This window comes from Vigna unguiculata, chromosome 10 (assembly GCF_004118075.2).
Source record: "Vigna unguiculata cultivar IT97K-499-35 chromosome 10, ASM411807v1, whole genome shotgun sequence".
Classification (NCBI taxonomy): Eukaryota; Viridiplantae; Streptophyta; class Magnoliopsida; order Fabales; family Fabaceae; genus Vigna; species Vigna unguiculata.
In genome coordinates, this window is record NC_040288.1 from 5,129,623 (window position 1) to 5,200,635 (window position 71,013).

General features: G+C 34.9%; 7 protein-coding genes and 1 pseudogene across 14 annotated transcripts in view; 5 read left to right on the forward strand and 3 right to left on the reverse strand.

The window, feature by feature from the left end:
- Window positions 1-1,670, forward strand: part of LOC114167389 (TMV resistance protein N-like) — a 10,786-nt gene extending 9,116 nt beyond the window's left edge. Inside the window, exons 4-5 of the mRNA XM_028052481.1 lie at window positions 1-322; window positions 1,019-1,670. The exon at window positions 1-322 is cut by the window's left edge and continues 452 nt beyond it. Coding sequence (XP_027908282.1) covers window positions 1-322; window positions 1,019-1,588 — 892 coding nt within the window. The 3' untranslated portion in view covers window positions 1,589-1,670. The remainder of the gene's footprint in view (window positions 323-1,018) is intronic.
- A 473-nt stretch (window positions 1,671-2,143) lies between these two features.
- Window positions 2,144-4,747, forward strand: LOC114167374 (toll/interleukin-1 receptor-like protein). Of its 2 annotated transcripts, none has more exons than XM_028052450.1 (2): window positions 2,144-3,079; window positions 4,490-4,747. In XM_028052450.1, exons 1-2 carry the CDS (start codon window positions 2,508-2,510, stop codon window positions 4,560-4,562), a joined length of 645 nt encoding a protein of 214 aa, XP_027908251.1. In that variant the 5' UTR covers window positions 2,144-2,507; the 3' UTR covers window positions 4,563-4,747. The 2 variants fall into 2 exon arrangements, with proteins under 2 accessions (XP_027908251.1, XP_027908250.1); XM_028052449.1 differs by lacking the exon at window positions 4,490-4,747 and adding an exon at window positions 3,295-3,681.
- Window positions 4,748-5,635: 888 nt separating this feature from the next.
- LOC114167373 (TMV resistance protein N-like) lies at window positions 5,636-8,587 on the reverse strand. Of its 3 annotated transcripts, none has more exons than XM_028052448.1 (3): window positions 8,028-8,566; window positions 7,682-7,942; window positions 5,636-6,313 (listed from the first exon to the last, which is right to left on the reverse strand). In XM_028052448.1, the coding sequence occupies exons 1-3, from the start codon at window positions 8,346-8,348 to the stop codon at window positions 5,861-5,863; spliced, it is 1,035 nt and encodes a 344-aa protein (XP_027908249.1). In that variant the 5' UTR covers window positions 8,349-8,566; the 3' UTR covers window positions 5,636-5,860. The 3 variants fall into 3 exon arrangements, with proteins under 3 accessions (XP_027908249.1, XP_027908248.1, XP_027908247.1); XM_028052447.1 differs by lacking the exon at window positions 5,636-6,313 and adding an exon at window positions 6,892-7,549 and having other exon boundaries at window positions 8,028-8,587; XM_028052446.1 differs by lacking the exon at window positions 5,636-6,313 and adding an exon at window positions 6,892-7,552 and having other exon boundaries at window positions 8,028-8,587.
- A 4,678-nt stretch (window positions 8,588-13,265) lies between these two features.
- Window positions 13,266-14,579, reverse strand: LOC114167376 (disease resistance protein ADR2-like). Its single transcript, XM_028052451.1, has 2 exons — window positions 13,973-14,579; window positions 13,266-13,881 (listed from the first exon to the last, which is right to left on the reverse strand). The coding sequence occupies exons 1-2, from the start codon at window positions 14,455-14,457 to the stop codon at window positions 13,833-13,835; spliced, it is 534 nt and encodes a 177-aa protein (XP_027908252.1). The 5' UTR covers window positions 14,458-14,579; the 3' UTR covers window positions 13,266-13,832.
- LOC114165128 (putative disease resistance protein At4g11170) lies at window positions 13,272-13,751 on the reverse strand. Its single transcript, XM_028049796.1, has one exon. The coding sequence runs from the start codon at window positions 13,749-13,751 to the stop codon at window positions 13,272-13,274; it is 480 nt and encodes a 159-aa protein (XP_027905597.1).
- Window positions 14,580-20,983: 6,404 nt separating the features above from the next.
- On the forward strand, window positions 20,984-25,364 carry LOC114165129 (annotated as a pseudogene).
- Window positions 25,365-28,113: 2,749 nt separating this feature from the next.
- Window positions 28,114-38,806, forward strand: LOC114165852 (disease resistance protein RPS4B-like). 5 transcript variants are annotated; one of them, XR_003599808.1, is made up of 7 exons: window positions 28,114-28,754; window positions 34,497-34,707; window positions 34,792-35,040; window positions 35,178-35,819; window positions 36,282-36,354; window positions 36,808-36,970; window positions 38,298-38,806. XR_003599808.1 is itself a non-coding variant. In XM_028050464.1 (6 exons), exons 1-6 carry the CDS (start codon window positions 28,249-28,251, stop codon window positions 36,837-36,839), a joined length of 1,713 nt encoding a protein of 570 aa, XP_027906265.1. In that variant the 5' UTR covers window positions 28,114-28,248; the 3' UTR covers window positions 36,840-37,092. The 5 variants fall into 5 exon arrangements, 4 of the variants coding, with proteins under 4 accessions (XP_027906265.1, XP_027906263.1, XP_027906264.1 ...); XM_028050464.1 differs by lacking the exon at window positions 38,298-38,806 and having other exon boundaries at window positions 36,808-37,092; XM_028050462.1 differs by lacking the exons at window positions 36,808-36,970; window positions 38,298-38,806 and having other exon boundaries at window positions 36,282-36,759.
- An 18,691-nt stretch (window positions 38,807-57,497) lies between these two features.
- Window positions 57,498-61,552, forward strand: LOC114167027 (protein SUPPRESSOR OF npr1-1, CONSTITUTIVE 1-like). Its single transcript, XM_028051934.1, has 5 exons — window positions 57,498-58,054; window positions 58,130-59,201; window positions 59,295-59,528; window positions 59,650-60,378; window positions 60,875-61,552. The coding sequence occupies exons 1-5, from the start codon at window positions 57,570-57,572 to the stop codon at window positions 61,325-61,327; spliced, it is 2,973 nt and encodes a 990-aa protein (XP_027907735.1). The 5' UTR covers window positions 57,498-57,569; the 3' UTR covers window positions 61,328-61,552.
- Window positions 61,553-71,013: the final 9,461 nt, after the last annotated feature.

The window sequence follows — 71,013 nt, forward strand, 5'->3', positions numbered from 1 at the left end:
AGGAGCTTTATCCTGTATTCAACCATTTGGGATCACGCCAACATCTATAGTTGCCTTGGATATACAGGATACTAATTTGGTTAACCTATTATCAAAGCTCAGTGAATTTTCAAAACTTCGAAGCATTTCTGTACAATGCGACTCAGATTTTCAACTAACTCAAGAACTAAGATCAATTCTGCATGAGTTATGCAATGTAAACTCTTCTGAATTGGAAAATGCATATCTATCACCAATTTCAGAAAATTCTATGGTATCGTGTTTGATTGGAATGGGAAGCTACCAGCAAGTCTTCGACATGCTTAGCAATAGCATATCAGAGGTTCCTTCTCTCTCTTTTTGTGTCTACCTTACATTTCCTATTCATTTTTACAATGCATGAAATATTTCTTCCTCACAAAATATGTATTTGCTTGCCAAGCATATCATGGGGTTACTTACATGTTCATTTATTTTTTCATTTAGTTTGGGGCTTAGTGAATTTTCTCTGGCTGGGATTGGAACACTACTCTGCCATTTCTCTTCTATATTAAACTAAATTTAATAATACAATCTCCTTTCCTAGATAGGACATAGGACCATATCTTCCCCTTTTGGGAGTCTTTGGTGACAATGTTAAAATTTATTAAGTATTGTCTTAAAAAATTTATAGTTGGAGATTATCAAATCTATTTTTAAGTGGGGTAAAAAAGTGGATGTGGAAGGTGAAAAGAAGTGTAAAAAGGGTGTAATAGTGAGTGAACCAACTTTGGAAAATGGTCATTATTTTAGTAGAGTAAAAGTCTGTCTTGACATAGCAGTTCTACAACTTATTTTGGTGAGAGTTTCACAACTATTATTGAAATAGAAATCGCTCCTAACTTTCTATTGTGTATAGGTGCTTTTTGTTTGTTGACTGAATTCATTTCAATCCATTTCCTTGTTCTATTTTTTTAAGAAGTGCACTGTATATAATATCAGACAATATAAACTTGGATATCATATTTAATGAATAACTAAGTGTTGTTGCATGATACAGGTATTAAGAACCAATAGTTCTAATGATTTTGTGCTTCCTGGGGACAATTATCCTTATTGGTTAGCCTATACAGGGGAAGGTCATTCAGTACCTTTTCAAGTTCCTGAAGATGGTGATTGTCGCATGAACGGAATGCTGTTGTGTATTGTTTATTCATCAACCCCTGAAAACATGGCAACTCAAGCTCTTACTAATGTCTTCATCTTTAATTACACAAAGTGCACCATTGAGATATTTAAGCATGCAACAACAATGTTATTTAGTGATGAAGATTGGCAGGGTGTAATATCAAGCCTAGGACCCGGAGACAACGTGGAGATTTTTGTAGGTGTTGGTGATGGGATCACCGCTAAGAAAACAGCTGTGTATCTGATATATGGTCAGTCAATTACAATGAGATTGGAGTCACTTGGACTGAATGCACAAGAATCACCTGAGCTGAGTGTGATACTGTCACCTAAAATGAGTGCACAACCAACCACAGATGTGGAAATGGAGGCAAAGAAGCCGAAGAAAAATACATTTGCCAAAATTAGAAAAAAAGTGAGAGTATGTTCATGTTTGAAGTAGATTAAGGGTTTTTGGACACTCCATTTGTGTATAATGTGGTATCATAGAGGAACGAATACATATATATACATATATATATATATATATATATATATATATATATATATAATCATACTTTTTTTTTAATTGTTTAATTTGTTATAACATTCATTCACATTCTCAATATCTTAATTAAATATCTTTTATTTCGCAGATGATAAATAATATGCAAAACAATAAAATTTAAAGTACAAATAATAGAGGAAGCAATTAACACAAAAACATTTTTATGTGGGATAACCTATAAAGTAAAATTTCACGGGATCTATTTTAGTAAAAGCTTACAATACTAATAGCTAGTGGGTATAACAGCCATTAGTGTATTTTGAAGATATAACAGAGGAAAAACACGGAGAAGTCCTGTAGAGAATTTAAATTCATCATTTTTGTATTGGAAAGGGAAGACATAAAGTATTGTATGATTTTCTTCCTGAAATTCTTTCTCGGATGATATGTTTCTTCCATGTTCTGTTCTAATTATTTTTATTTGTTTGATCGCTCTTTCAGGGTACTGTGGATGCTGAAATCAAGAAGCTGCTACTGTTCATATACAATGGTTTTGTTACTTCTATAGTATTGATCTCTAATACTAAAATTTGTTACATTTAAAGGTATAAATAAAATCCACACGTCTTATTCAGAATTCCCTTTAAAGTTGTTTTAGCTGTCCAACGTCAACAACTCCTCCGAATAAAGCCGCGTTGTCATCTTTGCTAGGCCCTTAGACATGAGCCGAAACAACCTAGGTATATTTTCTATAACATTACGGCTGTCATTATTGTTTTACTCCTCGTAGAGAGCGAAAGAAAAAAAAACATATCGAAATTGTCTTTGTGTGCTCCGATAACATCGTTGCAGTTTCTTTATTAACATAGTTACGATGTATTCACTTGCTCCTACAACTCGTATCGACACCAAATTCAATCAACTTGCTTTTACCGTCTCGGTCGTGTTTCATCCAATTGAATCAATGTCTTACACTTCATCATCCTCAAAATCTAAGCCCCGATGGATATACGATGTGTTCATCAGTTTCCGGGGGCCAGACACTCGTAAGAATTTCGTTTCTCATCTGTATTCCGCTCTTGCAAATGCCGGGGTCAACACTTTTCAGGACGATGAGAAGCTTTCCAAGGGACAACGGCTAACAGAACTGTTTCATGCAATAGAAGTGTCTCAAATTTCCATTGTTGTTTTCTCCGGAAACTACATTTGCTCTACATGGTGTCTTGACGAACTCGTCAAAATCATGGAATGCCATGCTTTTAGAGGTCAAGTGGTTTTGCCAGTATTTTACGACGTTAACCCTTCGTCTCTACGTAGCCGGAGCGGTGTTTCTTACGAAGTCATTTTTGAATATGGTAGTGACCTCCACCGGGTGAAACAAGGGAAACGGAAGAAAGCACTGAGGGAAGCAGAAGGTTTGGCAGGCTGGAATGTTTCGGATTACAGGTATGCATATGCTTTTTGTTTCTTTTTTTAATTATCAGATTTTTTTTCTATCCATCTATTATTCTTTCTTATATGTTTTCAATTCCTAAGGATGAAATAATATCTTTTTCTTCTAATACTTAATTTAAATGTCTAGTGGCTTTATGGAACTTCGATTTTATCTTATTATAATTTGTATCCATTATCATTTTTCTCTTCTTTTTCTTTTTTTTTAGAAATGAAAATGTTATCGTGAAGGAAATTGTTAGTGAAGTTTTGGAAAGACTAGATAGAACATGCATGTGTACCACAAACTTTCCAGTTGGATTGAAATGTCGTGTGCACAATCTAGTCTTGACATCGCTGCCTCTTGACCACCAGGCCCTTCAGCAACCTCAGTCCAACCTAACATCGTCCCAGCAGTAGCCTGCATAAGTCCAGCCTAGTCCAGCTTACAGTAGTCCAGTCTAGCCTAGTCCAGCCTGCACCAGTCCAGCCTACACCAGTCTAGTCCAATTCAATACCAGAGCCAACATAGACTGTGGGAGAGGACTCTGATTCTAATGACTATATAGACTATTACGACCATACATGACAATTATTGAGGATTAGTTTTTAGTTTGATTGAGTAATAAGAATTTGATACTACTTCACTTTATGTTTACATACATAGATATTATGTTTCATTAATATTGTGATATATGTTTACGTTTAATTTTGGAGTTAAATTAGATATATAATTGTTTGGAATGGATAAGATTTTATTATTGGCAGGTCTGTTTCGGGATATTTGTGGTTTGCAGGTTTGTTATTGTTTGTTGTGTGTGGTAAGCACACATGCAAAACAAACTTTGCAATTTGATTATTATTTATCGACGAATGCATCTGTCGATATTAGTTGTAATTGCTTTACCGACTGATCTTGTGTCTGTCGGTAAATATTTCAATTACCGATGGATATATATATATATATATATATATCAGTTAATAAATATTGCACACAAGTCAATTACAACAAAATTCCGCTAGTCAAAAATCTGTTAGTAATTACTATTTACCAACAGATATCATCAATTACCAGCAAAAATTGCCGTCAGTAGTACACGATTTACTTGTAGTGTGTGCATGTATTGTGTTTCTAAGAAAACAAACAAAAGGTGCTTACAAACCAAAGCCATCTACAATAAAATTCGATATGAATTTAAACATAAAAGTTTCCAAGCAAATATCATATGCCTCGGTTCATGCAAAATCTTAAAAAGATGCATATGGAACCTATGCGTCGAGTTTTGAGATAGGTGAAAGGTACCATTTATCATGGAATACTTTTCAAGAAAAATGTAAGTTGTGAAGTAATAGGATATTGCGATGCAGATTATGTTGGTGATCATGACACTCGTCGTTCGACTACTGATTATATGTTTTCACTAGGATTACGAATTGTGTCTTGGTGTGGCAAGAGACAACCAACAATTTCTTTGTCCAGTACAGAAGTCGAGTATAGAGCAGCGGGTATGGCAGCTCAGGAATGTACGTGGTTAATACAGTTGTTACAAGATTTGCATCAACCGGCTAATTATGCAGTTAAATTATATTGTGATCAGTAGTCTGCAATTCGTTTGGAAGAGAACCCTATTTTTCATGCTAGAACCAAGAATGTTGAGGTGCATTATCATTTCATTTCAGAAAAAGTGCTACGAGGTGAAATATAAATGAAGTATGTTAGTACTGAAACTGAGATTGCAGATGTATTTACCAAAGGTCTAAGTAATTCAAAATTTGAAGAGTTCAGAAGACAACTTGGTATGATCTTGTAGAGAATACTCATTGAGGGGGAGTGTTAAAATAACAATGCTTATTTCTCTATTTACCTTCATTTAACGAAAAAAGTTATTTTATTTATGTATTTACTATATTAGTTTGAGGTGAAATTATAGTTAGGTATAATATTTTTAGAAACTATAGTCATTATAAATGCATGTAACATCTTTGTGTCATCATCACATACGATCACATACAATCAATACAAGTATACAAAGAACAATTGTTATAAGGTGCTGGGCACCAACATTCTCTCCCTTCCAATATTTAATATTCAACAAAGTTAAGGATCCATCTCATGAACAATTGAACATCACAAATCACGTTAATTTGTGGCATGACATCAAGTTTTATATTAAATTTCTTGTATTCACTTGTGTTTATCCTCAATGATATTAATTAAAAGATTGCAATAACTTTTTTTTTAGAAACTAGATAATCCTTCTATGAAACACTATGTAGCAAGTGAAACAATGTGTAGCGTGTTCATGGAATAAGTTGACGTCTAGGATTAGAACAAGTCAATCAGGAAGATCTTAGCACTAAACCAAATAGAGTGCCTTTTAGAAATGCAACAACCATGGAGAGCTCTTTCTTCTCCATAAGGTAATAACTAACCTGGTTTTATAAAATATTCCTAGCAGAGGTAATATGTACCCTTCTTAACCAACAAAAAGTAAACAAGTATTACATAATGAAATGCGATACTTTAAGAGGATTTCTTAGTAAAATATCATATGCTAAAACGGAAAAGAATTGACAAAAGTAAACGAGAAAATAAGTGCTATAAACAGCTCAGGTAAAGCCTCGTGAAGAGTGAAACAGGGTAAAATAAAGATGAATTTCTTAACTATAAGCTTCTCTAGAGAAAAAAAAACAAGGAAAGGATGCAAAAAAGAAAATAGAAATCAAGGACACTACAATTAATTCCATAACTAAAGGGATCATGTTGTTCTTAAATAGGATAAATGACTTACCAAGTCATATTATAATTTTCTTTATAAATCTAATGAGGGAATTTTTCTTTGGCGCAAGCTCTCTTTCTAAGTCTTTTGATTCACCATATATAAGATATACAGCTGTGTTCTTGAGCACCAATCCATGACCAAAACTCACAAAAATCTCCACATTGTCTCCAAACCCTAAATTTGACATTATGCCATGCCAATCTTCAACATTAAAGGAATTTATTGTGCCATGGTTGTGTATATGGCTTGTGCACTTTGTGTAATTAACAATTAAGACACTTGTAAGACATTCGGTTACCATGATTCCAGGTGTTGATAAATAAACAACGCACAAAATCATTCCCTTTAAGTCACGATCTCGAGGCACCGTGAAAGAAACAGACTGTCCCTCTCCCGTATAGGCCAACCAATAAGGATCATTGTCACCTGGGAGTGAAACAACACATGACTCATTGCTTGCCAATACCTATATCAGGAGATAAAAGCTTAGTCATTTATCTAATTTTGTTATTGGAGTTTTCTTTTGCAATCACTATTTTTGTACAAAATCAGCATCTGTAATCAACAACAATGCAATACATAATTAAAACATAGCAAGGGTAATTGGTCTAAGGAAATTTGGTTAATAGTTTTGTTATGTATATACATCACCATCATGTCGTTAGGGATTTAATACGCATTTCTGTTTTCATCTCTTTCAGTTTACGATCACTAGGAATAAAACATTCATGAGGGAAGTAAAGCAAGAAAATGGAAATCAATTTCCTAGTACTTAACATAGTCATAATCACATTATTAGTTGATTATTAAAATAAAATTTTTTCCATGGCGTTGTGCAGAAATAGAAGCGAAGGGAGTTAAAAGTTTTGTATTGAATTTTATTTTCTGTCAGAGAGTTCACTAGGATTACTTTATGTTTAATAGCTAAAATGATGGTGAAGATAACAGTCAAAAGGAAAGAAAGAGAAGAACCTCAGATATGCTATTACTGATAGTATTTAAGAAATTCATTGTAGCTTCCAACACCAATCAAAGAAGACCTGAAGTGATGCTTTGAAGTTCCTGATTCTGTCATATTTACACCATATTCGACCAGAATAGTTTTCACTTGCTTAGATAGTTGGAACTCATTGTCACATTGCACCAAAACACTTCGGAGTTTTGCAAGAGTGCTAAGCAATGGCACAACATCATCCCAACTATTATCCTCCATATCCATTCAAAACGAATGAATATAAGATAGAGGATTCATAGTTGGTGACATCCAAAACCGAATGATAGAAGGAAAAAGATTATGTGATAATCCCTCAAATCTTCGTAGGGATATATATCCCATGCTTTTGGAGCTTACAATTGAAAAAGGCACTTGTTTCACAACTGTATTTTCAGCCATTATAATTATCAAGGATTCCATCTGCACTATATCTTTTTCCAATAGGCTAATCTTCGAACATCCAGAGAGAATGAGAGTTTTTAAAGATTTCAACTTATATATCTCTTCTGGGAGATTGCTTAGGCTTGTGCAATTCTTCAAATTTAGCAGCATAAGATTGTAGAGACATCCAATAGATTGGTGTATTTCGAACAATCTGGGACAATTTTTAAGAATGAGTTGCTCAAGACCTGGTAGTCTCGAAAAGTCAGGGGTGTCTGTCAAGTACTTAGAGTGACTAAGATTCAGGACTTTTACCCACGCCAAAACCTTCTAGAAGATAGTTTTTTGATAAGATATTATAGAAGAAAATAAAAAAAATAAACTAGTTAAAAGTGGAAACAGATAATTTTTAATTTTGTTTAAGCAAAGTTTTAAAAGAAAATGGCACATGATAAAAACCTGGAGTTTTTCCCAGTCGAGTCGTAGAAGACTGTGTTTTAAATCAATCGATATTGCATCATGCAGATAAATGTGGTTAGGTAGGGATTTTGAAGAAAACCCATGCAAACTGATCCAATTCCGTTTCTTAGAAAGGTACCCAGGATTTCGAGCGAGTTTCAGCGGTTTTGATTTGTATCTTATCTCTAAAGGATAAGTTTCGTTGCATCGTCTTCTGGTTAAAAACAGTTTCGCAGGCAATCTCTGGATGACTTTTGTCCCCTGGAATGAAAAGAGCTAAGACAAACAAATGTAATGCAAACACTTTAAAATAAGTTTCAAAACCATATAGAAAGAATGTTCTTACATTAATCTCTGATGCTGCCAATTTGGCATCTTTTCTTGGAATGTCACGAACAATTTCTCTTCCCATTTCTTGTAACCAAGGATGCATCCCATATTTGTTGTTTTTTTTAAGTTTTTTAAGGCTACGCTCTCTGAGAACGACTACTCCAGAGCGATTTAAGATCTTCGTGACATAAGCTCTACTTTTACAAACAAAGATAGAATATACCTTAAGGAATATATCTTTTTCCATTTCATTGCGTAAACTATCGAAGCTTATTCCAATATCTGTCGAACATCGTGCTGAGGAATTTTCCCTAATTTGTACAATATAATTTCCCATTCTGTTTGTGTCCTTCCAAAAAAGTAAGTTCCAATGACTTCAAGAGTTAGAGGTAGTCCTCCACAAAAAGTAACTACCGTTTTTGCAAGGTAATTGTAACTTTCTTTTGGTTTTGCTTCTCATAGTAATTCAAGGTTGTGAAAGGGATAGTTGAAGGGATAGAGAAAATGTGTAGATAGTAGAGTGTGAAAGTAGTAGTTGGAGAAGTGTATTTGTAGTTGGGAGTAGTTGTATTGGATGTTGTGTTAGTTGTTCTTGATATTACAAAATGGTAGGATACATGGATATTTATAGACCCATAGATTATTCTAGAAACTCCTAGCTAGAACTAATGCATATACTTCTAGATTTTTCTACATAGTTGAATGTTCTTGATTTTTCTTTCTATCCTAGGCTTTTCTCCAATACTCTAGAAGTTTCTTTACATTTCAATAACTCTATCTTATAATTTTTTTAGATTCTTCTAGAATTTGCATTATACTTTAATACTCCTCCTTGATGCAAATTCGGTAACTCCAAGCATAGCGCGTAGTAGTTCAAATCTTGGTCTTGGTAAGGCCTTTGTGAAGATATCTGCAATTTGATCTTCTGTCGAGCAGTACTCAAGTCGTATCTTCATATTTGTTTCCGCTTCTCTGATGAAGTGGTATTTAATTGCTATGTGTTTTGTTCTACTGTGATGTATTGGGTTCTTCGTCATTGCAATAGCTGATTTATTATCACAGTTGATTGTAGTAGGTCCACTTTGTTTCTCTCCCATATCTTTGAATATCTTTCGAAGCCATATAGCTTGACTTGTTGCTTCAGCAGCAGCCACATATTCTGCTTCAGCTGTTGATTGTGCAACAGTTGCTTGCTTCTTTGATGCCCAAGAGAATGTTCCCGATCCAAGCGAGAAAGCAAAGCCTGAGGTGCTCTTCATGTCATCTATTGATCTTGCCCAATCACTATCGGTGTAGCCAATGATCCTTGAGTTAGTCATGGTTTTGTACCATATTCCAAACTCCTTTGTGCCTTGTAGATATCTTAAAATTCTTTTCCCTACTCCATAATGAATCTGACTTGGCTTTTGCATGAATCTTGATAGAAGACTTGTGGCATACATAATGTCTGGTCTTGTGGCTGTGAGATATAAGAGACTTCCAATCAAACTTCTGTAGCGTGATGCATCTGTTTCTTGTGCTCCATCATCTTTTTGTAGTTTCTCATTTACCACTAATGGAGTAGCAACAGGTTTACAATCATACATCTTGAACTTCTTCAATAGGGCTTCAATATATTTCTTTTGAGAGATAAATATGTCGTCTTCTTGTTGTTTCACCTCTATACCGAGGAAATAGTTCATCAACCCAAGGTCGGTCATCTCAAATGTCTTCATCATGTCTTCTTTAAATTCTTTCATCATCTCCAAATTGTTTCCTGTATAGATAAGATCATCGACATATAAGGAGACAATGAGGTGATACTGACCTTGTGCTTTAATATATAGTGTTGGCTCACTTTTGCTCCTCTTGAATCCTTGATCGATGAAGTATTGATCAATCTTGCTATACCATGCTCGAGGAGCTTGCTTCAAGCCGTATAAGGCTTTTTTTAGTCTTAGTACTTTGCCTTCATTGCCTTTATTGATGAAGCCTTGAGGTTGTTCAACATAAATCTCTTCTTCGAGCACTCCATTTAGGAAGGCTGATTTGACATCTAGTTGATAGATGTTCCATCCTTTTTGTGCTGCTAGGGCTATTAGAGCTCTTATTGTATCTAGTCGTGCGACTGGAGCAAATGTCTCATTGTAGTCGATTCCTGGTTGTTGTGAGTATCCTTTTGCGACCAATCTGGCCTTGTGCTTTTGTATAGTTCCATCAGGATTGAGCTTTGTTTTATATACCCATTTCACTCCAATGATGTCTTTTCCTTGAGGACAGTTTACGAGCTCCCAAGTGTTATTCTTCTCAATCATTTTAACCTCTTCTTCCATAGCCTTGACCCATATTTCTTGCTTTGATGCTTCCTCATAGCAGTTAGGCTCAATCATGGCCATATTGCAGGTTTCGTATATGTCTACCAAAGATCTTACTCGTCTTGGAGTGGACTCTAGTGAAGAATCTTCTAATGGAGGTGGAGAAGGCGTACCTGAAGCTTCTGCCTCTTCTTGAATTTCTTCTTGATATTGTTGCACTGGAACTAAAGTGGTGCTTTTAACAACTTTTTCTTCTTCCCAATTCCAAGAAGCATTTTCATCAATTTCAACATCTCGACTAATGACGAGCTTTTTTGTTTGTAGGTTGTAAACTCGATAGCCTTTTGATTGTGTGCTATATCCCAAGAATATTCCTCGTATAGTCTTGTCTTCAAGCTTGTGCCTCCTTTGATCAGGAACATGTATGTAGCAGATAGATCCAAATACTCGTAGGTGTTTGGCTGATGGCTTTCTTCCACTCCAAGCTTCAATAGGAGTCTTGTCTTTGACTGCCTTAGTTGGACATCTGTTTAAAATGTAAACTGCAGTGTAGACTGCTTCAGCCCAAAAAGTGTTAGGCATACCTTTCTCTTTTAGCATTGATCTTGCCATCTCCATGACTGTGCGATTTTTTCTTTCTGATACACCGTTTTGTTGTGGAGTATATGCGACTGTGAGTTGTCTCTCTATGCCTTCATCTTCGCAGAATTTGTCAAACTCGCGAGATGTATACTCCTTTCCACGATCACTTCTAAGTACTTTTATTTGTTTTCCACTTTGCTTCTCAACAAGGGCCTTGAATTTCTTGAATATTCCAAAGACTTCTGACTTTGCCTTTAAGAAATAAACCCATGTCATTCTAGAGAAGTCATCAATGAAGAGGATGAAGTACCTGTTGTTGTGATGTGAAGGCGTCCTCATTGGTCCACAAACATCAGTATGGATCAACTCTAGTAAGTCTTTTGCTCTCCATGCTTTGTCGGTCGAGAATGGTAATCGATGTTGTTTACCAAGGAGACATCCTTCGCATGATTCATTATTCTCTTTAAGCATGGAAGATCTCTCATCATGTTTTTCTTATATAGAAGCTTTAAGGCATATGTGTTGAAGTGGCCAAATCTCCTATGCCAAAGCCACGAGTCATCAACTTCTGCCTTCATGGCAATATTAGTTCCAGGTTTGAAGCTTATGGGAAAGCTTCTATTTCTCTTCTCCATTTTTACTTGGCCAATTTCTGTCTTTCTACTGTCATAAATTTTGCATGTATCTTTCTCAAAGTGGAGAGAATATCCATTCTCCATCATTTGACCAATACTTAAAAGATTTCTTTAAGATTGGGAACCAATAAAACATCCTTGATGAATTTCGTACCTTTCTTTGTCTCCACCATGACAGTTCCTTTGCCTTGAGACTCCACTATGGTACCGTTTCCTAGTCGAACTTTGACATTGACAGATTTATCAATGTCTTTGAAGATGCTTTGATCTTTGGCCATGTGATTGCTGCATCCACTATCCAAGTACCAACTTTCTCCTCCGTTAGGAGATTCTTGATTGGCATAAAATAAGCGTTGTTCCTGATTATGTTCTTCAGCAAAGTTTGCTTGATGCTTATTTTTATTACGACAATACTTCTCTACATGGCCAAATTTCTTGCAGTATTGACATTGAGGTTTTCCATGATGCCAACAATCTTTTTCCATGTGACTTGTCTTTTTACATATGCCACATGGGGATATTTTCCTTGACGAGTCATAGGGAAGCTTCTAGAATTTTCTTTATTTCTAGAAATTTCTCCTCTACTTTTATTTCCTTCATATTCTTTATTCTGAGACCGTAATTTTAGTTTTGATTGAAAGGCATTTTCGACTGAGTCTTCTTCATGCCTTTTCAATCTTTGTTCATAAGCTTCAAGAGAGCCCATTAGTTGTGTTACTGACAATGTGGCCAAATCTTTTGTTTGTTCAATCGCAGTTGCGATTGCATCATATTTTTGGGGAATAGAAATTAAAATTTTCTCAACGATTTTTTTGTCAAGAATAGTTTCCCCATAGGCTCTCATCTGACTAACTATTTCCTTTATTCTAGAATAGTAGTCTTTAATGGTCTCAGATTCTTTCATTCTTATTAATTCAAACTCTCGTCTTAGAGAATGAAGTTTAACATTGCGTACCTCATCACTTCCTTGAAACTCTTCTTGTATTGTGTTCCAAGCTTGCTTTGCGTTTGTGGCACCTATTATTCTCGGAAAGATTGTGTCATCAACTGCTTGTTGAAGAGCAAATAAAGCCCTTGAATCCTTCTGTTTGTTTTCCTTCAACTCCTTCTTCTGAGCTGCAGTAAGAGTGGAAGTGTCTTCTGGAATAGTGAATCCCTCTTCTATAATGTCCCATAAATCTTGGGAGCGAAAGAATGTCTTCATTTTGACACTCCAAAAATCATAATTTTCTCCTGTGAAAATAGGTACTGGAATTGATGATGTTTGATTGGTAGTGGCCATAGGTTGAGAAAATATTTTGGAAGTAGTATATAATGGAGTTCTAATTTTTTTTGAAGTAGTTGAAAAGTTTATCTACGCCCAGTAGATGACCGAACGTAGCTCTGGTACCACTGATAGTAATTCAAGGTTGTGAAAGGGATAGTTGAAGGGATAGAGAAAATGTGTAGATAGTAGAGTGTGAAAGTAGTAGTTGGAGAAGTGTATTTGTAGTTGAGAGTAGTTGTATTGGATGTTGTGTTAGTTGTTCTTGATATTACAAAATGGTAGGATACATGGGTATTTATAGACCCATAGATTATTCTAGAAACTCCTAGCTAGAACTAATGCATATACTTCTAGATTTTTCTACATAGTTGAATGTTCTTGATTTTTCTTTCTATCCTAGGCTTTTCTCCAATACTCTAGAAGTTTCTTTACATTTCAATAACTCTATCTTATAATTTTTTTAGATTCTTCTAGAATTTGCATTATACTTTAATAGCTTCTCTAAATGCGTGCCAACTAAGAAGCTCAAGCGACTCCTTTGCGCTCATTAGCTTTAGCTGAAGAACAGAATCAACTTGATGAATCCTAAGTAGGTCTTCATCTCTCGTTGTAATGATTATTACAGTTCCTCTACTGAATCTAGAACGACATCTGTATAGGTCTAAAAATGGACCATACGCATTCATATCGTCGAGTACAATGAGTAGCCTTTTGCCAGAAAGTCTTTCCCGAATCATTCTTCTTCCCATCTCAACGCTACGTATCTCCACCTTTATTTTTAAGATATCTAAAAGAAGTTGTTCTTGTAAACTAACATGACTTCTTGTTCGACTAACTTCTGAAACATCTTCAATGAAAATTTTCTTCGTGAATGTACCATGAATTTGATGGTAGATGGCTTTGGCAAGGGTGGTTTTACCTGATCCTTCAATTCCACATATCCCTATCGTACAAACATCCATGGATTTGTTTTTGATAGCTCGAATCACATCTTCCACATGGGATTGTAATCCAACGGGAAACTTAGTAGCAGATAAGACTGATTAATTAAGAACACACTTAACAATTTTGTTCACTAGTTCAGCATCACTCCTTCAAGTTCAATAGCAATACAGAATAAGTCATACAATATCAAAAATTAAATCACATTCTTAGAAAACGCTTGTTTGAGTGAGTTACTTACCTGTAATTGCTCTCATCCCATCCAAATAAATTTGCTATTTTGGTGAGTGCGTGGCTCCACTTGGACATGCCATGTTCCAGTTGTTGACCTGAAAATGTTTGTTGTGCCGTTGCTTTTAAGGCTTTTCCAAAATCTCCTTTTTGAAGACGTACATCAGATGGCTGAATTTCGTAATATACGGGCAAAACATGTCGACAATAAGTTTCGTGCCATTGAATGATTTGTTGAAGCTGATGAAGACACCAAGCAGATTGAGAATATGTTTTGGTGAAAACAACAATTGCTACCCGACAGAGATTGACAATAGGTCCTTCGATGTGCATTGGCTTGAATGCATTCTGGTGGTGAAGGAAAGTGGTGAATCCAACAGCAGAGAGTGCAGAATCTAGATGGGAAACAAATTTCTTACGGATGTCGTCACCGGTAAAGTTGATGAGCACATCGTACATCCATGGGTGTTTGGATGATGAAGACGCGAACTCCATGGAAGGAATTGATGAGGTAATGAAGTGTTAGAAAGAAAGCATGAATGCGACACAGTGAGATAATTGATGTTTATTGACAGAACAATCAAAGTACGCGGAAGATTAATACTTCTGTATAGTCATGGAAGCGTGTTAAGACCATCACAGAACCCTTTTTATTTTAACCATTTAAAAATTAGACCAACACCCCTTTCAACCATACAAACAAATTGTTACTCTAATAACTATGAAATCTTTTTCTTTCTTTCAAAATAACATATTAACTTTACTTTTTAATCAGAAAGCAATATACTGTCTATTTTTATATTATGCCCATAAAGTTTTAAAAGCATACGAATTGCGTCCTCTTTTCACATTACTCATATATGTTTAAAGGAGGTTCTCGTAACTATTTCTATTGACTTTGAATATCGTTCATGATGAATGATGGGTGCGCATCATGATTAGATGAAATACGAGAAAAGAAGGTGAAGGCTGGTGCGATAAATGGCCCCATGTAGAAGCTGAAATTAAGGAGAAAAGACGGGTGGAAAATAATTTTTAATGCTTTGCTTCATTCTATATAAAAAGATATAAAATGATTTCGATTTTCCTTTTGACGTATAAAAAATTGTCAAAATTTGAGAGTAAATATCTCTAATTTCAAATTGGATTTTGAAGTGTTTCAATATATAACCTCTGATTTAAAATGAATGGTTCAACTAATAGATGAAGAAATATTATTATGAATTACGGTTTTTATAAGTATAATCGATTATTACTTCATTTTTGCCTTTTCTGCACATCATTCCCTTCAACAACATAAAAATGAAATTGCTGCTTTCCACAACTTTTCCTTGTCAAGTGGGGAACAGATTATTTCTCCTACACCTAGAATTAAAACTCCATTCACACACTAGAAAAAGAAACAAAAAAAGATATCCTACTTTTACAACTCAATGCCAAGACTTCCTAAGTTGAAAATGATAAAAGAAGACGAAAAGATAATTCTGTAAACTGAAAGAAAAAGAGAGAAAAAGAATTGTAGAGACAATTTCTCAAACTAAAAAACTAAAACATGATTTCTCCCTCTATTAGAGCTTATTTTGTCTACATATAGCCTTTCTAATAAGTTGAACACATGGGCCTAATTAAGAGTTCTAATTAGATCCACAAGCACAATTACAAAAGTCTAATTTAAATAAGGAAAAATTGAATCTGCATAATTTCATATACAAAAATTCAACAAATTTGCTTTGTAATTTCCAAAAATTCTAAGAAATAGTAAAAGATTCCAAATTCAACAAACCATATATCCATTTTAAAGCTCTAAAATTTTAGAATCTAATGCAACTAGAATTGACAAAAAAATACATGAAGTGTTTTTTTTGGTGATGCATACATTTCCCTACTTGCTTATAAAACTTTGCGTAGCAATTCCCAAGTATAGATTTCCAAATAAAATTTGTAATGATATATTACATAAAAAATTATAAACTTTACAACCCTACACCATTTTACGGCTTACACTACACAAGGATGGCAACACTAGAGATGGCAAATAAACCCGTCCCCGTGGGTATTGTCCGAATCCGTCCCCATTTTGACGGGAAATCCCTGCATTGACTGGGTATGGGTATGGGAAATCTCCGACTTTTTCAGTTAGGTATGGGGATGGGTATGGGGATATACATATCCCACCATAATACCCGTCCCGCCATATCTCCATCCTCATTTAAATTATTAAAATATTCACAATTAATTAAGTAACCCTATATATATATATATATATATATATATATATATATATATATATATACTTTCTATTTTTTATTTCTTCTAATTATTTGGTTTGTCATGAAACTCATTCGCACCTCCAATATATTTTTCATCTTGTCATAACCTTTATGTAATTAAGTCAAAATGATGTATATTAATTAAAATTTTTTTATACCTCACATTTGAATATTTCTATTATTTTTTAATAATGTTATTTATTATATATTTTTCTTTCACATGAGAATGTTTATACTCAATTTAAGGTAATATAAATTTTTTTTTACTTATTATTATTAATTTTTGTTTAATTTGAAGAACTCTTTTGTTTCGTTAAAATAATTTTCGTTATTTTTCAATCATTGAGTATATATGTTGATATTTGAAAAGTTTTCTTAGTTTTCTAAGGTATTTTTCATCTTATCATACCCTTAATTATACGTTTTATTTGCTTTGTGGGATTTCTTTCAATAGTCTCTCAAATTATTTCTAAGACACACATTTGTTAGTTTTTTAATATATTTATTTATTGTTTATTTTCATCATGTAGAATAATATTTCGATATATTCTATCTAATTATTTTTTATTTTCTAACTCATTATTAATCATACTGTAATTTTTTCACTTTAATTGTATAAATAACTTTTATTTACTACAATATAAAAGTTTAATGTAATTGCTATGAATATGTTTTTGTCACTATCCAACATATATTGAAGTTCAAAAGATACAAAATCTATGTCAAAATTTTATTATTATATTTATTATTTGTTCTTTGTGTCATTTTGATCAAGTGATGTATTATAACTTTTATTAGTGTATAAAAAATAGATTCATTAAAATTTAAAAAATTGAAGTAAACAAACATTTAAAATATATTTTAATTTGAATATTTGTTTTCCTTTTATATTTTTTTAAAATATTTTTTAATTTTATCAACTAAGTTTCATTAATGTTTGTAGTTTACAAATTTAATAAATGTTTTGGTTCTCATGAAATTTTATTTGGTATTCTAATCTAAAATGTAAATTATTATAATTTATTTCAAAGTATTTGATATGGAAGAAACAACCATCCTCATAATATTGAATATTTGATAATATTATGTTCTTTTACCGTAATTGTTTTTTCTTTTATAAAAATTAATATTGAAGTAGTTAGAACACGGGTACCCGATGCGGATGGGGATGGGACAAAAGTTTGATACCCGTTGGATTTGGGTATGGGGATGGGGATGAATTTTTTCTGCGGGGATGGGTATGGGATAACGAAACTCGTCTCCGCCCCGTTGCCATCCTTAGGAAACACCATTTTACGGCTTACACTACACAAGGACGACAACAGTTTAAAAACCATTCCTTAAGTTAGGATAAGGCCACAATTTTTTATTGTAGGCTATACTTTGAGTTTTATTTCCCTCCAAGACCAATCATATAGAAAAAAAACATTTCTTATTTCTTTTAAGCAAAATATAATGAAATGTGAAGAACACATGAGGCAACACTTATCTCAAGAGAAATATATAGAAAATTGTTCAACAGATTTAATGTTAGAAATGCTAAAACTAGGAATACATCTTTGGAAATTCACGTAAAGTTTTCAAAAGGGAAATCTTCTCGGACAGATGAAGAAGAAAGTTACTTGTAAGAAATGTCGTATGCATTTGCAATAAAGAGCTTGATGTATGCTATGGTTTACACCAAACCTAACATAGCACATTTAGTGGGAGTTGTGAGCATGTTTCTATTAAATCTCTGAAAGGAGCATTGGGAAGGTGTGAAATGGATATTGAGATATTTGAAGGATACCTCAAAGGTGCATTTGTCTTTTAGAAGAAGTAATCTCACTTTACAAGGGTTTTCTGATGTAAACTTGAAAGGAGATTCAGATGGTAGAAAGAGCACAACAAGTTACTTTTTACATTAAGTGGTAAAATTATTAGTTGGAAGTCTAAACTTCAAGGAAGAGTCTCCCTCTAAACCACTAAAGTTGAGTATGTAGCTATATCAAAAGTAGTGAAGGAAAATATATGGTTGAAGAACCTTCTAAAAGAGTTAGAGAAAGAGCAAGATGACTCTTCGTTGTTCAGTGACAATTATAGTGCTATATGTCTTGCTAAAAATCCAATTATTCATTCTAGATGCAAGCACATTGAATTTGAGTATCATTTTATTAGAAACTTCATAAATGATGAAGACTATTGTTTTTGTTGAAGATTCCAAGTAAAGAGAATCCAACTGATATGTTGATCAAGACTATCACAACAAATAAGTTAAGGCTTTCTATTGCCTCAAACTAGTCTTCAAGAATAATTGATCGTGAAGGCACACTAGGTGATAATGTAAATCAAACTCTAAGTGGGAGAATTGTTAGTATTATGGAGTTTGATTTAGTCCTACATCGTTTAGTACTATGAGATGTTGTTCTCTATTTGGTTATATAAGCAACCATCTTTGAAGCTTGAAATATACATAAAAATAAAATACTTTCTAGTATAGTTGTGGACATATAAGCATACACATTGTACGCTGAACCACATTAAATTCTTATGTCATTTATTTTTTTTCTTCCTTTTATTGTCTTGTTCCTAATAGCTGGTGATGCTTTATTCCAAAGAAGCAAGTTCAATTTGTCGAAAGTTCAACTATGAAAAATCAAGCTGACAAAAGAAGAGATCTACACTTTACAATTGATGTTGCTAAATCTGTAGCCATATCGTCATCACTCTGTGGTTACGAGAAAGGATCAGGAGTTGAGCATTTAGACATTTCTTACATACTTAAGCTTCTTGATATTTTTTAGACATATTTTCTTTCTAAGAAATTCGTAGGGTGCATGCCATTGCTTTTAGTCACCACAAAATTCGGCCACTCAGTTGTACCGTTGCAAGTTTTGTACTCCCGTAACATCATGAGACAATCACAACTAATTTTTCAAGTTTCAATTCAATGGATTTCATTAGAGTCTTCAACTGTTAGCTAGGAGGATGTTAAAGAGATTAAAGAAAATTTTCCTAATTTCAACCTTAAGGACAAGTTGGTTTCAGTGGAAGGAGTATTGTAACATGCGCACAAAATAATACTAATTAAGCTAGATATGGGGAAAAACTGAGTTATTCAAAGAAGTTATGTAGAGGGTGATCTAAAAGATGGGGACAGAAGAAAAGTTGTTAGGCAAAAGAAAAAGAATACTATATATTCAAAGAGTTTTTTAGAATATTTACTTAGTTAATATCTTTTTTTATTTAAATTAGTTTTTAAGAAATATTTCAGTTTTAAAAATTAGTTATTTTTGAGATTAAGAAATATTGTAAGTATTCTATAACATTTTGCTTTATACATATATATATATATATATATATATATATATATATATATATATATATATATATATATATATATAGGTTATATCAATAAAATACAAGAACAAGTACCTCTATGATATATTTATTATATCTCTCATACTTTTCATATTTTCAAAAGTCCTGAAAATTCTCAACAGTGGTATCGAAGCCCTTGTTCTTATAACCTATAGAATGGAAGGAAATATATATCTCACAAAGTCGTTATTCCATTCTTTGATGGTGAATGCTATGATCTATGGTAGTAAGAATGCAAAAATATCTACAAGGGCTAGATCTATGGGAGTCATGGAGGAAGATGGTGTTCTCTGGCCTGAAAATCCCATTGTGACTCAAATCAAAATGCACAAGGAAAAAGAAAGACGAGAAAGGCAAAGACAAGGTCATGCTTGTTTGCAAGTGTTTCACAAATCCTCCTTACCAGGATCATAACCCTAAAGTGTCCCAAAGAAATTTGGGATTATTTGAAAGAAGAATACGAATGAAACGAGAAGATTCGAGATATGAAAGTTTTGAACTTGAGAAGGGAGTTTGAGATGCTAAGGATGAGAGAGTCTGAGATAATTGAAGAATACTTAAACAAATTGTTGGGTATTCCAACAAAATAAATTTGTTGGAAAAAGATTGTTCAGATTCTAGACTCGTTAAGAAGATTCTAGTGACTGTGGTCGAAAGATATGAAACATTTATTGCTTTCTTACAAAACACAAACGATTTGTCTACATTTACTTTGACACACACACACACACATATATATATATATATATATATATATATATATGGAATATTAATAAAATATAATAACAAGTTCCTCCATATAATATATCCCTTATATTTTTCACATCTCTCATATTTTCAAAATTCCTAAATATTCCCAACAGTCTTGTATCGGAGAGTGAGGTCATATAGTGTGGTATGGTATTCTCTATGATAATTATTTTTATTTGTCTGATTACACTTTCACAGGTATTGTCGCTGCTGAAATCAAGAACCTGCTACTGTTCCTATACAATGATTTTGTTACTTCTATTGTATGGCTCTCTAATACTAAAACTTTGTTACATTTAAAAGTGTAATAAAATCCACACGTCTTAATCAGAATTCCCCTTTTAAGTTGTTTTAGCTGTCCAACTTCAACAACTCCTCTGAATAAAGCCTCGTTGTCAACTTTACTAGACCCTTAGACATTAGCCGAAACAACCTAGGTAACATTTTCATTTAAAAAGGAGGTTAATTATAATAGTCATTGTTGCCGCTTACTGCTGTAATTGTTGTTTTACTTCCTCGTAGAGAGCGAAAGGAAGAAAAACATATCCAACTTGTCGTTCTGTGCTCCGATAACATCGTTGCAGTTTCGTTATTAACCATAGTTACGATGCATTCACTTGCTCCTACAACTCTTATCGACACCAAATCGAATCAACTTGCTTTCTTGCTTTTACCGTCTCGGTCGTGTTTCATCCAATTGAATCAATGTCTTACACTTCATCATCCTCAAAATCTAAGCCCCGATGGATATACGATGTGTTCATCAGTTTCCGGGGCCAGACACTCGTAAGAATTTCGTTTCTCATCTGTATTCCGCTCTTGCAAATGCCGGGGTCAACACTTTTCAGGACGACGAGAAGCTTTCCAAGGGACAACGGCTAACAGAACTGTTTCATGCAATAGAAGTGTCTCAAATTTCCATTGTTGTTTTCTCCGGAAACTACATTTGCTCTACATGGTGTCTTGACGAACTCGTCAAAATCATGGAATGCCATGCTTTTAGAGGTCAAGTGGTTTTGCCAGTATTTTACGACGTTAACCCTTCGTCTCTACGTAGCCGGAGCTGTGTTTCTTACGAAGTCATTTTTGAATATGATAGTGACCTCCACCGGGTGAAAAAACGGAAACGGAAGAAAGCACTGAGCGAAGCTGCAGGTTTGTTAGGTTGGAATGTTTCGAATTACAGGTATATATATGCTTTTTGTTCCTTGTTTTAATTATCAGATTTTTTTTGTCCATCCATCTATTATTCTTTAATTAAAGGGAATCTAACTCACTTAGTTGAGCAGGGTGCGTGAGTTATTATGAACTTTCTTTTCTTTCTTATATGTTTCAATTCCTACGAATAAAATATTATCGTTTTCTTCTAATACTTAATTTAAATTTGTATACTTAGTGGCTTTATGGAACTCCGATTTTATCTCATTATAATTTGTATCCATTATCATTTTGGGTTTTGTAGAAATGAAAATGTTGTCGTGAAGGAAATTGTTAGTGAAGTTTTGGAAAGACTAGATAGAACATGCATGTCTACAACAGACTTTCCAGTTGGATTGAAATGTCGTGTGCAACATTGTATTGGCTTTTTAAGAAAACAAACAAGAGGTGCTTATGTATTAGGGATTTGGGGAATGGGAGGGATTGGTAAAACAACCATAGCCAAAGCCATCTACAATAAAATTCGATATGAATTTAAACATAAGAGTTTCCTTGAGAGTATTAGAGAAGTTTGGCAAAGAGATCAAGGGCAGATTGATTTACAAGAACGACTTCTATCAGATATCCTTGAAACAGAAAAGGTGAAGGTTTGTAGCATTTATTGGGGAAAAGCTATGATCAAGAAAACGCTTTGCAAAACAAGAGTACTTATTGTACTCGATGATGTGAATACATTAGAACAATTTAAGGCACTATGTGGAAATGGCAATGGGATGGTTGAAGGAAGTGTAATAATCATTACAACAAGAGATTTAGGCTTACTCAATATGCTTGATGTTGACCATGTATATGAAGTGGAGGAAATGAATGAGATTGAGTCCCTTGAGCTTTTCAGTTGGCATGCTTTTAAGGAAGCAAATCCACCAGAAGGTTTCCTTGAACTCTCAAAACAAGTAGTCACTTACTGTGGAGCACTACCTTTAGCTCTTGAAGTTCTTGGATCTTATCTGTACAAGAGAAGAAAAAAAGAGTGGGAAAGTGTAGTATCAAAACTAAAGGAAATACCAAATGATAAAATACAAGAGAAATTAAAAATAAGTTATGATGGTTTAACCGATCACACGGAGAAGGACATATTCCTTGACATATGCTGCTTCTTTATCGGTAAGGACAGAGGCGATGTAACAGAGATACTGAATGGTTGTGGACTTTATGCTGAAGTCGGAATAGAAATCCTGGTAGAAAGGAGCCTCGTAAAAGTTGAAAAGAATAACAAACTTGGGATTCATGATTTGCTACGAGACATGGGAAGAGAAATTGTTCGTCAAAGTTCACCACAAGAACCACAGAAGCGCAGTCGATTGTGGGTTCATGATGATGTACTTGATATATTGACAGAACATACTGTAAGAACTTTCTCTTACTATTTTTGAACTATAAACATCCTCAATGATGTAATTGGCACAGTAATAAAAGTTTGTACTTTTTTTTTCTGAATCCTAACTTTGCAAGTTTCCGTTTAAAAGCATGGCATTTGTATTTATGTTTTGATTTTGTTGGAGATCCTATGTTGACTAGAGGTAAGACAATTCTATAATATTAGTAGGTGCAAACCTCACCTTAAAAATCGGTTTTGTAGAATTGAGTATTGTATTGGTATTTACCTTTTCAAAGCATTTAGCTTCTAGATGTATACTTAAGTAGCATCTTATGTGTATTAATTACATCTTAACTTTGTCTTGTAAAAACTGCCAATTCTTCTCCTTATTTATAACTCTTTTTTCATTTATTTTTCATAGGGAACAAGAGTCATCGAGGGATTGGCTTTGAAGATGCAAAGAACCAGAGAAGTTTGTTTCAGTACTGAAGCCTTTGAGAAAATGAAGAGACTTAGACTTTTGCAACTTGATCATGTACAAGTAGCTGGAGATTATGGGCGTCTTCCCAAAAACCTGAGATGGGTTCATTGGAAAGCATTTTCATTAACCCACATACCTGAAAACTTTTATCAGAAAAACATAGTTGCTATTGACTTAAAATACAGTTCTCTTAAACTAGTATGGAGGGTGCCCCAGGTATATATATATACGTACATATATATTTGCACATCACATGATGCTCACGTTTTAAATTTTCTTGCAGCTGCTGGAGAGACTAAAATTTCTCAATCTTAGTCATTCCAAGAACTTATCAAAGACTCCAGATTTTTCAAAACTACCAAACCTTGAGAAGCTCATTCTCAAAGATTGTCCAAGCTTGTATGAAGTACACCATTCAATTGGAGATCTAAATAACCTCCTTCTATTAAACCTGAAGGATTGTACTTGCCTTGGTAATCTTCCAATGGTAATCTATAAGTTAAAGTCATTACAAACCCTCATCCTTTCTGGTTGTTCAAATATTGACAAGTTAGAAGAAGCCATAGGGCAGATGGAATCCTTAACAACTCTATTTGCAGACAATACTAGACTAAAACAAGTGCCTTTTGCAATAGTAAGATCTAAAAAGATTGGATACGTATCCCTTTGTGGATATAAAGGATTGGCACGAAATGTATTTCCTTCCCTCGTATGGTCTCTGATGTCACATACAAGAGGAGCTTTATCCTGTTTTCAACCATTTGGGATCATGCCAACATCAATAGTCTCAATGGATATACAGGATACTAATTTGGTTAACCTATCAAACTTCCGTGAATTTTCAAAACTTAGAAGTGTTTGTATACAATGCGACTCAGATTTTCAACTAACTCAAGAACAAAGAATAGTTCTGCATGAGTTATGCAATGTAAACTTTTCTGGATCAGAAAATGCATATCTATCACCAATTTCAGAAAATTCTATGGTATCGTATTTGATTGGAATGGGAGGCTACAAGCAAGTCTTCACTATGCTTAGCAATAGCATATCAGAGGTTCTTCTCTCTCTTTTTCTGTTGTCTACCTTACTTTTCCTATTCATTTTTACAGCGCATGAAATATTTTTTCCTCATAAAATTATGTATTTGTTTACCCAGCATATAATGGGGTTACGTGCATGTTTATTTATTTTGCATTTCGCTTGTGACAATCTCCTTTGTACAATTTCTGTCGCCCATTTTTGGAGTCTTAAAATTCATAGTGTAAGTATTGTATATCAGTTTTTCATGGCATATCAGTTCTACAACTTTTTCTCTCTGTAAGAGTTTCACAACACTATTGAAATTAAAATTTATGCTAACTTTGTGTTGTATATAGTGCTTTTTGTCGTTGACTGAATTTCAATCCATTTTCTTGTCTATGTTTTTTTATGAAGTGAACTTTAATTGTTGACAATATCAACTTGATATCATAATAAATAAATAACTAAGCTTTGCTGCATGATACAGGTCTTGAGAAGCAGTAGTTCCACTGATTTTGTTCTTCCAGGGGACAATTATCCTCACTGGTTAGCCTATAAAGGGGAAGGTCATTCAGTACCTTTTCAAGTTCCTAAAGCCAGTAATTTTCGCATGAAGGGAATGCTGTTGTGTGTTGTTTATTCATCAACCCCTGAAAACATGGCAACTCAAGCTCTCACTAATGTCTTCATCTTTAATTACACCAAGTGTACCGTTCAAATATATAAGAAAGCAACAACAATGTTCTTTAGTGATGAAGATTGGCAGTGTGTAATATCAAAGCTAGGACCCGGAGACAACGTGGAGATTTTTGTCGGTGATGGTCATGGAATCACTGCTAAGAAAACAGCTGTGTATCTGATATGTGGTCAGACAATTAAAATGAGAATGGAGTCTCTTGGAATGCGTGCACAACAAACCACAGATATGGAAATGGAGGCAAAGAGGCCGAAGAAAAATATATTTGGAACAATTAGAAACAAATGATTATGTTCATGTTTATGTCGATGATGAATCAAATGGATATATTTGTAATTACGTCAGTTGAGATAATTATTTATTTTAATTGAATATGTTATTTGTGGGATCAACACTCTTAAAAATTATTATACTATATAGTTGACTATGAATACGTTTGCCAAGATCAACAAGGACATAACAATGTGTTAATGCAATGGATTGGATATAAATACCAATCCGAGAAGGAGAAAGTTGCTTTTTGGCCCCTTGTCCATGTCCATAATCTCATCTAGGCCATGAATAGGATTTCCTCTCAAACAACCTTGGCTTTTCTAAACTAAATGTCATTTCTTTGTATAGGATTGCCCTTTATTCTGTAATAATATTTTTGAAAAATGCAAAAATTATCATATGAAATGTTTTTGAATCTTCACGTGTAATTTCTTTTTCAAGAGTAAGTTTTTCTTTTTTCAGATCTTTATTTCGTTTTCTTTGTTCATCCTCTCACACAATCACACACTTCCTTTTCTGTTTGTTCTTTAACAACGGTCTTTTGCTTTGGTATCTTCACAAGCTTTCAAACGTTATATTTGGAACTTGTTCAAGCTATTTTTGCATAACTTTGACCTAATCTTGGTCGTTTAGCTTTGTAGAAGATCTTTGGCTGTAGTTGGGATTTGAATATTGAGTTCTCTTGTAGGAGGATTTTTTTTAAATCCTTCCACTGCAAATGATGGCATCAGGCATATGGTCTCTCCATAGTTAGGAGTAGAGTTGTCAATTTGGCACAACCCACAAAATTTGACCCTAGCCTACGTGGGTTGGGCCCAAAAACCCAAGGCCGAGAAATCCTTCCGTTGGAAAAGTCCACAGATACTAAAACTTCACAGAAAGCCTGTGGGTCAGGGCAGTTCATTGGGTTTCTTTTCAAAGATTAACAATGTATATTTCTTTAAATATATTATTAAACTTTAGGTTTAGGTCACCCTATCTCAACAATCGGCCCTTGTCCATCTATCTCGACAATCAACTCGACCCGATGAATCTCAACTTTGGCCATGGGCTTGCCCGTCTCAACCTTAAGCTCAAACAACTCCGTCTCAACCTTCGACATGTCGGCCTTTGGCCATGGCCAACCTATCTCGGTCGTTGGCCTGCCTCGATTGTTTGTCCTCCTCGACCGTCGGCCCAAGCTGGCCTGAGCCTGCCCATCTTAATCGTCGACCCGAACCTTCTCATTTGTTGGCTCGACCTGTCTCGGACGTCGACCTGGGCCATCCTATCTCAGATGTCAACTTGGGCCTGTCTTGGTTTTCGAAATGGGTAGTCCAGTCTAAGCTGTTGGAATAAGTTGTCCCATATCGTTTGTCACCCCGGTAAGGCCCGTCTCGACCGTCTGCTCAACTCGTCTCGTCCATCGGCCTAGTCAGGCCCGTCTCGACCATTGGCCCTGGTTGCCCCGTCTTAGATGTCAGCCTAAGCCCACTCGCCTCGACCTTCATCCCGATATGGTCTCATTTGTAGGCTCTAGCTAGCCCTTCTTCGTCACCGTCCTAGCCCTAACCGACTTGCCCCGTTGCTCGCTTAGGCCTTTGGCTCAACTTGGTCTTTCTCGACCGTGTGTTTGAGCCATTTCGACTCGTCTCGGCCGTAGGCCGTAGCAAGCCCTTCTCAACCATCGTCCTAGATCGAACCTTCTTAGTTGTTGTCCAAGGTTAACCTTTCTCGATTGTCATTCTAGGTCGACCCATTGCATAGTGATAGAAATGTGTCGTACTATCTCGACCTTCAACCGAAGCACACTCATCTCGATCGTTTGTTGTCACATCTCGATGTCAAGTAAGCCCTACCCATCTCGGATGTTTGGTCAGCCCAACCTAATTCGGTCATCGACTGTCAACTTGGGCCAACGCTTCTCGTTTGTTTCCCCGGACCGACCTCTTTGATTGGTAGCTCAACTCGTCTCCTGTCAGCATGGGCCGACTCGTCTCCTGTAAAGTTAGGATATATATAAATATATATTGTGTGTTAATGGGATTTAATAATTGTAGTTGCAGGAGTAGCAATATTTTTTTTGATGTAGTGATAGGGAATCATGTGCAGAAAAAGGATAAAATGAGGTGATAACCAATTATACTTAAAAAGAATAATCCATTTATAATATTTCTTCATCTATTAGTTGAACCATTCATTTAAAAGCAAAGGTTATATATCAAAAGGCAAATTGAAATCATATCATATCTGTGTATGTACAATGAACATAAGAGCAAAGCATTAAAAACCATTTTCCACCGGTTTTTCTTCATAATTTCAGCTTGTACATGGGACCATCTATCTCACCACCCATTCGTTTCTTTTCTCGTATTTTAGCGAGCATAAGCATAAACAAACAGTGATAATGCGCACTCATCAATCATCATGACCATTCAAGTAGAAAAAAAATACAACGTTCATGTTTTTTCACGAGTTTAGACATACACAGACACCTAGAGTTCAAAGTCAATAGAAATAATTAGAATGATTTCTTTTAAAGATTTTCATTTAAAGATTTATCTGTAATGCCAAAAGAGAATGCAATTCTTATGCTTTTAACACTTAAAAGCAGAAAAAGAGACGCAGTGTATTGCTTTTAAAATAAAAAGTAAAGTTAATATGTAATGTTTTTAAAAACATGTAATTTGAAAAGGATTTCTTAGTTGTTAGAGTACGTAATATTTTCTTTATATGGTTGTTGAAAGTGGGCGTTGGTCTAATTTTTCAAATGGCTAAAGTAAAAGAGGTTCTGTGATGGTCTTAAAGCGCTTCCATGACTATAAATAAAGTTTTGATCTTCCGCGTACTTCGATTAGCTGTGTCTGTAAAGATCATCTATCTCACTGTGTCGCATTGACGTTTTCTCTTCTAAAACTTCATGGCCTCATCGATTCCTTCCATGGAATTCGCCTCTTCATCATCCAAACTCCCATGGATGTACGACGTGCTCATAAACTTTACTGGAGACGACATCCGTAACAAATTTGTTTCCCATCTAGATTCTGCCCTCTCTAATGTTGGTTTCACCACTTTCCTTCACCACCAGAATGCAGTGAAGCCAATGCACATCCAACAACCTATTCATGATCTCTGTCGGGTAGCAATTGTTGTTTTCACCAAAACCTACTCTCAATCTGCTTGGTGTCTTCATCAGCTTCAACAAATCATTGAATGGCACGAAACTTATTGCCGACATGTTTTGCCCGTATATTACGAAATTTCGCCATCTGATATACGTCTTCAGAAGGGTGATTTTGGAAAAGCCTTCGAAGCTACCGCACACCAAACCTTTTCAAGACAACAACTGGAGCATGGGATGTCTAGGTGGAGCCAAGCACTCACGAAAGCAGCAAATTTCTTTGGATGGGATGAGAGCAATTACAGGTAAATAATTCACTCAATCAAGCGTATTTTAAGATGGTGATTTAATTTTAGTATTAGATGACTCATTCTGCAATTGCTATTGAACTTGAAGGAGCGATGCTGAACTAGTAGATAAAATTGTTAAGACTGTTCTTAATTTATCAGTCTTGTCTGCTACTAAATTTCCAGTTGGATTACAATTCAACGTGGAAGATCTTATTCGAACTATAAAAAATAAATCCACGAAAGTTTCTACAATAAGGATATGGGGAGTGGGAGGATCTGGTAAAACCACCCTTGCCAGAGCCATCTACCATCAAATTCATGGTACATTCACGGAGAAAAGTTTCATTGAAGATATTTCAGAAGTTAAGCAATCAGGAAGTCGTGTTTGTTTACAAGAACAACTTCTTTCAGATATCTTAAAACTAAAGGTGAAGATAACTTGCGATGAGATGGGAAGAAGAATTATTCGGGAAAGACTTAATGGGAAAAGGGTGCTCATTGTACTTGATGATGTGAGTAAGAATGGTCCATTAGACCTATTGGAAAGTAGTTCACTGTTCGGTGAAGGTAGTGTAATAATTATTACAACAAGAGAGGAAAAAGTACTGAGGAAACATCAAGTTGATTATGTTTTCCGGATAAATCTAATGAACCCAAACGAGTCCCTTGAGCTTCTTAGTTGGCACGCATTTAGAGAAGCAAAACCAAAAGAAAGTTACAATTACCTTGCAAAAACGGTAGTTACTTTTTGTGGAGGACTACCTCTGATAGTAATTCAAGGTTGTGAAAGGGATAGTTGAAGGGATAGAGAAAATGTGTAGATAGTAGAGTATGAAAGTAGTAGTTGGAGAAGTGTATTTGTAGTTGAGAGTAGTTGTATTGGATGTTGTGTTAGTTGTTCTTGATGTTACAAAATGGTAGGATACATGGGTATTTATAGACCCATAGATTATTCTAGAAACTCCTAGCTAGAACTAATGCAAATACTTCTAGATTTTTCTACATAGTTGAATGTTCTTGATTTTTCTTTCTATCCTAGGCTTTTCTCCAATACTCTAGAAGTTTCTTTACATTTCAATAACTCTATCTTATATTTTTTTAGATTCTTCTAGAATTTGCATTATACTTTAATACTCCTCCTTGATGCAAATTCGGTAACTCCAAGCATAGCGCGTAGTAGTTCAAATCTTGGTCTTGGTAAGGCCTTTGTGAAGATATCTGCAATTTGATCTTCTGTCGGGCAGTACTCAAGTCGTATCTTCATATTTGTTTCCGCTTCTCTGATGAAGTGGTATTTAATTGCTATGTGTTTTGTTCTACTGTGATGTATTGGGTTCTTCGTCATTGCGATAGCTGATTTATTATCACAGTTGATTGTAGTAGGTCCACTTTGTTTCTCTCCCATATCTTTGAATATCTTTCGAAGCCATATAGCTTGACTTGTTGCTTCAGCAGCAGCCACATATTCTGCTTCAGCTGTTGATTGTGCAACAGTTGCTTGCTTCTTTGATGCCCAAGAGAATATTCCCGATCCAAGCGAGAAAGCATAGCCTGAGGTGCTCTTCATGTCATCTTTGATCCTGCCCAATCACTATCGGTGTAGCCAATGATCCTTGAGTTAGTCATGGTTTTGTACCATATTCCAAACTCCTTTGTGCCTTGTAGATATCTTAAAATTCTTTTCCCTACTCCATAATGAATCTGACTTGGCTTTTGCATGAATCTTGATAGAAGACTTGTGGCATACATAATGTCTGGTCTTGTGGCTGTGAGATATAAGAGACTTCCAATCAAACTTCTGTAGCGTGATGCATCTGTTTCTTGTGCTCCATCATCTTTTTGTAGTTTCTCATTTACCACCAATGGAGTAGCGACAGGTTTACAATCATACATCTTGAACTTCTTCAATAGGGCTTCAATATATTTCTTTTGAGAGATAAATATGCCGTCTTCTTGTTGTTTCACCTCTATACCGAGGAAATAGTTCATCAACCCAAGGTCGGTCATCTCAAATGTCTTCATCATGTCTTCTTTAAATTCTTTCATCATCTCCAAATTGTTTCCTGTATAGATAAGATCATCGACATATAAGGAGACAATGAGGTGATACTGACCTTGTGCTTTAATATATAGTGTTGGCTCACTTTTGCTCCTCCTGAATCCTTGATCGATGAAGTATTGATCAATCTTGCTATACCATGCTCGAGGAGCTTGCTTCAAGCCGTATAAGGCTTTTTTTAGTCTTAGTACTTTGCCTTCATTGCCTTTATTGATGAAGCCTTGAGGTTGTTCAACATAAATCTCTTCTTCGAGCACTCCATTTAGGAAGGCTGATTTGACATCTAGTTGATAGATGTTCCATCCTTTTTGTGCTGCTAGGGCTATTAGAGCTCTTATTGTATCTAGTCGTGCGACTGGAGCAAATGTCTCATTGTAGTCGATTCCTGGTTGTTGTGAGTATCCTTTTGCGACCAATCTGGCCTTGTGCTTTTGTATAGTTCCATCAGGATTGAGCTTTGTTTTATATACCCATTTCACTCCAATGATGTCTTTTCCTTGAGGACAGTTTACGAGCTCCCAAGTGTTATTCTTCTCAATCATTTTAACCTCTTCTTCCATAGCCTTGACCCATATTTCTTGCTTTGATGCTTCCTCATAGCAGTTAGGCTCAATCATGGCCATATTGCAGGTTTCGTATATGTCTACCAAAGATCTTACTCGTCTTGGAGTGGACTCTAGTGAAGAATCTTCTAATGGAGGTGGAGAAGGCGTACCTGAAGCTTCTGCCTCTTCTTGAATTTCTTCTTGATATTGTTGCACTGGAACTAAAGTGGTGCTTTTAACAACTTTTTCTTCTTCCCAATTCCAAGAAGCATTTTCATCAATTTCAACATCTCGACTAATGACGAGCTTTTTTGTTTGTAGGTTGTAAACTCGATAGCCTTTTGATTGTGTGCTATATCCCAAGAATATTCCTCGTATAGTCTTGTCTTCAAGCTTGTGCCTCCTTTGATCAGGAACATGTATGTAGCAGATAGATCCAAATACTCGTAGGTGTTTGGCTGATGGCTTTCTTCCACTCCAAGCTTCAATAGGAGTCTTGTCTTTGACTGCCTTAGTTGGACATCTGTTTAAAATGTAAACTGCAGTGTAGACTGCTTCAGCCCAAAAAGTGTTAGGCATACCTTTCTCTTTTAGCATTGATCTTGCCATCTCCATGACTGTGCGATTTTTTCTTTCTGATACACCGTTTTGTTGTGGAGTATATGCGACTGTGAGTTGTCTCTCTATGCCTTCATCTTCGCAGAATTTGTCAAACTCGCGAGATGTATACTCCTTTCCACGATCACTTCTAAGTACTTTTATTTGTTTTCCACTTTGCTTCTCAACAAGGGCCTTGAATTTCTTGAATATTCCAAAGACTTCTGACTTTGCCTTTAAGAAATAAACCCATGTCATTCTAGAGAAGTCATCAATGAAGAGGATGAAGTACCTGTTGTTGTGATGTGAAGGCGTCCTCATTGGTCCACAAACATCAGTATGGATCAACTCTAGTAAGTCTTTAGCTCTCCATGCTTTGTCGGTCGAGAATGGTAATCGATGTTGTTTACCAAGGAGACATCCTTCGCATGATTCATTATTCTCTTTTAAGCATGGAAGATCTCTCATCATGTTTTTCTTATATAGAAGCTTTAAGGCATATGTGTTGAAGTGGCCAAATCTCCTATGCCAAAGCCACGAGTCATCAACTTCTGCCTTCATGGCAATATTAGTTCCAGGTTTGAAGCTTATGGGAAAGCTTCTATTTCTCTTCTCCATTTTTACTTGGCCAATTTCTGTCTTTCTACTGTCATAAATTTTGCATGTATCTTTCTCAAAGTGGAGAGAATATCCATTCTCCATCATTTGACCAATACTTAAAAGATTCTCTTTAAGATTGGGAACCAATAAAACATCCTTGATGAATTTCGTACCTTTCTTTGTCTCCACCATGACAGTTCCTTTGCCTTGAGACTCCACTATGGTACCGTTTCCTAGTCGAACTTTGACATTGACAGATTTATCAATGTCTTTGAAGATGCTTTGATCTTTGGCCATGTGATTGCTGCATCCACTATCCAAGTACCAACTTTCTCCTCCGTTAGGAGATTCTTGATTGGCATAAAATAAGCGTTGCTCCTGATTATGTTCTTCAGCAAAGTTTGCTTGATGCTTATTTTTATTACGACAATACTTCTCTACGTGGCCAAATTTCTTGCAGTATTGACATTGAGGTTTTCCATGATGCCAACAATCTTTTTCCATGTGACTTGTCTTTTTACATATGCCACATGGGGGATATTTTCCTTGACGAGTCATAGGGAAGCTTCTAGAATTTTCTTTATTTCTAGAAATTTCTCCTCTACTTTTATTTCCTTCATATTCTTTATTCTGAGACCGTAATTTTAGTTTTGATTGAAAGGCATTTTCGACTGAGTCTTCTTCATGCCTTTTCAATCTTTGTTCATAAGCTTCAAGAGAGCCCATTAGTTGTGTTACTGACAATGTGGCCAAATCTTTTGTTTGTTCAATCGCGGTTGCGATTGCATCATATTTTTGGGGAATAGAAATTAAAATTTTCTCAACGATTTTTTTGTCAAGAATAGTTTCCCCATAGGCTCTCATCTGACTAACTATTTCCTTTATTCTAGAATAGTAGTCTTTAATGGTCTCAGATTCTTTCATTCTTATTAATTCAAACTCTCGTCTTAGGAATGAAGTTTAACATTGCGTACCTCATCACTTCCTTGAAACTCTTCTTGTATTGTGTTCCAAGCTTGCTTTGCGTTTGTGGCACCTATTATTCTCGGAAAGATTGTGTCATCAACTGCTTGTTGAAGAGAAAATAAAGCCCTTGAATCCTTTTGTTTGTTTTCCTTCAACTCCTTCTTCTGAGCTGCAGTAAGAGTGGAAGTGTCTTCTGGAATAGTGAATCCCTCTTCTATAATGTCCCATAAATCTTGGGAGCGAAAGAATGTCTTCATTTTGACACTCCAAAAATCATAATTTTCTCCTGTGAAAATAGGTACTGGAATTGATGATGTTTGATTGGTAGTGGCCATAGGTTGAGAAAATATTTTGGAAGTAGTATAGAATGGAGTTCTAATTTTTTTTGAAGCAGTTGAAAAATTTATCTACGCCCAGTAGATGACCGAACGTAGCTCTGATACCACTGATAGTAATTCAAGGTTGTGAAAGGGATAGTTGAAGGGATAGAGAAAATGTGTAGATAGTAGAGTGTGAAAGTAGTAGTTGGAGAAGTGTATTTGTAGTTGAGAGTAGTTGTATTAGATGTTGTGTTAGTTGTTCTTGATGTTACAAAATGGTAGGATACATGGGTATTTATAGACCCATAGATTATTCTAGAAACTCCTAGCTAGAACTAATGCAAATACTTCTAGATTTTTCTACATAGTTGAATGTTCTTGATTTTTCTTTCTATCCTAGGCTTTTCTCCAATACTCTAAAAGTTTTTTACATTTCAATAACTCTATCTTATATTTTTTTAGATTCTTCTAGAATTTGCATTATACTTTAATAACCTCTAACTCTTGAAGTCATTGGAACTTATTTATTTGAAAGGACACAAATAGAATGGGATGTTATATTGAACAAATTAGCGAAAATTCCTCATAACAATGTTCGACGGATATTGAAAATAAGCTTCGATGGTTTACGCAATAAAATGGAAAAATATTTATTCCTTGATGTATGTAGTTTCTTTGTTGGTAAAGACAGAGCTTATGTTAGAGAGATTCTAAATGGCTGTGGAGTAGACGCTGATAGTGGAATAAGAGTTCTCATAGACCGTAACCTCATAAAACTTAAAAGAAACAACACATTCGGAATGCATCCTTTGCTACAAGAAATGGGAAGAGAAATCGATCACCGAAAAGGGGAAGAAAGATATGCATTGGAAGAGACTGATGTAAGAACATTTTTTTATATATGGTTTTGAAACTTTTTTTGGAAATGTTTGCTTTCTCATCTGTAATAAATTTCTTTTTCTTAGGTCTTTGCATCTGAGAGGGTAAGCGTCTTAGCGAGACGCCGTAAGAAACTATTTTTAACCAGAGCACTTTGCTTCAAACCTTATGCTCCAGTGATAAGACACAATTCAAGACTTCTGAAAATCGTCGGAAATCCTGAGTATCTTAGGTTGAATTCTTCAAAATTCCTACCTAATGACTTTTATCTGCATGGTGCAATATCGATTGATTTAAGCCACACTTCTCTTCGACTCGACTGGAAAAAATTGCAGGTTTTTATAATGTGCCTTTATCTTTTAAAACTCGTAGCTTATTTAAAATAAAAATATTATATATTTCTACTTATAATTATTTCATTTTTTTATTTTCTTTAATATTTTACTAAAATACCTATCACTATCTTCTGAAGGTTTGGGCGTCGCTAAAAGTCTTGAATCTTAGTCTCAAATCTTGCTCAAAATTGCGCAAAGTACATCGATCTATTGGATGTCTCTATGATCTTACACTGTTAAATTTGAAGGACTGTACACGTCTAAGCAATCTCCCCAAAGAGACATATAAGTTGAAATCTTTAAGAACTCTGATTCTCTCTGGTTGTTCCAAGATTGAACTAATGGAAAAGGATGTACTGCAAATGGAATCCTTGGTATCTCTAATTGCTGAAAATACAGCTGTGAAACAAGTACCTCTTTCAATTGTAAGATCAAAAAGCATCGGATATATATCCTTACATCGATTTGAGGGACTGCCACGTAATCTTTTTCCTTCCATCATTCGGTCTCGGATCTCACCAACAATGGATTCCCTGTCTTATGTTCATTCGTTCATGGATAAGAAGGATTATATTCAGGATGCTATTGCATCATTTCTTAGAATGCTTGTAAATCTTCGAAGTGTGTCCGTGGAATGTGACCCCGAGTTTGAACTATCTAAGGAAGTGAAAACAGTTCTGGTCGAATATTGTCCAAATATTACAGAATCAAGAATCTCAAAGCATCACTTAAGGTCTTCTTTCATTAGTGTCGGAAGATACAATGACTTCTTAAATACTGTAAGCAAAGGCTTATATGAGGTTCTTTTTTAGCTTTCCTTTCACTTATTACCTTTACCATCATTTTAGCTTTTAAACATAAAGTAATCATAATTAAGTCTCCCACAGAAAATACAATACTAAACTTTTAACACCCTTCATTTATATTGCCACACACACAACTTCATCTAAAACTGTATGATCTTAATAATCAACTAACCAAATGATTATGCTTATACTAAGTACTAGGAAATTGATTTCCACTTTCTTGCTTTATTTGCTTCATAAATGTTTTATTCTCAGTCGCATATATATAAACGGAAAAAGATGTAAACAAAAATGCATATTAAATCCCTAACGACATGGTGATATACACATAACAATACTATTAACCAGTTTTCTTTAGATTAATTACTGTTGTTGTTTAATTATGTATTACATTTTGGTTCATTACAGATGCTCATTTTGTATCTCATGATACAGGTATTGGCAATCAGTGAGTCGTGTGATGTTTCTCTCCCTGGTGACAATGATCCTTATTGGTTGGCCCATACAGGTGAGGGACATTCTGTTTCTTTCACTGTTCCTCAAGATCGTGTCATGAAGGGAATAGTTTTGAATGTTGTTTATTTATCAACCCCTGGAATCTTGACAACTGAATCCTTTACAAGTGTCTTAATTGTTAATTACACAAAGTGCACATTACTGATGCACAACCATGACAGAGTAATTTCCTTTAATGCTGCATCGATATTTTGTTTCACACACATTTCATTATGAACACTCTAGACATTGTTTCACTCGCTACATAGAGTTTCATTGATGGATTTCTAACATTGGCTATCAAATTTCTACAAGAGTGTCTTCTGCAATATTTTAATGAATATTGATTTTAATAACAAATGCTTGGTAGCAAAGAGGATAACACAAGTGAATGCGAGAAATTTAATATAAAACTTGATGTCATGGCACAAATTAATGTGATTTCTGATGTTCAATTGTTCATCAGATGGATCCTTAAGTTCTGCAGCAAATCTTTAAACTGCTAGGAATTATAGAAGACGTGCAGCATCAGCTGTTTCATTTGCCACGTTAGTTGACAATATTTGGAGTTTCTCAGAAAGATATTTCAACCGTGTCAGTATGTTTTTCACACCAGCTTCCACCTCATCGTATGATTTCGTGTCAATCTCATTTTCTTCCAATATTTGCTTATCTGCATATATGGATATATGTATGTAAAATTTATGTTTAGCAACTCATGTAATGACGAAGATACTCATCAACATTTAAATTGGTGAACAAATAGGAAGCGCAAGGAATTTTAGGATTGAGAAAGAGTGATAATAGGCTTGAAACTAATCATAATCAACATAATGAAATGAGTTTATGAGTTTTTTCCTTACAAGATGCTCACCTTTAAGAGTGAGTCTCTTTCACATTATTATGCTCCTCTTAAGATAATGAGTTTATAGATTGTTTTTTTCAACTTTTTTTTATTTTTATCAATATGAGACTTAGACACAGACTTAAATTTTGAAAATATTTACGTGAATGTAAATTTAAGACAAGTTAAAAGCATACTAGCACTCACCTCGCAGTAGCAGTAGCTTCGTTTCTTATTCGGTGACAATTTCAGTTCGTTTTTGCAATGACCTTTCGGTGTTTTTTTTTCTTTGGTCTGGATAGTTCGTATCGAGTAGTGGTCACTGTATGTACTTTGTAGTAGTTTGGTGAATCCGTTCCTTTTATGATTTTTTTCCTATTTATGAACAGTTTTTCCAATTACAGTACAATCACAATATGTTATTTGTGTAAAGAGTCTATCTTGTAGGGTGCAAGATTTGATTTCCTGTGTGATTTGTATTGGTTGTGTATGTAAATACATTATCAAAGTGATAGTTCTGGCTGGTGTGGCTACGCAACTGGATGCATCTATGAGAATGAGCGTATAAAATTCTTTGTGCAATTCTTCTCCCCTTTATCTCTTTATATTTGTTTTAGCATATTTAATCTTACATTTTCCTGGCTCGAACATAAAATTTTAAGAACTAGTAAATCCTAAAAGTTAAACATACTGATAAGTTTGCATTAAGATTCTAAATTTTTCAAAAATATATGATAGTTTCAATTCACCCTACTCTAAAACTTGGTCTCATTCTAAAATTGTCCAATTCAAAACATTTAAATCATTGAATTAAAGTATAATTTTATCAGAAACTTGATAAATGATGGAGACTTGTTTTTGTTGAAGATTCCAGGTGCGGATAATCTAGCTGATATGTTGACCAACACTGTCATAACAACTAAGTTGAGGCTTTGCATTGCTAATAAGTGCAAAATTTAGTAAATTTCATACAGAATTTTGGCACTATTGCTTATAATTTGTGCTTATATGATATTGATTTTCCACGATCTAAGACAAATGAGCTTCAATCACATGTTTCCAAGTTTCCATTTAAAAGAAATCATTTGAACCCTATTTTGTGTATTTTTTAGGTTAATTAAGGTAGGAGGAGGAAAGAACATAAAAGAAGAAGAAGAAAGCAAGAAACATAGAAGAAGTCCTGCTACTATTCGCTCAAACCAAAGCAATCTCGCCCAACAAGATCTCTTGCCGCTAGTCTTGCCTAAGCGAGACAGACCTCGCTTGAGCGAGAGTTCGTGCAGAGGGAACATTCAAGTTACACATTTCTCGCCTAAGCGAGAATATTTTCGCTCAAGCGAGATGAGCTTTCTTCAGCATGAAGTACCTTCTCGCTTAGGCGAGAGTTAACTGGCTCAAGCGAAAATTCGTGCAGTATATATGTTACTAGAGGCAGAGAACAAAAAAAAACGAAACTGGAAAACACATCTTGGCTGAGCTCTGGAAGGACGAACAACACATGATCCATGGTTTCTGGGTTTTCTTCTTAGCTCTCAGGATTTCCATGGCTGCCATGAGCAACTAAACACTTCTCTTGGGATTGAATGTAATCAAATCAAACTTGGATGTAATCTGGTGATATTTATATATAGCATTTCTGTTTCTACTCAATATTGGTATTATTGTTTTGTTCTTAATGCTTGATTCTATCTGATCTATAGATTCGTGATTATGATTTTTAGATTTGACTAGAAAGTATTTCTAAAATCTGATCTGAACAATGATACTTGATGTATTGTGATGCTAGGAATTGTTTTCAATATATCAGTTGCTTATAACACTTGATCATAATGCTAGATTAATCTGTTGTGAGGAATCAATATTCAGGGGATTAATCTTATGAATTTTATACGTGAGGAATTAATATAAATGATCTTTTAGTGTTGCATCAATATTGGTAAATTCAGATGTTGTATATTCATATTTATCTAGATTACAAAAAAGGGAGATAGATGAAATTCAATCCCAATTTCTTTTACTGAATTTTTCTAAACTTTTTCGCTTTTATTGTATTATTTTTATGCAACAGCCAATGATAAATCAAACGAATATTTCTGTATATATGCTAATTGAGATAATTATCTATTTTAACTAAATTCGTTCCTCGTGGGATCGACACTCTTACTTAAAAATCATTATACTACAGCTAACTTTTGGTATGCTTGCCAAGAGACAAACAATTGCCTCAACTGGCCTTCAAGAAAATTTATGATGAAGGTGACTACACTAGGTGATATTGTAAATCAAACTCTAAGTGGGAGAATTATTAATATTATGGTGCTTGATTTAGTCCCACATCGCTTAGGATTGTAAAACTTTATAGACACACAGAAATAAAATACTTCCTAGTGTAGGTGTGGACGTAGGCATATACGCCGAACCACGTTAAATTCTTCGTGTCGTTTATTTTTCCCTCCTATACTCTTTCCTTTATTGTCTTTTATTCCCAACAAAACTTCTACGTAAATTTAAATGTTTAGTTAGGCTCCTCCATATACTTACTTACTATTCAAACACTTAATAGTGAGTTTGGCCTTGTACTTGTTAGATAGCGAAGGCTTCCAATCAAGCTTTGGTACTTGCTGGCTCGATCTCCTTCAAACTTCAAGAGCTTTATACTCGGTTCCATTGGGATCGAAACAAAGTTGTAGTTTGTCATTTTGAACTTGTTCAAGATCTTCTCGGCATATCTTTCTAGAGACAAAAAATGGCTGTCTAACCTTGTTTGACTTCTAAACCGAGGAAGTACTTCATTAATCCTAATTTCGTCATCTCAAACTCCTCATGTCACTATGACGTTAAACTCTTGAATCATCTCAACTTTGTTTCTCATGAATATGAGGTCATGTACATAAAGAGCAACAAACATCATATTATCTTTATTTTTCTTTATATACAATGCATGTTCATACAAATACTACTCATATCTATTCTGCTTCAAGTATGTGTCAATGTGATAATTCCATGCTCGAGCAACTTGTTTCAACGGATAAAGTGTTTTCTTTAACCTCAATACTTTATTGTTTTCTCTTCTTCCACACACACACACACACACACTCTGATATATATATATATATAAATATATATATATATATATATATATATATATATATATATATATATATATATATATATATATATATATATATATATCCAAGTGGTTGTTCAACATAAACTTCTTCCTTTAGGATTCCATTAAAAAATGTTGACTTCATGTTCATCTGAATGATTGACCGATATGAGCTATTAATGAAATTACCAGCTGAACTGTCTCCATTCTTGTGATTGACACAAATGCCTCGACATAGTCAATTCTCTCGTTTTGTTTATAGCCCTTAGCAACAAGTTAGGCTTTCTATCATTTTATCTTATCTTGAGCATCTTCTTCTTGTATACCAATTTCACGCAATGGGTTGAGCTCTTTTTGGGAGATCGAACAACTCCCACGTGTTTTTGCACTAAATCACTTTGATCTCCTCATCCATTGCATGTCTCCACATCTCATATTGTGTAATGCAGCTCTCAAATCCTTCTCGGCTTGCAACTATTCCTGAAATCTTGAAACATTGTGTTCATGTTCTAATGGTCGCTTCTACAAAATTTGCTCCCTTCTCTAAGCTTGCTTGTAGAATTACATTTTCTTGTTGCAAATAAACTTTCGCAATCTCTAGCCATTGGATAACAAGCTCATCTTTGCTCAATATCATAAAAGCATAGTAACAACTACTGATCTTAGTGTCAGGAATTAGGTTTCCATTGTAACTCTCGCACGTAAGTTACCAACAACCGCTCACCACTAGGGCAACTACCCTTCTTGCTTCTCACAACCCTCATGGACAGGGTTCACTTCCCGTACTCTCCAAGAGTCTTATGGGCAAAATACAAAGGTGCAAGTTTCCATCACTCTCCTCAAGAGCTTACCTAGCGACATACATAAATACCACTTCCCGTCACTCTCCTCCAAAACTTCCCTAACAAAGTTCACCTTCGATACAACTATGTAGAGTTATGCTTCCTACTGCTCTTCAAGAGACATATTAGCAAAGACCACTACTCACTACTTTCCTGAAGAGACTTATGGACGGAGTCAAAACTCAAGCTCACTACTAAAGACTAACAAAGTGCATGACCTTTCTCTAAGTCAACACACACATTCGCAATTTCAACAACCAATACATGCCATCAACTTTCAATCACCACAAATCAATTTAAAATTGCATATACTAAACTACTACAACACTATAAACCATCACATACTCTAACATTAAATAAAATTTCCAACTTTTATAAATTGTTTATTTTTTTATACTATTAGGGTTTTGGTCTGAATAAATTAATACAATTTATATCATCAAGCACCATCTTTCTCAATCTCTCTAACCATTGGCTAACAAGCTCATCTTCGCACATTATCATAACAATAGAAAACCAACTACTACTCTCAACGTCAGGAATCAGGTTTCCATTGTAACTCTCACATGCAAGTTACCAACAACTGCTCACCACTAGGACAACTACCCTTCTTGTTTCTCACAAGCCTTACAGATAGGGTCCACTTCTCCTACTCTCTAAGAGCCTTATGAGCGAAAAACCCAGGTGCAAGTTTCTACCACTCTCCCCGAGAGCTTCCCCAACTAAGTACATAAATACCACTTCCCATCATTTTCCTCCAAAACTTCCCTAACGAAGTTAACCTTCGATACAACTATGTAGATTTACCCTTCCCACTGCTCTCCAAAAGACATACAAGCAAAATTCAACACTATTCAAGTGAGTTTGTCCCAATTGAAATTCGATCGAGTCGACCCCGAGCGAAAATCAACTGTATTTGGTCGAGTCAGACCCGATTACACAAGTTTTAGAAAATTCAATTTAATTTTTCTTTTTATAAAAATGGATTTTGGATTTTTAACTTGATCCAAATATTTGGATCTGAATTTTGATCTTGATCCAAATATGTGGATCTAGATTTTAGGAAAATCCAAACTAGCTTTGTAGAAAAAATTGGATTTTGTTCCGAAATCTAATTATATTATTTGGATCTAAAATGGATTTGGATTGGGTCTTTAAGAATCCAATTCATTATTACCCCTCATAGACTCTCATATTCTTGATCGTGTTGTAGTCAAAACATACAAGAAAAGCTAATTTATTAACTACAAAGACTCCAACGACTAATATATTAACTACCCACAATGACTAATATGTTAATTATTTACAACAACTAATACATTTAAGTTTATTCCCACTAGTGAAAGAAAAATGAAATCAAATACAACGAAAAATATAACTTGAAAATTCACTATACCCTGGCCTGCGAGATGGTGTTTTTGTTCTTTCCTCGTTCCTTGTATCAGTAATACTTTGTATACATTGGTCGAACGAGGCACGAAGATATAATTTTTCTGGATAGTGATACAGAACAGAGGTTATGTTGGTGATTGCTTTGGTAAATTAAGATGTGATGTGAAGTTGCGCAAGTACCATCATTCATAATGCATGGATAAGGTTAATTATATATATATATATATATATATATATATATATATATATATATATAATAGAAAATTTTTGACAGCAACAAACATATAAAAGAAGTTTATTAACTTTTTAATATACATTCAATTAATAATATTTTATAACAATATATAGTAAGAATAATATGTAAGTTAACAAATAATATTTTTATAAATAATTAAGTAATTATTAACAAATTATGTAACCAATATTCGTTATTATTATATCAGTTCTATTCATTAAATGGAATTTCGTGCATGCAAAGTTTAATCTTTTATTACTTACTTTGAAAGCCTTATAATTTAGTATATAAACACTTAAACGTTGAATGTAATTAATACCTTTAAAACTAAACAAACACGGTCTAAATACCATAAGTGAAAAATAAGAAAGGTTATGCTTGTTAGGCCCAATCTTTCCAAGCTGTTGGGAATAGTCCAAGTGTGAGTCAAAGTCCCACATTAGATAGAAAAGACAAAGTTAAACACTATATAAGAATAAAGGCCCATAACAACATTGCCTTAAGGTTTTGGTGTAAAAGTGGTGTCTAAGGTCTTATATGTGTAAGACTAATGTCATATAACCATATAGAACCACAATCTCTCAATGACCATAACTATGCCATGTCTATAACTATAACCATATGAAACATAACCTATCACAAGCATAGGCTAAAATGTTATTCAAGTTAACACAAGACGAAATGTTGGGACGTTAAGAAGGAAAGTTGATGAAGAAAACTGAAAACGTAGAAATAATACTGTACTATACTGCGGACCAAGACCGGCAATATTAAATATCTGGTCCAGTGGCTAACTTATAGTCCTAAATTAAGTTATATCACTAATCAATTATATACCAAAAATCAACGCATAGTCGGTGTAAATAGATATCCGATCCTAGTCATCAAACTATAGTCCTATTTTGAATACATAACGATTAAAGCCACTTACTTTAAGCATATCACATATGAGTAAAGGCCGCCTACTCCCAAGATCAAGTCATAAGCATGGTATTTGAGTCCTGATTAGGCCCATACAAACCCAAATGAGGCCCATCGAGCCCAAAAAAGCTCAGCCATAAGCCAAGTAAGCTATGATTAATACTCTATATTTAGGTAGACCTCAACAATTAATGGTATGCAACTCATTAATACTGAAATTTAACTTTGAGAGTTCTCGTTGACTTGATCCTTGACGTCTCCTCTGCATGTATCCTCTCACATGTCCCAGCTGGCAACTACATAGGAAGACATGTCTTGCAAGACCGCAGAGTATCCATTTGGGAGATTCAATGATTAGTAAGGCAATATTTGTCTGTCATGATGATCTATTATTGTTCTGCATGAACAAATACCCTTTTCCGCTTTGACTTGTTCCACTTCTATTTTGTAATGAATATATAGTCAGCGATGTCCGTGCAGTGCTTTTTCTGCTTGATTCCAATGAATCTCTACAGGATTAAAAGGAACGTACAAAAGTATATACCTAGAAGACATGTTTGCTATTTTATGGTATTCGTTTTACAACTTGAAAAGAAATTATATACCTAGAAGAAATTATATATCATGTATGTCTATTATTATTTAGAAATAAGAAACACTCCGATCATCCGTGGACGTAGTTCACGTTAACGACCACTTGTGTGTGGTTTTTTTCTCTAAATCTCTTTTTTCTTTTCATCTTGTCATAACAATAAGATCTATAAATGAATGGATGAATGCTCACAATATAGCTGAAAATGCATGCAATCTGTCTCTGGATGCGAAACATTGTCGTCCCTGGCAATTTCCATTGTAATTCTATAATCGAAATAAACAAAGAAAAGTCTCGTTTTCTGACTTTGTACATAGTCAAATTAGTTCCGAAATAAACATGGGAGAGACTTTGAAATTGGTAGTCTTCTTTCACGTTCTTTTTAAATGTTTAGTTTCATTTGTTTGATATAGACATGTAACTTTTATATAAGGATATATTTAGTGGAGTCATTCTTCCAAAACTCCTTTAAACATTCATTACCTCTTAGCATTTAAAAAAAAATTATTCATCATTTAATTTAGTTTTAAAGTATATTTAACAGCATAAATTAAAAATTCTTTCGTCAGTTTTTTTTTCTAACAAATTGTTACAATATCAATTATATTTGGAGCAAGTTCTCCACCAGTTCTCACGAATATTTAACAAACAGAATAATAAATAACAAACTGGCAAAAACTCAATCCCTCCCTTAAACTAATACATCTATACTAATTATTCCAATCAATGTCCGGAGCCTATTAAACTAGTTCAACTTTATGCGGTGTTCGCTTGCATGGATGGCACTATTTGGAGTCATATCCAGCGACGAATTTGTGGACAGTCACTTGTTCTTTTTAGACGATGTGAAGTGATTTGGAAGCACGGATTTGCGGGATGGCTTCCATATCTCATCCTTGCTAAGCAACGATTTAAGAGTAATATCGTACATTTTACCAAATTAACCCTACATGTGAGAGGGAAGAATGAGTGAGAGTGAGAGCACACGGTGTGGGGTGTGTGGGGGGAGGGGTGTGTGGGTGGTGTGTGAGTGAGAGCACACTGGTGCTTTGTGAGTGTTTGTGCACCGGTTACATAACCAGTGCGGTTATGTTGTGTGCTACCGGTTACGTAATCGATGTTGGTGCAGTGCGAGAGTGACATCGGTTTTGTATCCGGTGTTGCGTGTGTGAGTAGTGATTTTTTAAATGTTTTTTCCCATTCATACAAAATTATATTTATTTATTTTAACATTTTATTTAATTTTTAATTATTCCTTTTTAAATTCGTATTATTTAATCTTAATTATTTTTATAACATCTTACCAAATCATTCTCTTTTTCCATCAAGGGTATTTTGGTAACTTTGAAATTCTATCTATTTTCACAGTTTTTTTTATCTATTACATCAATCAAATTCTTTCACTAATCTTCATAAAATTTATCTCCAAATCCACTCACTTTACCCACTAAATCCACTCCAAACAACAAACATGTTCATCCATTCAAATCCACACAAATCCATCTTCACACAAAGAAACACAACCTTAAGGGTGTTGTCATAATGTCTGTTATATGATCCTAAGAGTTGCAAAAACATAACTTGACTTATCCATCATTCACCAAGTCTCGAAGAAAATGAAATCTTACATCAATGTGTTTTTCTTTTCCCATGAAACACTAGGTGGACAAATGTATTGTACAATTGTTATCACACAAAATTTCAACTTTAGTCTTATCCTTAAATAAATCAGAACAGGTCTGGTAGCAGTTAAAGAAATCATACTTTTTACTAGTTTTTAAACAAAGTTTCTTCAACACTTTGTTCCCTCTATTATTTTATAGTCGAGTCCTTGACACCATTGAATTCTTAACGACATTGTTGTCCTGAATTTCAAAACGAGATAATACTTCATGTGCATATCCTTTTGACAAACAAAGATTCTAGTCGAATCTTGCTTAACTTCATTGCCAAGAATGTGACTCATTATTCCTAAATCTTTTCTTCTTCCCTTTTCTTGATAAAACCTTCAAGTTGTAGGATAAATATAAGACCCGATGAAAATTAAATAATTATTTAATAAATGCGGGTAGTGGGAGCCTTTATGACATTTAATGCTAACTTGTATGATGTGGAAAAGTACTAGCTCAAATGGTTGAGAGTACTTGGGTTCAAGTCCTATGTATGCCATGTATATGTCTCTTTTTGGTGTGTTATTTTATAATATATTTGAGTATAATGAAGCTTGATGGTTGTGCATTAAAGCTATAATAGCATGGTTGTGTGTTTGAACCTTAATATATAGGCACAAAATTAAACTTCTTTTTGCCAAAATTCTATTTGGGCAAGAAGGTGAAGGGTCAGGCAAACCCTAGCCGTCAGAGGGCTGCTAAGATGGCTGGAAAAATGTATCAAAACATCCATTAAATGATCATTATGCTCAGTAAATACTCATTTTTCGTTTTATGGCCATTAACCCTAATTAAGGCATGATTAAGAGACCAATTAAAGGTGAAAGAAAGGATTTTTGGAGTCTATCATTGGTGTGCACGCTGTGAGGAGAGAAAAAATTCAGATTAACAACTTAGTTGTGAGTGAGAGGAAGAGTGTAATTGGAGAAGAGCAAAGAAGGCTAGTGTTGATCAAGGGACAACTCAAGGATTTATCAAGTTAAGCAAAGAGTCCAGGTTGGGGGAGTTCCACCTACTGTTTAAGTTATGTCTCTGCCATGCTCGAATTCTATTCGCGTTTCTGGATTTTTTCATAAACCTCCTGGCGGCACATGAACTGCCGCCAGGCGATACATGTGTCTGAACCCAGTTTTCTAGGTTTTCCTATGAAGCGCTTGGCGGCTACGTGTGACTAGCCAGGCGACGCGTACTATTTTTCATAGTTTTCGGTTTGTGGTGATTTCTGCTATATTTGAGATGCTCGAGTTAATTCATTATGTTTGCATGTGTGAATTTGAATATGGATAATTGCCTGTAAGTAAAATTCTCATTGATATGATATGTATTTTCACATGAGTTTGGGATTGGGGTTCATGTTGGGATTGGGTATAATAGTGGTGATTTTATGCTATGGTAGGGTGTGGTTTCATGAGAATGATATTAATTTGAGTAAGCACAAATTATATAAGTTTAATTGAACTCTAAAGAGGGCTAAAAGGCATGATAGAAATTAGGGTTGGGTTTTAGGGTTCGAACTAGTGTAGGAAAAATCTGGGTAGAACCCAAATTTGCATGCACCGCCTGGTGGCTCATGAACTGTCGGCAAGCGACACATCAGTTGTAGGCAACTCTGTTGTTTCTGTTCGCTTTGTGCTATGTATGTGGATATCTGGAAATTTAGGGCAAGTTTTTACATAATTGAACATAAAGTGTGGGAAGGAAACTTTACATGAAGGATAATTAATCATAGGTGTGAATATACAGTAATTGAGATGAGATGCATGTAAAATGAATGTTTGGCTTTGGCTGTAATGTTATTTATTTTTCTGTTGGGACTGTTGTGGATGTATCAATTATGATGTTGAGTTGAGTGGAATGTGTCATGTTTCAATTAGTAAATGAAGGAGAGTATGGTATGCATAATAATAATTTATTGAGTGGCATGATTAAATGTGTGCATTGTGATGTAAGACCCGAGGATTTTAAATAATTAATTAAATAATTATTTAATAAATGCGGGTAATGGAAGTCTTTATAACATTAATTACTAATTTTTATAACATGGAAGAATACTAGCTCAAATGGTTGAGAGTACTTTATTGTGTTAAGAGGACTTGGATTCAAGTCCTGTGTATGCCAAATTGTGTGTTAAATTAAATGCTTGTTGTTTTAGTAATATATTTTATCTTGGTGTGTGTTATTAAATTCCTAAAGGTGTAAGAATTATCACGAAACATGAATTGGTTGTGCATTGACTTTGTAATTAAGTGGTGTTGTGTTCAAACCTTGCTAAGGATAAATTAAACTTTCTTTTTGCCAAAATTTCTTTTGGCATGAATATGAAAGGGCAAAGAAACCCTAGCTACAAGAAGGGCAGCCTAGTGGGCTGGGAAGGTAGCCAATAATGGTCTTTGAATGGCCATTAACACCCAATTCAAAGCCATTTTCATTTTTCTATCATTAACAAGAATTAAGGCTTAATTAATAGTCTAATTAAGGTGGGTTTTTGGAGAAGAAAGAGAAAGAACGTGAAGGAGCAAAGGGCAAACGAATTGGCAGTGGGAAAGGGAGTTCTGATGGTTGTTTTGAGTGAAAATCCAGAACATCAAATGCATTGGAGAGGAGACAAGGGTTGGACTAGTGGTGGCATAAAAGAAGTCCTAATTCTTTCAAGTTGAGCAAGAATTATCCAGGTAAGGGGAGCTGTTTTCGTGTGCTTTTATTCATATATAATGTACGTTGTCTTGTTGTGACTATAATTGCATGAAATTCCCTCTGTTCTCACTATTTTCGTAAGTTTATGGACATTTGCTATCCAGGTGACGCATCCTTTGACCTAGTTTTCTAGGTTCTGTCATGAATCGCCTGGCGGCGAGATGGAACAGCGAGGCGACGCGTGTTGTTTATCACCGTTTTGCTGTATTTTGTGGATTTCATGATGTTTTGATCTTCCAGTCAGACTTTTATGCTTGTGTGATTGCGTAATGTTATAATCTTTCTATTATTGAGGTGCTTGTGGTTATATTGGGGTTTGTAAACATGAAAGAGTTCATGTTACAGTTGTGAATGAATCTAAATTTTTGGAAATATGTATAAATTACGATGGGATTGGGAATTTTGATGATAAGGATTGTGTACATATGAGGAAATTGAGAAATACCGATACATGTGGAGATGACTGGAGTGAAGGTTAGACTATAGGGTTGCAGGTGTAGGAAACATGAGTTTTTCCCTAAGCATTGATGTGCTACTTGGCGATATCTTATTGGCCGCTAGGCGATGGCGATGAGGAATTACAATGCTGGCAATTTTGCGAAATGGCGGATAGTGAGATTCTTGGAATTTAATTGGGTGGCTAGGATTGAGGTTTTAAGAGTTGAATTGGAATGGAATTATACTTGTAGTATTGGAGTAAATGGACATGAAAGTTTATTGTGACAAAGCCAATGAATGGAATAGGATGGTGTAAGACTTGAGAAAAATTAGAATAAAAGGAAGACACATGGAAAAATTGATGGATTGTTTGAGATTGTGAATTTATTTAAATTAAATATTTTATTTAATTTTGATATATGATGAAATAATTAATTGATTTATTTAAGTTAAGTGTTGTTTATTTATTTTAATTATTTTATGGAAATATTAAATATGGAAAATAAGTGTATATACACAATTGGTGCGTTTTATTTCACAAGAATCTGTCTAGTTCAGTGGCTAGCACTCTGAATTTGCGTGTGGGTACATGGGTTTGAATTTGGCCATCCTCATATATATATATATATATATATATATATATATATATATATATATATATATATATATATATATATATATATTTTTAAAGGATGTAGATCTTATGCGTTTATAATCTACTGATGCATCATATATATTGAGAAAGTGTATGGCTTGGTGGTTAGCGTAGCCTGGTATTTGTGCGAGGACAGGTTTGAACTTGGTTGGCAAAGTTTTGCTTTGTGTGTTGGTTTTAGGTTCTATTTTTCTCATTAACTGGTGGGGCCCATTATTTTTCTCTTTCTTCATTTGGTTTTAGTGGTCACGTGGTGCAGTATATATATTTTCAATGCCAGATTACGCTGCAGCAGTTTCTTCAATCACGCTGCATCATTCTTAATTTTTAATCTTTTTATCTTTTGGAATTGATAATTATAATTAATAAAACGGTCTAGAAAAAAAATTATAATAATAATAATTGTAAAATTGGAGAATATTAACAGAAAGATTATGAGTGAGAGGGGGTTTATAGGTTGAAAGTTAGGGTTTTAGAAAGAGGCAGAGAGGAGAGAAACAAGAGTAGAGAAATTTGGAGTTGAAGGTTATAGGAGAAAGGCAGAGTGAAAGAGGTAGGGGAAGCCAACCTTACTTTCTTCTCTTGTTTTTCATGTTGTTTGATGAATGAAGCTAACCATATTTCTTTTCTCTATCTTTGCTTAGTAATGAAACCTTTTCAAAACCTTGTCATGCATTTTCTGTTGCATGATTTTATGTGTGTATGGTCTTTCCATTCTTTCTTTTGGCTTTGTGCATTGGGTTTCATTTAATGTGATGAGATATTTGAAAAAAAAGTGTGTTACGGTTATTGCATTGTGGTGCAATATTTTTCCTTTTCGGTTCTTGATTGGATTAATTTATTTTCTTTGCTTTCTTTCCATTATATAGAAATTCTCTTTTCCTTTTATCCATGGTGCAGGTTTTCTTTTATTTTCACGCCAATGGCAAAGTTTTCATCTTAAAAGCATATGGTGTGGCACTACCCATTTTCCTACACTGCACACTTTTCGTAAAATGAAGGTTACTACTTCGTTAACCGTTGGATTGAGCTGAAATTTTAACAACTGATCCTTAGCACATAGTTCTTAACTTGGACCGGTCGGATCTTGAATAGGAGCTCTGTAGTGAGAGAAGTTTATATCGCAAGGTCCTTGTAGTTTGGTTGTTGATAGCATTGACCTTTGTTGCTTGTTTGGTGCAAACTTTATCTATAGTTATTCAATTAAGTTGGTTATTGTTGCATTTGATTCTTGATTCAATAATCTTTAATTTGAATATAAATACATAATTTTTGGAGTTTTATACAAGCTGCAGTTTGATTTCTAAAATCCCAAATCATTTGCATAATGTGTTGTTAAGTTGGATTGGATAAAAATTATAAGAATTAGTTATTTTCCAAGAGAGAGAGATGTAAGTGAGGATGTTGAGGCATGAAGGTGTGCAAGGATGTGATTCACAATGGGAGAGTGACGTGAATAAATGGGTTTTGTGATTGGTGGTTTTCTTGGTTTTCATGGGTTGCATGGTTATGTAGTTTAAGTGGTGGTTTGAGGATAATTACTTGAGTGTGATTTTATACTATTTTTGAATGAATTTAACTCGTTGTGTTCATTGTATGAATGTATTATTTGATAAGTTGATACGTTTATGTTATGGTTTATTTCCCATGCATCATGTGATGGTGTATATTTTGTTGGCAATATGTAATTCTCATGGGTTGTATATTGGGAGTGTTTTACCTTGCCTGAAAGCTCTTGGTGGAATTAAATATTGTGTGAGGTTTTCCGTACTTACGAACCCAGTGAAGACTCTTTCATCTGTGTGAACCAGTGGAAAATGGTCCTCTTCGCCTGTGTGAAGCAGTGGTAGAGGATTGGTTCGAGTGTTGTACCCTATCGCCTGTGTGAAGCAGTGGGGAGGGGAAAGATGTTTCACCTTATTTTGTCTCGTTGCGAGTATAGTGTCCAGTGTGCGATGCATCGACATTTTTACTCATAATTCCTTGAGAAATAAGGGAGACAGTCTGGCTGCGATAATGAGACATATCGAACCATCTGTTCTAGGAAACTAGATGTTGTTGTGGGGTGAGAGGCCGCGGAAAACCAAAGCTTGATTATGATCACTATGTTTGAAGATTTTAGATGAAAGTGATGCTATGTTTGGTTTGGTATGATTGTTTGGATTTTGGTGTTTGTGTGTTCAAACCAAGGATTGATTGTGATCATAATGCTTAAGTATTACTTGAATGCGATGTGGAGTATTATTGGACATGTTTTATTTACAAATTTCTTTAAAATATATCATTATTTATGGTTAGCTTACCCCTATTTGTTTGTTTGTGTGTTTGTTGTATGTGCGATGATCGTATAATGTGTGTGTTATATGGGAGCAGATGATATTGCAGATAATCTTGGCATGAAGTAGATTGACGAGAGGCTGGAGTGGACTCGAGAGCTTTTATAATATATTTAGTTGTTTTAAATCAGATACTAAAAAGTATGTAAGTTTCTTTTGATCGCAAATGTTATTTGAAGTTTTTGACAAAGTGACGGTTTGAATTATGTAATTTAAAGTAAATTAAAAGTTTTTATTAGTACATTTTCATATGAGGGTGGTAGGTTACCAAGAATTCGACATTGAGAAATGAGAGTATGTTAGTACCTTAGGAGGTATTTTGAGAGTGTAGGATAATCTATTTGGGTGCTACTGGTGTAGCGCCTGGCGGCCTACGAGTGTCTGCCAGGCGATACTAGCAGTGGTGTCCCTGCAACGCGTGGCGCCTGGCAGCGATGTGTAATCTGCCAGGCGATAGACCCTAATACAGTGGGTCTGGAAGCAGCCTGGCACCTAGCGATGATGGTGTCCCACCAGGCGGTTTGCACAGGATTTTCGCTTGGCGGCGCTTAGGCAACGCTAGGCGATAATGTTGCAGCCAGGAACTTTTTTTCTATTCGTTATCATGTTGTGATCTGAGACTTGGATCAAGAGATGTTGTGCCATGAGCTGGTAGGTTCATGGATTGTGGTGTACACGTGATGATATGAGCGGGGAGGTTCATATCCTAATACTCTCGTGTGGGGATACGAGCGAGGAGGTTCGTAGAGGCAGGACTACGAGCGGGGAAGTTTGTAGAGGCAGAACCACGAGCGGGCAGGTTCGTGGGAGCATCATATATCCTAAGTCCATGGTCAATTATTCATGTGAATTGAAAGTTGAAAAGCCTAGGGGTATTAAGGTCTTGGCCAAGAACTAACTAGAACAAAATAGTTGGGTGTATTTTGTTATTATTAACTTATGTGTTAATTATTTATGAGCTCACCCTTTCTGTTTGGCGATGATCGTGTGACTTATCGCACGGGAACATATGATATTCCAGGTGATGTTGTTGATGCACAATGACGGAGAGGGGGCTAGCTTGGGACTCTTGAGTGGAGATTTTAATTATGTTTCGTTTTAGACTGGTAGTTTATTGGAACTTGTAATACAATTTATGACTGGTTTATTTAATTTTAAGCGCGATAAATAATTTTCAAATTTTCCCGCGTTTGGGAAAAATAAAATTACGACGTTTGATTTTTAACCATTATTGATTTATTTTAATTAAGTAATTTCCAGTAGGGACGTTACAGTGAATAGATAATAATTGAGATGAGATGCATGTAAAATGAATGTTTGGCTTTGGCTGTAATGTTGTTTATTTTTTTGTTGGGACTATTGTGGATGTATCAATTGTGATGTTAAGTTGAGTGGAATGTGGCATGTTTCAATTAGTAAATGAAGGAGAGTATGGTATGCATAATAATAATTGATTGAATGGCATGATTAAATGTGTGCATAGTGATCCAGTCATAGGGATTATGACTGGATAATCGTTGACTGAATATTCCTATGTGTTGTATGTTTGTGGGTTCATTGAGTTGAGTGGAATGTGGCATGTTTCAATTAGTAAATGAAGGAGATTATGGTTTACATAATAATAATTGATTGAATGGCATGATTAAATGTGTGCATAGTGATCTAGTCATAGGGATTATGACTGGATAATCATTGACTGAATATTCCTGTGTGTTGTATGTTTGTGGGTTCATTGAAACCTTTTCAAAAGTGATAGGAACCAGTAGCATTGTGCTACTGGTATGGCGCCTGGCGGTAGGGAAGGCCCACCAAGCGAAAGCTGTTACCAAAAATATTGGAAGGTGCTTGGCGCCTGGTGGTGAGGGAAGCCTGCCAAACGGTCTGTAACCAAGTTCCACCTAGCGATGCGAGTGGTGCGCCAAACGATTTTGGGTGTAGAGTTGGAACGCGAGGAGGATTTCTACACAACTTTGGATGCAGGTCATGATGTTCTACTCTGTTGGAGGCCCAGTTACGAGTGCAACTTGTATTGGGGTAACACGTGGGCACTTGAGGTTATAGCCTAGTGGTTTTGGAAATCCAGTGGAGTGTGCGAGATCGTGACTCGTACAGATGGGTTCCAAAAGATTTCCCACTTCAGTGTAACTGATGAGTTTGGTAGTCTTGGGACAAATACGAACTACGGTTCGTATTGTGGAACTCCACTTGGTGTCACAGATCGTGGCAGTGGTAAATTATTCCCGCGTGGACTATTAGGTGGTGGCCTGTAGTCGGAGGGGCGAGTAGACACTCTTGGCAGCAAAGGCCGATCAGTGTACTCATCAAAGGGTGTAGAATCAAGAGGTGTCCAACGGAAGGTTGGGAAGTTGAAGATGGAGGATTGGGGTGTTAAGATGAGTCATGGTTTTGAATTGATTTATTACTTTGTGTTGTAATTTTTATTGTTTTTGAGCTCACCCTATCTGTGTGTATTTGGTGATGATCATGTAACTTGTTACATGGAGTAGATGTTGATGCAGGTGAGCACGTGGATGCGTAGACTTAAAGTGGGGCCAACCGGGGAGTTTTACTTAGTGATGTTTACGGACTATTTTGTAATGGATATTATAAACATTTTATAATTGTAATAATTGAACGTCGTATGGATTTTATAATTGGCGCGTTGAAATAAAGTTTAAATTTCCCGCGTTTTGGGAAAATGCTTTAGTAATAAATGCGATTTATTATTATATTTCTTATTTTAATTTTAAATAAGTAATTTCCAGCTAGGACGTTACAATAAAGACATCTTTTTTAAGTTCTTCATGAAGAAAGACACTTTTGACATCAACTTGAAACACCTTCCAGCCACCAGCAAAAATAAATCCAATGGTATCCAATCGAGCAACTAGAGCAAAAACTTCAGTGTAGTCAGTTCCATGTCTTTGGACAAACCCCTTTGCTACACGCCTTGACTTATGCTTTCTACTTTCCCTTTAACATATAGTTTGGTTCTAAAAACCCATTTAGCATTGTACCACCACCTCCATATAAAACATAAATAGATACAACATGAGACGTAGTCTAACAAGAGAAAAAATAACAAAGTAATAAATGGAGGTGTCAATTTGAGCCACCCCACAAGGTTTGGCCCTAACCTACGTGAGTTGGAGCCAAAAAAACCCCATAGGGCCAAAAATAGCCCTATTGAAAAAGCCCTCAGAGCCTTGTGGGCTAGGGCCAACCCATGGGCTTTCTTTATAAACATAAAAAATAATACTTGTTTAAATATATTATTAGACCTTCGGTTTAGGTTGGCCCGTCTTGACTCTCAGTTAGAAAAGGCCTGACCCAACCTTTAGTCAAATTGGTCAAGATTGATCTTCAGCCCGACACGACTTATCTTGACCCTCGGACTGAGTCGGGACCGCCTTGGCCAAATTCGGCTACGTATGACCCAATGAAGACCAGCCACATTTCGGTCATGGCTGACTCGATGTCGAATTTGTACTAGGTTGACTCTACTGAATTTGATCGGATATTGGTTGACGAAGACTTAGCCGAATTCAACCAAATTTTGGTCGTGACCGACTCGATTGAATTCAGACAAATTTCTGTCGGAGCTATTTCAAACGTATTTCATGATAGCATTTGAGTTGTTTATATCGGTTGACACATTTTGGCTTCAATGTTCGTTGAAAAACATGTTTGAAATGTTAAATAAACATAACTAAATTTGGTTTAAAGGACTAAATCTATGCATTTCTAAAGATGAAAGTCTAAATTGGTCTAAAATTTTAGAAAGAGACTAATTCCAATTTTCTTTTAAAGCCAAGAAAAAAAACATATTTAACCCAATAATTTTTCAAAGAAGGCCATAAAACTACTAGGAAAAAACAATATAAGAACAACGTAATGGAAAGTACTTGAGTAAGCAAGTTGCGTAGCATGAACAATGAAAATAAGGGGAGAGACTTTTATAATATGTATTTGTACTTTATGGTGTTTAATGTAAAGTCTATATTATACATACATCTTATGCATAATATATTTAGCCGCCTGAGTTTGGCATATATAAAAGGTGGAGCAAATGACTTATTTTGCAGAATTAAAAATACGTGAGTCACATATGATGATGTACAGGGAAGGGTGGGAGGGCCGGGAAAGATACTTTGGTAGGATATATAAATCAAAAGATGTATTTGTGCGATTAATAAAATGATTATTTTGTTGTTGATAAAAAAAAACTAATAAAGGTTTAGTCCATGCATTTTCTTTTTATTTTAGTTTTTGAAAATATAATACTTTTGTTATATATGTCAATTTTGATTTTAAATCAAACCACATTAGTTTGTTGTCATTGTCAGACATTTCAACAGTTTCAACAGAAATTAAAAACATATTTTTCAAAGTACAGGGATGAAAGGACAAAAATAAAAGTTCAGGGATCAAAATAAAAATAAATGTTAGGGAAAAGCATATGTAACAAGTGATTAAAATAGAGGTGACGAGAATTGTTATGAATGAAAGATGCATTTGAGATGTAGAATAAAATTTTGACTAATTGTTTCGGTCTCATCGGAAGTAATTTTTTACCGCAGATTAAAAGAAAAAAATAAATTATTGATTAAATTGTTTAAAATTATGTAATAATATGAATAAAAAAATAATATTTATTTAAAAATTATAACAAAATGATATTGAAGTAATCATATAAATTAATTAAAATTAAATGAGTATACAAAAGAATTAAATTCAACTAAACTAATTATTTGCTCTAATTATTTATTAAAAATAAATTGAGTTGTCTTGATGTCTTCCAAAATTGCATTTTTACTTTCTACTCTTTTTTTTTCATTATATAAATAACCTTTTTCACAAATATATGTGTATTGTGTACTGTAAAACATGATCATGTTATTTAAAGCGACATTAGCATACTATAAAAAGAGACTCGATGTTTTTCAAATAAAAGTAAAGTTAATATATAATCTATAACAATAATAAAGGGGATTCCTCTTTTTGTGTCCACATTTTATAATAACCGTTTTACCTTTATTTATTTTAAAAATTAATTATTTTATAAATAATTTATTTTTAATCATTTTTCTTTTTATATATCTTATTTTTCTTTTAATCATTCTTTTTTTTGTTTTAAATCATTATTTAAATTTTCTTTATATATATATATATATATATATTTTTTTTTATATTTATAATTATTTTAAAAATTATATATTTGTTATTGATTTTTTAAAAAATGCGAATATACATACGCCAGTGTCGCGCTTGTGTGTTTGCTAGTTTTTGCTAGTTTTAAATAAAAATATTTCATAGTGATTAGCGTAATATATTATTGTCTGTTTCAAAGTGGTTGTTGGTTCAAAGTAAAAACGGTTCTGCGATGGTCTTAACACGCTTCCACCATAATTAAAAAAGTATTTTGAATCGCTTTCACAGTGTTTCATTAATATTGTTTTCTCTTCTAACTCTTCATTACCTCTCATCATCAATTCCTTCCATGGAATTCGCATCTTCATCATCCAAACTCCCACGGAAGTACGATGTGCTCATCAACTTCGATGGGGAAGAAATAGGCAGGAAATTTGTTTCTCATCTCGATTCTGTTCTCTCTGCTGTTGGACTCACCACTCTCCTTCATTACGACAATGCAGTGAAGTCAACGCACATCCAACAACCGATTCTCAATCTGTGTCGGATAGTAATAGTTGTTTTCACCAAAACATATTCTGAATCTGCTTGGTGTCTTCATCAGCTTCAACAAATCATCGAATGGCACCAAACTTATTGCCGACATGTTCTGCCTGTATATTATGAAATTCAGCCCTCTGATGTACGTCTTCAGAAGGGTGATTTTGGAAAGGCCTTCAAAGCAACTGCACAACGAACATTTTCAGAACAGGAACTGGAGCATGGCATGTCCAGGTGGAGCCACGCACTAACCAAAGCTGCAAATTTCTTTGGATGGGATGAGAGCAATCACAGGTAAATCACTCTCTCAACCATATTTGAGGATAGTGATTTAACTGTGTTAATACATGACTTCTATTTAATTTGAAGGAGTGATGCTGAACTAGTGGACAAAATAGTTAAGAGCATTCTTAATTTATCAGCTTTGTCTGCTACTAAATTCCCAGTTGGATTACAAGACCGAGTGGAATTACTAATTCTAGCTATAAACAATAAGTCCAAGGAAGTTTGTACAATAGGGATATGTGGAATGGGAGGATCGGGTAAAACCACCCTTGCCAAAGCCATCTACCATCAAATTCATGGTAGATTCATGCAGAAAAGTTTCATTGAAGATATTGCACAAGTTAGTGAACCAAGAGGGCGTATTCATTTACAGGAACAACTTCTTTCAGATATCCTAAACACAAAGGTGGAGATACATAGCGTTGAGATGGGAAGAAATATGATTCGGGACAGACTTTTTCAGAAAAGGGTGCTCATTGTACTTGATGATATGGATGACTATCTTCCATTATTAGATCTAAGGAAAAGTCGTTCATGGTTAAGTGAAGGAACTGTCATAATCATGACAACAAGAGACGAAGACCTACTGAGGAAACATCAAGTTGATTCTGTTTTTCGGACAAATCTAATGAATGAAAAGGAGTCCCTTGAGCTTCTTAGTTGGCACGCATTTAGAGAACCAAAACCAAAAGAAGAATACGATTACCTTGCAAGAAGAGTAATTTCTTGTTGTGGAGGACTGCCTCTAGCTCTTGAAGTCATTGGAAGTACTTTATTTGAAAGGACAGAAGAGGAATGGCATAGTATATTGTTTGAATTAGAGGAAACACCCATGTACGATGTTCAACTGAAATTGAAAATAAGCTTGGGTGGTTTACGCAATCAAATGGAAAGAGATTTATTCCTTGATGTATGCTGTTTCTTTGTTGGTAAAAACAGAGCCTATGCTACGAAGATCCTAAATGGCTCGGGAGTAGATGCTGATAGTGGAATAAGAGTTCTTATGGAGCGTAACCTCATTAAAGTTAAAAGGAATAACAAATTAGGAATGCATCCTTTGCTACAACAAATAGGAATAACAATTTTTCAACTAAATTCAACAGAAATACGACTGTTGTATGGTGATGTTATAGAATATGCCTTGAAGGTGAATACGGTAAGAACATTCTTTGTATGTGGTTAGAAACTTCTTTTGAAAATTGTTTAATTTCCCATGTACGCAATACAATTTTTTTCTTTGCTCTTTAAGTCACAGGGGAGAAAAGACTCTGAGCTATTGCCTGTGAGATTGCTTTCATCTATAAGAAAACCATCAAGACTGCCGAACGACGTTGAAAATTCTGAGAACCTTTCTCAGAAATTGAGATGGATTAGTTTGCATGGGTGTTCTTCAGAATACATACCTTTCGCCTTTAATGTCCACGATACAATAACGATTGATCTAAAACACAGTCTTCTTCGATTCTTTTGGGGAGAACCCCAGGTTTTATTACGAGCCATTCTTCATTAAAATACAAAGCTTAATTAAAATAAAATAGTCACTTGCTACTATCTCATTTGTTATTTCTGTCTCTAATATTTAGAAAAAAACTATTTTGGTGTAGGTTTTGAGATCGCTAAAAGTACTTAACCTTAGTCACTCCATGTACTTGACAGAAACACCTGACTTTTCTAGACTACCAAGTCTTGAACAACTCATTCTAAAAGATTGTCCGAGATTACGCAAAGTACACAGATCTATTGGACATCTCTGTTATCTTATACTGCTTAATTTGAAGGACTGTAAATGTCTAAGCAATCTCCCCAGAGAGATATATAAGTTGAAATCTTTAAGAACTCTTATCCTCTCTGGGTGTTCCAAGATTGGCCGAATGGGAAAAGATATAGTGCGAATGAAATCCTTGATAACTCTAATTGCTGAAAATACAGCAGTCAAACAAGTGCCCTTTTCAATTGTAACTTCAAAAGCTATTGGATATTTGTCCCTACCAGGATTTGAGAGATTGTCATGTAATCTTTTTCCTTCAATCATTATTCGGTCTTGGATGTCGCCAACAATGAATCCTGTATCCTATACTTATTCATTGAGCATGGATATAGATAATAGCTGGGATGATATTGTGCCATTGCTTGGTAGCTTGGCAAATCTTCGAAGTGTTTTGGTACAATGTGACACCGAGTTTCAGCTATCTAAGCAAGTACAAAACATTCTGGTCGAATATTTTTCAAATATTACAGAATCAAGAATTTCAAAGCAGCACTTTAGGTCTTCTTTGATTGGTGTTGGAGCATACTATGAATTCTTCAATGCTGTCAGCGGTAACATATCTGAGGTTCTTCTCTAACTTTTCCTTTGTGTATTACCTTCACCATCATTTTAGCTATTAATTAAGAGAACGTAAAATAATCCTATTAAAGTATCTAATAGAAACTACTGTCCTATACTTTTAGCACTGTGTGCTTCTACAGCTACACAACTTCATACAAAAGTATCTCATTTTAATAATCAAGTAACCAAATCATCGTGCTTATACTAAGTACAAGGAAATTGATTTCTTCTTTCTTGCTCGATTAGTTTCATACTTGTTTTATACTCAATGATTGTATAACCGGAAAGAGACGACAACAGAAATGGTTCTAAATCCATAACGACATGAAGGTGATTTTTACACAACAAAGCTACTAACCAAATTTATTTAAATTAATTACCATTGGTATCCTTTAATTATGTATTGCATTTTGTACTCTTTAACCACAAATAATGATTGTATAAGACAAATTGAGTAGGAAAGTTAGATAAATGACTAAGTTTTTTATGTCATGGTACAGGTATTGGCAAGTAGGGAATCTTGTGATGTCTCTCTTCTAGGTGACAACCATCCTTATTGGTTAGCCTATATGGGTGAGGGAGATTCTGTTTCTTTCACTGTGCCTCCACATAATGATGTGAAAGGAATGATTTTGTGTGTTGTTTATTTATCAACCCTTGAAATTGAGGCAACTGAATGTCTTAGAAGCGTCTTAATTGTTAATTACACAAAGTGCACATTCCATATACACATGCATGGCACAGGAATTTCCTTTAATGATATTGATTGGGAAGGTATAATGTCAAACTTTGGATATGGAGACAAGGTGGAGATTTTTGTGACATTTGGTCATGGATTGGTGGTAAAGAACACATTTGTCTATCTTATATATGGTGAATCAAATTACTTGGAAAAAGAGCCTACACCACAGAAAAACTCTGTCCTTAGATTCATAAAGAAAATTGTAGAGTAACTTCTCATAAGTCATTTATCTTCTTTGAGAAGTGCATGATCCCTTTAGTTATGGAATTAATCTGTGTCCTTCATTGAAATTCATTTTTTTTCCATCCTTTCCTTGTTTTTCCTTAGAGTATAGCTTATAGTTTAGAAATTCAGGTTCACTTTATCCTGTTTCTCACTCCTCACATTGTGCTTTCTCGCTTCACTTGAGCTGTTTATTGTATTTGTTTTCTTGTTACTTTTTGTCAATTCCTTTCCCTTTAAACATATAATATCTCATCAAGTAATCTTCTTAGATAAAGACATGCATTTTGAAATAAAAACAGACTCTGTTACGTGTTTTATTTTTATATCTGCTACATAGTCTCTGTTTTCGTTTCAACATAATAAGTGCATGATTGATTTCACTTTGAAAACATCCAAAATCAATTCCTAAAATTAATTTATGCTAATAAATTGTTTGGAGACACTTAAAATCAATTTCTAAAATCAATTGTAGAAGAAAAATTCACATCAAAGAAAAACAACTCTTTCTAACTCCTCCATCAACCAAAAAATTGATTTTCTCATATCAAATAAAATCAACTTTTTCAATGGGTTTCCAAATACACTCTAAGCATCGTAGCACGATCTGTTTTCGTTGTTCCTCTGTTTTTATTTGTTTTATGTATAATTAAATATACCAAATTTTTTGAATTGAAATTCATTATATTTTTCCGTTGTAAATGTTTTATCAAATATACTCACGATCTTACAAATTATTTTAATTTTGTTAAAAATGTTTTAAACGTAATTATTATAAATTAATATTCATTTCATATGACGAAATGTAATCTCTTAAAAAATAAAAAATAAAAACTATTTTTTACAACTGCAACTAATATTTGCTAGCGTACACACAGGTGCTGTCGCAACTGTGTATATGTATTTTTTAAATATGTGTGGTATCATATTAATAAGTGATAATATAATATTATTAAGTTAATATATAAAATAAAATAATATTTATTAAAAATAAAGTGAAATATATAAGAAAAGATGAAAGAATAATTGTTGATAAATAAAAAAAAAGTTTGTAAAAATAATAGTCAATTTTCAAAAATTTAATAAATAATTATATTTTAAAGGGTAAAACTGGTATTTTGAAATGTGGACACAAATAAGGGAATCCTAAATAAAATAATATTTATTAAAAATAAAGTGAAATATATAAGAAAAGATGAAACAATAATTGTTGATAAATAAAAAAAAAGTTTGTAAAAGTAATAGTCAATTTTCAAAAATTTAATAAATAATTATATTTTAAAGGGTAAAACTGGTATTTTGAAACGTGGACACAAAAGAGAGAATCCTCTTTATTGTTATAGAAGATAGATAGATATAGATAGAAACTATCGACGGGAGCATTTTTATTGATATTTTAGACTTTATTCCGGTGGTAAAATTCACAAATGCTATGATAACTTGGAACAAATGCTTTTTCAAATGTTGTTTGCATAGAAAGTTCATTCACTTTTAGAAGTTAGGTGTCACGCATCTCTCGTAATCACATTTGAAGATTGAATAAACTCATTTTGTGAGACAACCTTAAGAGTCCTGAGAGTGTTTGCTTTGGTCTCTTTTTTCATATCTTGGATAGTTTTTTCAAGTGACAAATCCTTTTTCATACCTTTCCTTAATCCATTTTTTTTTCTACTTGTTCTCTTTTCTTCATTTTCTGGAATGAACACCATGACTACATGCTTCTGCAACACTCTTTGTTCTCCCATGGATGTTCGTCTTCTCCAAATCCTCTTGAATTAATTAAGATCCTCTCATTCTCTTAATGATTCATTAGTGAAGAGGGAATCTTACAAGTGAAGAGTGCATAACCAAGAAGGTGTTGCTAGAACAATTGTAGAATTTAGCAAAATTCGATGAATCACTCTTGAGACAAAAACATCCTAAGAGGATTGAAGGATAATGGAAGATCCTAATATAGTGAAGAAGAAGTCTAAACAACTCTCTGAGTTAAGGTTTATGGAAACCTTATCAGATAGACCAACATTGGATGGTGTAAGTTTCATTAAAATTCCTAATCAAGAAAATGAGTGGTTAATTTGCTTGGAACCTTTGACGAAGGAGAGGTAAAATGGGCAATTTGGGATGTGGGAGGGAAAAAAATCTAGGACCTGATAGATTTAACTTTATATTTGTCAAGCAACTTTGGCAATCCTTAAAAGTCTTAGTTAAAAGTCTACCAAGAGGAAGCAACTCATCATTCATATTACCCATCCCTAAGGGGGAGAATCCCTAGAAACTTTGTGATTACAGAACCATATCTTTAGTAAGTTTCATGTATAAAGTGATATCTAAAGTGATGGCCAATAGATTAAAACAAGTTCTACCATTGATCATGGATAATAGATAAAGTACCTTTTCTGGGTGAGAGGAACATGTTGCACATTGTTTTGGTGGCTAATGAGGTTGTAGATGAGGCTTGAAGGAATACAAGGAATTTATGTTTGAAGTTGATTATGAGAAACTCTACAATTCAATTTCATGGACATTTCTTCTTTACAAGCTTAGAAGATTATGCTTTCATGTTGGATAATCTTTAATTTTGTTAGATAATATTTAGATTATGGAGTTGTTTTTATTTAGCAAAGTGATAGGGTATTTTATATTTGGTGAATTAAATTTAAGTTAGTTGTTATTTTAGTTAGTTGGAGTATTTAAGAATTAGTTTGATAATATGGGATATTAGATAAGATTAGATTAGATTAAGATTTAGTTTGGTTTGTTAATATTTGGTTTGTAATTGGCTATATAATAGTCAATTCTCCATCAATTAAAAATACCACAGTGAGTTACATTGCATATTCTTTTAGTGTGTGAGATTTTCCAACAAAGTGGTATCAGAGCTTTATGCTCTAAGTACCGAGTGAATAGAGAGAGAGAGAGAGAGAGAATGAAACAAAAAGTGTGCGCTTGAGTGCTTTGGGAGAAAAAAAGAAGAGGAGAGATGGCAAAAGTTGTGAATGGTATGATGGTGCCGCAATTAACGAAGAAAACCAATTATGATAATTGGTGTCTGCAGATGAAGACCCTACTGGGATCCCAAGACATTTGGGATATAGTGGAGAGCGGATACGAAGAACCCGCGGAGGACACAAATCAGACGGTGGCCTAGATTGCTGCATTGAAGAAGACGCGAGTGAAAAACAAGTCAGCTTTGTATTTTTTGTACAATGTTGTGGACGAGTCAGGATTCGAGAAGATTGCAAACGTTGCATCTTCAAAGGAAGCATGGGATATACTAGAGGTTGCATACAGAGGGAACGACCGGGTTAGACAAGTCCGACTTCAAGCTCTCAGAGGAGAGTTTGAAGGGCTGAAGATGGAAGATAAAGAGCAGGTAACCGAGTACATAACTCGGGTAGAGAAGGTGGCCAACCAACTCGGCAGGAATGGAGAGCCAATGCCAGCAAGCCAGGTTGTGGAGAAAATCTTGAGATCATTAACAGATGATTTTGAGAGCATCGTATGTGCCAGCAAGTCAGGTTGTCAGTTCTCTTAGTGGAAGAACTTGTTGGGTCACTAGAGGCCCATGAACAAAGGAGAGGGAAGAAGCACGAACCGCGTGATCAAGCACTGAAGGCACAACTTGATTTGGATGAAACTTGGAATACTCAGAGCCGAGGTCTTAGAGACAGAGGACGAGGTTGCCGAGGTTGAGGTGGACGTGACCGAGATGATGTTGAAGAGAGCATAGATCAGACCAGGCAATAGAATTGGCATGGTCATGGTCAGGAAAAGGGCTAAGGAGATTGGTCCAAGTTATAAATGGAATGCTTCAGGTGTGGCAAGTACGACCATTACGCAAGAGAATGCAGACCGAGAAGTTGCTACAACTATGGCAAGGTCGGTCATATAGCAAAATATTGTCAATCGGAAAAAAAGGAGAAAAATATTCTCATAGAGGAAGACAACTAGGAAGAGATAGGGATTTTAATGATAATGCAAAACTCAGACGCCGAACTCAAGAGTGGTGAATCGGAAGCTAAGTGGCATTCAGGCCGTGTAAAGGAAAAGAGATCAGGTGACGCACTTAGTCCAGGTTGTTTAAACTCGATCAGGTATTTTGACACTGCAGCGAGTAATCATATGTGTGGAGATGAGAGTTTCTTCAACGAACTCAACAAGGTTGAGGCCGAATTCGTGTCATGTGGAGATGATTCAAAGATTGTGATAAAAGGGCATGGAACAATCTGGCACATGCAGAAGGATGGACGGGTTGGAGAAATTATGGATGTCTACTATGTTCTTGAGCTTAAGAGTAATATTTTGAGCATAGGTTAGATAGTGGAGAAAGGAAACTCGATTCTAATAAAGAACCAGGTACTGTACTTAAAGGATAAGCACGGGCGGCTAGCAGCCCAGGTAGAAAAGGAGAAAAATCGGATGTACAAATTGTAGTTAAGCATCTTGCAAAGATGTTTGAAACGTGCGGACAGTGATGGGGACACGAGATCCGTTCGAAACAGTGTGGTGAAGAAAGAGACAGGTAAGAAAATTAAAGCAGTGCGATCAGAAAAAGAAGAGACAACCAATCTTATCGAAGAAGTTGAAGAAGAAGCAGTGTTGTTGATGATGGGATGTAGCTCGAGGGATGAGCACAAACAAGTGTAGAAGCCAACAAGAAGGTTGAGTGTCATAAATCAAACCAGTAGCATGAAGAGGACGTCAAGACATGTAGATAACTCGGAAAGCTTGGCAGAAAGTGTGGAGATCTTAGACAACCCGAAAAGGGACTTGGAGAGCTTGGTGGAGTTTGTGGATAGCTCGGATCTTGAACAAGAAGAGTAGTTGCGTGTTGAGAAGGATCTGAGAGTTGTACTGGAGGTGCAAGATGAGAAGTGGTAATTGTCCGATCTCTTAAAGAGAGCTCGGCCTATTCAGAGGATTCTAGTTAATGGCAAGTCGGCCACAAAAACCATAAAGAACCCAACAAAGGGTAAGTCAGCTAAGGTTAAGATGAAATCAGTCAAAGAGAAGATCAAGTCGGACAAAGAGAAGAAATCGGCTATGGAGATAAAAGATTGTTCAAGATGATGAGAAGAAAAAATTTAAGATTATGGGGGAGTTTTGTTGAATAATCTTTAATTTTGTTAGATAATAGTTAGATTATGTTTTAGATTATGGATTTAGCAAAGTGATAGGGTATTTTATATTTGGTGAATTAGATTTAAGTTAGTTGTTATTTTAGTTAGTTGGAGTATTTAAGATTTAGTTTGATAATATGGGATATTAGATAAGATTAAATTAGATTAAGATTTAGTTTGGTTTGTTAATATTTGGTTTGTAATTTGCTATATAATAGCCTATTCTCCATCAATGAAAAATACCACAGTGAGTTACGTTGCATATTCTTTTAGTGTGTGAGTTTTTTCCAACATTTCATATAAAATGTTATGTTGGATCGTGCTCTGTATCTATTTATGTTAATGGAAGCCCTACTATTGAGTTTGTATGCAAAGTGTGGCATTAATTAAGGCGGTCCCCTTGCTTGCTTCTTAGTTACGGTTGTGGTAGAACACTTGAGTGGTTTAATGTTAGAAGTTATACGTAAGGGTTGGAAGATGGAAGTGTGGAAGTTGAACATCTCTAGTTTATTGATGATACGATTTTCCTTCGGGAAATGTCAATGAATATTGCATATGTTATAAAATGCGTAATAAGATGTTGGAAATTGTATCCAATCTCAAGGTTAACTTCTATAAGAGTAGGTGTGAGATTATAAGAGTTCTTGATTCCTTAACAAATACAGGCAAAGTTCTTAAATTGTAGAATCCTAACTATTCTTTTGTTTTTATGGAATTTAATAAAGTGGATATTAGGGATTGAGAAAATTAGATATTAGCTTTTCGTTTACCTAAGATTTTTCCTTAACTTAATGTAGAAAATGAGAAATTTGTTTATATAGGATTATGTAGTCAGGATGAGTGGGTTTGGAACCTGCACGGGAGAAGAGAGTGGTGTGTGTTAGTGGATAGTGTAGAACTTTATGGTAGAAGTAACAGGGTTCAAGTGCAGTGTGGCATTAATGATTAATGGATTCTAGTTAAAGAGAGTTGTGATAGGTATATTGTATCTTTAGTTTATGATATGCTTCATGCATTGGATTGGATTCATAAGTAAAATTGCAACATGGGCTGATATTGACAACTCAAAGTAATGCCTAAAGATGTGCTTTTTCATTTGCATATGCATGTAGATTAGGATTGCAACAAAAGACTACTTTAATCTAATGAACATGGTAAAGTTGGAACGGAGGGTGGGAGAGATTGTGGGTTCAACTCCCCCACTTTGGGAGTTACAAGGTGGGTTTGGAAGGGAAGGTGGGAGATGTATGGGTGATCATGGATTGGATTTTTAATGATCTAATCCACATCCATTTTGAATCCAAATCATTGGATTAGATTTTCGATCCAAATGCTTTTTTTTTCAGAAAAAGTAGGTTGGATTTTTTTTTACAATTCAGATCCAAATATTTTGATCAATTTTAAATCCAGATCAAAATATTTGGATCAAGTTCAAAATCCAAAATCCATTTTTCATAAAATAAATTTAAATTGAATTTTTTAAAACTTGTGTTCATAGTGTCGACACAATAAAATTTGGCAGATTTTTTGTCGGGGACAACGAGACCAAATTTCAGCATGGGATGGACTCGACTGACTCTCGGTTGGGTTCGACCAAATTTTGGTCGAGCTTGACTTGGTCGAATTCGGCCAAATTTTGGCTGGAGTCGACTTGGCCGAATTTTGACTAGGGTCGACTCGGCCAAATTTTGGCTGGGGTTGACTTGGCCAAATTTGAACAAATTTCGGTCGGGGACGACTTGACCAAATTTAGGCCAGGGTCGACCCAACAATATTTCTGTCAAGATCAACTTGACTGGATTCAGTCAAATTCCTGCCAAGGCCGATTTTGCCTAATACGATCAAATTTTGGCCAAAGTCAACTTGGCCAAATATGGGCACATTTGGACTAGGGCCTAATCAGTCAAATTTTGATCAGGGTGGACTCCACTAAATTCGTCGGTTGGGACCGACACGGCTGAATATGGCCAATTTTAAATCAAGACTGTCTCAGTTGAATACAGTCAAATTTCGTTCAGGAATTACTTGACCGAATACAGCTAAGTTTGGACTAGGGCCGACTTGACCAAATTTTGGTCATGGCCAACTCGACTCAATTCATCCAAATTTAGGTCGAGACTGACTCACCTGAATACGTCAAAGTTTTGGTCGCGATTTGGACTAGGACCAACTCGACCAAATTTCAATCGAGGCCAACACAACTAAATTTTGATCGAAGCCAACTCGACTGAATTCAGCTGAATTTCAGTCGTGGCCGCTCGATTGAATACGGCCAACTTTCAATCGTGACCTAATCATTTGAATATGGTCAAATTTCATCCTAGGCCGTCTCAGCCGAATATGGCCAAATGTGGGCTAGGACCGACTCGGCCAAATCTCAATCGGGTCCAACTCGATTCAATTCGACCAAATTTTGACCGGAGCCAACTAGGTTGAATACGGCCAAATTTTGGTCGCTGTTGTCTCGGTCGAATACGGTCAATTTTTTTTTGGGTCAACTTAGCCCAATGCAGTCAAATTTGGGTTAGGATTAACTCGACCGAATACTTCCAATTTTTTTCCAGGACCGGCTGGGCTAAATTTCAATCGGGACCGACTTAACTGAATTCGGCCAAACTTCGTATAGGGTCATGCCAACTCAGTCAAATACGACTAAATATGGACTAGTCTGTCTGGACCTTTAGCCTAACCTAACCAAAAATATAAATTGGAAATTTGGATTGAATATTTTGGATTATCCATTTTGAAAATCTAGATTTAGAGAATGAATATCCAATCCATAAAATATATAAAATGTAGATCATACTAAAATCCAGATCTAATAAAATGGATTTTAAATGGATTGGATTTTTAATAAAATGGATATTAAATGGATTGGATCAGAGAAAAAGTGGATTGAATAATGAAAATTGGATTTTTTTGCCCACCCCGAGGGAGAGGTAGTGAGTTCAACTCCTCCTACTAACACTTAGGAGTTGCAAGGTGGGTTTGGAAGGAAGGGTGGGATCAACACCCAATTTCGTCCGACAACAAAAAATTAGTCAATTAACTCCAAAAAAATGAAAAAAAAATATACTATTAATTTGATAGTGAATATATTTATATATTGTATTTTTATTTTTGTTTTATTTTATTTTATTTTTTTATTTTGTTTTTACTTTCTTTTTTTTATTTCTTTGGTCTTATTTTCACTTTATTCCACCATTTTCTTTTTATTGACTTTTACCTTTACTTTGTTTTATTTTATTTTTCTCTTTTTCGTTTTGTTATTTATTTTTATTTTCCTTTATTTTCTTTCTTTTTTTACTTTTCCCTCTCGTTCTCAAACAGTTTTTTTAAAGAAAAGAAAAAAAAAGACAAAACAAGAAGGAGAAATAAAGGTCGTAGAGTTTGTAGTGATTGGACTTAAGCAGACTAGCTTTTCCTTATTTAGGTGAGGATCAGGCATGCAAAGTCTGATTTGCAGTGAGTTTTATACGCAAAAATGGAAATTGTAGTGTGTGGAATGGTGGGATGGCTGAGATGCAAGAAGCAACCGCCCTCTAGCACAAGGCTTAAGAATGCTAGAGCAGGAGAGAGCCGTTGAAAGGAGACACAACTTTCAAACAGAGAAGAGGATTTTTATCACTTCAAAAAATATGGTTGAGAACACGGAACGAAGGGAAAAAACGGGAGAATAACATTTGGAGAATAGAGGAGATACAAGCGAGCCAAGGAGGGAGGAAAGAATGTGAGACGTGAAACCACCAACTGATAGAGATTGCAAGCTGCAAGGTAGGTACTTCATCTGAATACTTGAGTGCTTGAATGTTTAAGATGAACCTGGTGCAGTTGTGTGTTTGAGAATGTGGTCGTATATTGATGGTTGCGTGTCTTTTATTTGGCTCATTGAATCTCTTGTGTGCATTTCTACATTACTGTTACTTGAATCCTCCATTATCACCCTCGTCATCCTCACACCCTCATAGTACCTCCGGTCCTTAAAAATGTCATTTCCCTTCCTTCATTCATTCACCTTCGTCGAAACCAATCACCTCCATATTACTTCATATTACTTCTCCTGCAGCCTGCACTTTGAATAGAACCTTTCACCATCATCCACCCACCCCCTTCACGCTTTCACCAATCCATTCTCCTTCACCTTCACTACTCCATTCTCCTTCACATGTGCTTCACCGTAATCAACCAAAGCCCAACGCAAACCAGTTTCATCCCCCACCTCATTATCCTCTTTGCTTCACCATCGTTCCCAATCCACCAATACTTTCACCGTTGAACTAGTAACACATACCCCGCATACAGAACCAACTTCATCCTCAATTTCACAAACCTGCAACCCACACCCAAACAAGTCGAAACCCATCTCTACTTTGGTCTTCAAGCCCAAGTCTACACCTTTATTCACGTCACATACTTTCATTAGCACCCTCACACAGATTTCCAGCTCTAAAATCACTTTCACCGTCACGCACTCTTCCACCATCGATTCATTTTTTTCCTCATCTTTATCATTCACCTGCGCAAAATCAAAGAACAGATCACCAATTCCAGTGCC

Coding starts and splice junctions, on each gene's coding strand:
- LOC114167374 (XM_028052449.1), top strand. CDS start 2,508: ATGTATTCACTTGCTCCTACAACTCGTATCGACACCAAATTCAATCAA. Junction 3,080..3,294: donor TGGAATGTTTCGGATTACAG/GTATGCATATGC, acceptor CTTTTTTTTTAG/AAATGAAAATGTTATCGTGA.
- LOC114167373 (XM_028052446.1), bottom strand. CDS start 8,348: ATGGGAAATTATATTGTACAAATTAGGGAAAATTCCTCAGCACGATGT. Junction 7,943..8,027: donor TGGCAGCATCAGAGATTAAT/GTAAGAACATTC, acceptor TTTTCATTCCAG/GGGACAAAAGTCATCCAGAG. Junction 7,553..7,681: donor TCGACTGGGAAAAACTCCAG/GTTTTTATCATG, acceptor ACTATCTTCTAG/AAGGTTTTGGCGTGGGTAAA.
- LOC114165128 (XM_028049796.1), bottom strand. CDS start 13,751: ATGGATGTTTGTACGATAGGGATATGTGGAATTGAAGGATCAGGTAAA.
- LOC114167376 (XM_028052451.1), bottom strand. CDS start 14,457: ATGGAGTTCGCGTCTTCATCATCCAAACACCCATGGATGTACGATGTG. Junction 13,882..13,972: donor TGGGATGAGAGCAATTACAG/GTAAGTAACTCA, acceptor TTGAACTTGAAG/GAGTGATGCTGAACTAGTGA.
- LOC114165852 (XM_028050462.1), top strand. CDS start 28,249: ATGGCCTCATCGATTCCTTCCATGGAATTCGCCTCTTCATCATCCAAA. Junction 34,708..34,791: donor ATGCATTGGAAGAGACTGAT/GTAAGAACATTT, acceptor TCTTTTTCTTAG/GTCTTTGCATCTGAGAGGGT. Junction 35,041..35,177: donor TCGACTGGAAAAAATTGCAG/GTTTTTATAATG, acceptor TATCTTCTGAAG/GTTTGGGCGTCGCTAAAAGT.
- LOC114167027 (XM_028051934.1), top strand. CDS start 57,570: ATGGAATTCGCATCTTCATCATCCAAACTCCCACGGAAGTACGATGTG. Junction 58,055..58,129: donor TGGGATGAGAGCAATCACAG/GTAAATCACTCT, acceptor TTTAATTTGAAG/GAGTGATGCTGAACTAGTGG. Junction 59,529..59,649: donor TCTTTTGGGGAGAACCCCAG/GTTTTATTACGA, acceptor ATTTTGGTGTAG/GTTTTGAGATCGCTAAAAGT.